This window comes from Ambystoma mexicanum, chromosome 1q (assembly GCF_040938575.1).
Source record: "Ambystoma mexicanum isolate Mex_15411 chromosome 1q, UKY_AmexF1_1, whole genome shotgun sequence".
In the NCBI taxonomy this organism is placed as follows: domain Eukaryota; kingdom Metazoa; phylum Chordata; class Amphibia; order Caudata; family Ambystomatidae; genus Ambystoma; species Ambystoma mexicanum.
In genome coordinates this window covers 770,953,413-771,025,501 of record NC_090922.1, presented here as the reverse complement: position 1 = coordinate 771,025,501, position 72,089 = coordinate 770,953,413, and positions in this window count along the sequence as shown.

Sequence of the window (72,089 nt, the reverse complement as noted above, 5' to 3'; positions counted from 1 at the left end):
CATGAGGCTAACGGACAGAAAACAGGCTAATCACAACAATGGCAATAGAAGCACAGTGGCAGAAGCACAGGACCAACACCACCTCCACCACAATGGAGCACCTAGCACACATTGAAGAATCTGGCCTCCTGTGGAGATTAGCTGGAACATAGACTGTTGTTGCTGCTAACTGTTTGTAACACAGCTTCAAGAACCAACAGAAGAAACTAATTATCTGAGCGGGCGCCTTGACATCAAAGTGCCTTGAATTGGCAGCAATGGTATGTGTAGTGCACCACTCCACTGGCTGCAAGCACAGCTAACTACACACATCAATATACAGCAAGGACTGCAATAAAAATGTGGTCATGTTGTTCATGTAAATTCTCCATCTACTGACACCCGACTCTTGAGAGTAGAATGCGGCGTAATCCTACAATAGTTTTGGGCACGCTGAACACATATCACATTGAAACTATAATAATGGTAACATTGGCACGATACAAATCAAAATTACAATTCAATACAATACTTAAGCCAGTGGAGTGCCTTTGGAGATGTCGGAGAAGGTGAGAATTGACGTGATGGATCCCATGGAGAATGTGGAGAAAAAGTGTCAATACCTTATGGTGATAGTGTGAGCAGTGATCAAATTGATCGAGATAGTCAAGTCAAGGAGGACATGAGAGGACGTTCTGACATGAATGATAATCGATGCAGTAGGACAGATGGAATTTCCGCCAGGAGGTGGGCAGACTATGAAATGGAATAGGCACCTGCATGAATAGCTGGCTGCCTGCACAATCGGTCCCGGTCCGGTCTGTTGGAGGGGGTGCCTTACCAGGACATTCCGCCCTAGGCAGACCCGGTAAGTCCCCATTCCAAAAGTTATTACCCATTCCCATTTGAGCCCCCATAGGGCTCAATGGGAAGGCACTAATAACGGGCCCGCTAATTGCCGGCCCGTTATTTGCTCCAAGGTCCCTTAACAGGTCCCGTATAGAACGGCTGGTAAGACCAGCCGTTCCAGGTGGGACCCGCTAAGGGACCTTGGAATAGGGTGGCAACGGATTAATGAAAATGAAAATGAGTACATTGTAATAAACGGTTAAAGAAATGCTGCTCTGGTGGCAATCGGTGCGTCTATTTAGCCTTATTCGAAATATGTCACTGCAGCGCAGGGGCTGCATTTAAGATATGCACCTCTGTTCCCAATCCACATAACTATGAGAGTTAATATCCTGGTGGCGGTTGTAAACTTTAAATATAAGCTATATCTGAGTTTAAAGTATGGTGGCTAGAATGTGTCGTTATTATCAAAGCCACATCAAATTGGTATCATGCTCATGTCAGCCCAGACCAGCCATGAACAGATTAAATGTCTTTTCTCTAGGCTGGCTGCCTAGCAGGTCAGGAGACATTGTGGACTGCCTCTCATTTGATCCTTTGTGAGGTCAGGTAAACCTCTCCCCAGCAAGACAGTCCCTCATCAGGAGTTGTCCAGGGGAACAGGATCCAAAAGGCACTCCCTACATAAAAGAACCAGACTCACACCAGGATGCTGCATACAAAAAGGGGACTTTGATGCTGTGGATAAGTGACTGGGGTGAGGTTAGTGTAGACATAGGGAACTCAACATAATAGGAGGAAGTTTGTACCATCTTGTTTCTCTCTGTACATCTCTTTCCTTCCTGTCTCCTTCACTTCCTTCAGCAGAAAGCATTTTAAGTATCATCGCATAATTGAATCAGCTTGCCACCATGCTCCCCAGTCTCTCTCTCTCCAACTCTCTTGTCACCTGACCACCTTGAGTGCCAGTGCACTGCACACTCGATGCCAGATCATGCCTAGAAACACTTGTGTTGCACCTAGAATCCCGTGTGCACAGGCACGTTATAAATGCCACATCATAACATATAACATCGGACACAGCATATAACCACCAGGACTTTGCATCGCAGATCGACTCAAACTGCTGGATCATCGTGTCATGCATCAGCCCAAACCAGCGGCATATATCACAAAAAATGCTCAATTGTCAAATTTTCCTTTGTGATGCCTTCAACTTGCACTGCCCAATGATGCTTCGGAACCACACGGAGCACCCAATTGATCCGACACCATTTGCTTCCTGGGACAACATGACTCAGAGTTTTCAATACCAATTGCAACACCAGACACAACCGTTCAAAGATCATCTCAATGCAGTTGACCACCAAACATTCGATTTAGGTACTCTGAACTGACCCTGTCCCCTTAGCCTTTTGGGTCCTAATGACAAGCTATGTTTTGTTTACACCATTTTCCACTGACAGACATACCCTTTCAAATTAATTGTGGTTGCTGACTTGCTTTTAGTCCTATGTCATTATTCAATGCTGCATTTTTCTATCTCTTGAATATTCTGTGCAAAAAAGTACCCGTTCACTGAACAGGTTCGGAGACAAATATGACAACACTCTCATCAATTGTTAAAAATCAATGATCCTGTAGGTAGCTGTTCCGATTTCCTTGTTGTTTAATGCGCTTTGCACTCTAAAGTAAACTGCACTGAGAATAGGTGTGAGTGACTGGCTGACATACCCCGCAGCCGATGTTGGGGGGGTGGGAGTTGCTGTGTTGCTGCATACTGGGAACTGCTGTGCTATATCCCTACCTGTCGCCTCACCCTGGTGTGGTGCAGCTCGTTGCGGTGCATTGCGATACAAATATCTTCGAAACCATGCATCCTAGGGCCTTGAAACATGGTGGAACCTCTAGTTTTGTTCCTCATGTCGAGACTGGTCCTTCTACGACCACAATGATGTTTCGCCGATTTCAGGCAACCGTCTCATGTGTGAAGGTGCTAAAATCTGGGGAAAAGGGTTGGGTGTCTAAATGTTATGTAGCCAGTCATGTCTGGAGGGTCCCAACAGGCAACTATGCAAAGTTTAGTGCAGATTGTTGAAATGGTGTGAAATTGTAAAAGGAACAATGCTTCCACAAGCCCCCAACCCACAAACACATGTTGACTTTTGCTGAAATCCAGGGACAAGGGGTGGCGTGTCCACATGTCATGTAGCCAGTAATGTCAGGAGAGTCCGAACAGGTAACTATTCAATATGTGCTACAGATTGGTGAAACGGTGTGGATTTGTGAAAGGAAAAACTTTTATTCCAGCCACAAACCCACAAACAAATATTGACTTATGCTGAAATCCAGGGAACGGGGTGGGGTGTCCAAATGTCATGTAGCCAGTATTTTCTGGAGGGTCCTAACAGGTAACTATGCAACATTTGGTTCAGATTGGGGAAACAATGTGGAATTGCATAAGGAACAATGCTTTGCCACAAAACCAGCCACAACCCCACACACTTTCACTTTTATAAATATAGAGGATTTGTAGTTATTTATAGATTTTTCGTGTTTAATTGAATATAAATATATATTCACTGAAAAAACTTTGTTAAAGGGACATTATGGTTAGGTTGCACTAATTAAAACCTATGAAATTCAATGCAAAATAATTGTTAATGGGACATTATGGTTACAAGTAAAACCGAAACCACCCAGAAATGTACCAGTTATGGTAAGCTAAGCAACCATAACTCACGCCACCACCGTGCACTGCTGAAACTAACACCCAGCACATGAAAGATGACATCACAAATGTTATTGATGACATCACAGATGACATCACATATCTTGGCCACTTGTTTTTGTTTAGTGACATGATTAGGCTAGTTTTTTGTTTTTACTGACTATGATAATTTCTAATATAGAAAAGGTGCTATCTATCTACACATTAATGTTTTAATATGTTCTTAAAGTGTCTTCCTTAAAATATAATCTGAACTCACAGTGCACATACATGGAACAATAAGCATGCCTCAAACACATAATTATGTGCCTCTAATTTGTTTGCATTGTGCTTTTTATATGTATTTGTTCTACTAACACATGTGTAGTGATGTTTCAATTGTTAGCTACGGATTCCATGTTTAGCATTACTCAAAACTCTCATAAAGTAGCATGTATTATTTTACTACCAGAAATTAAAGGATTAAAACTGTTGCACTTTTATGGTGCATGCTGCAACCATTGCCTATGTGTATGCATGATTACGCTCCTCTATTAACAACAACACAAGAATATAATGTTTTGTTTACATGAGTACATTCTTTAATACATTAAGTAGTTCATCATACTTTTTCCAATCAACCCTAACGCCTTTTTGTCAACATTATAAATTCAACCCCTTGAAGCAACTGTTTATTAAAAGTAATTTAATATGTGATGCCATCATGTCATCAATGACATTAATGATGTCATCTTTGATATCCTAGGTGTTAGTTTTAGCAGTGCATGGTGGTGGCGCGAGTTATGGTTGCTTAGTTTACCAAACTGGTGAATTTCTCGTGGGTTTCGGTTTTACTAGTAACTATAACGTCCCTTTAACAAAGGTTTTTCATTGAATTTCATAGGTTTTTATAAGTGCAACTTAACCATAGCGTCCCTTTAACATTTTTGCAGTGAATTTCCCAGGTGTCTACCAAAGCACCCTTAATTTCCTACAACTTACTAATATCATACTTACCCCAATATAGCCACATTTGTATCCAATTTACAAAGTTTCACCTTAAAATTCTGCCATTCCCCACCCTCTAGCATCATTAATAACACTTCTAAACCCTTTTTGCAACTTTTTCCACTGTTTTTGTGTTTGTCGAAATTCACGAATGTCTGACATCATCGCTGACTTTTTGGACAGTGTCACATGACCACGGAGTTGTGTGCAGCATGACGAAGTGTCCACGAATGCGTCCGCACTTCACTAACGGATATGTGCTTTGCAAACAGTTTGTAACTGCAAAAATGTCAGCTATTGCCATCCCTCCTCCCCAAGAGCCACCACCACCAGCTGGAGGACCTACACAATGAAAGAAGCACAGTTCTTCAAAAGACAATGAAGCGGACCATAAAGATGAGGTTGAGGAAGTGCCTACTTCTGGCACCCAGAGAGAATCATGGGTGTGGCAGTTCTTTACCAGTGTTGGGAATGTACCAAAGGGTAAAGCTACCAAAGTGAAATGCACTGAATGCAACGTTGTACTCAATCACAGACTACCTGGGCAGTACTTCTATGGGACCACCTCCATGCGCTGCCACACTAAATCAAACCACGCAATGCTCTCAGAAAAGTTTTTCCTATTTTAGGAAGTAGTAGGCTGTCTTCCTTCACTTCATCTTCCTCAGCCAATACTGTAACCAGAAAATCCCACCAACTACCTTGCAAGCGATAAAAGAGGCTGTTGATCCGTATCTTTCGAAGACAACAGTACTTTGTATATACTGCAACACACCAAGCAATTTCGAAGTGCTTTTGAAGCTGTAATCAAGGAGCATGAGAAACACTGCCCCCTACCTTAGATGTAACACACACACAACATCTTCCCCTGTCCACCTACCCCTCCATATTTGTGGTTGGTGCCTCTTCCCTCATTTTCCTCCCCACCTTACTTTCTGACCTCTCCTGCAGATAATAAAAGACTAAAAAGTTTCCTTTCGGAACCACCTTTCACGGTAAAAAAAAAACAGAACTAAAAAAAAAAATCATGGTATAGACTCCATCTACTTTACATTTCTCAGGTAAAGTAGTTAGACACAATAAGATTCTCCAACATTTCCATTAGCATTTTCTATTATGCTAATAGAAATAATAGATAATTGTATACTAGAGAAAAAGATAAAAGGACAGAAACAATTTTCTGTCCCAAAAAATGTTCTCTAACATACAATAAGGACCATAATAGATGGACCTTTATAGCTAATTGCAGTCTCCACAGTCCCCTTTCCAGGCTATGGATCATTCAAAAACCCGGATGGCCCATGCACAACATCGCACAGGGCAGCCCTTCTACCCTTTTTAATTTTATATTTGTGACACTCCCTCAATGCCTGCTTTCAAACAGTCACACATCCATCACCAATCACTTCCAAAAACTGTACATATAATCCTACGAACATATTATGCTTCCACACACCAACTACTACTTAACAACCTTCTACAAATCTTTTGCATCTGCATTTCCCTTACTTATACAAAAAAAATTGTACACAGTGCTCCTATAAATTCACATATGCATTGTGTAGTAAGAGCAGTGCATAACTAGAAGGGGCAGTATGGATGGGCAAGTGCTCATGAGAATTTAGGTGGTAAGCGCCAAGGGATGCCAAGGTGTAACACCACTGGCTAACCTGGCTAACTACTCGAGCATAGGAGTCCTAAGGGTGTGATGCATCTCAACTGTAACATCCCTTTAACAACGTTTTTCTGTCAATTTAATAGGTTTTTTAAGTGAAAATGTTTCATGATGTTACATCACTGTGTATACGTTATTAATAATTCCTCTTTCCATATATATCAAACAACTATAGAACTCCTTTAAGATACATATTTTTTTCAACATATACTTATGTCTGCCATTATCAGCAGTGCATGCTGGGGATGCAAATCATCGTTCCATTGCCTATGACATAAGGCTCGACCATGACCCCAGCCCAACCAAACCACCCCTATTATTCACTGCACCTACCCTGCATCCTAGTTCAGTCTCCACTATACCCTAAATATTTGTCCAATGGGCAGTGTTCATAGCTTGTGGCCATGGGTAGTCTCCAAATACATGGGGCATGGGCTTCAGCCATGCTGCATTCCCCAATAAGCAAATCAGAGTACAAAATTGTGTGTTTGCCAGGCTCACTACCCAGACACCAAATTTCTATCACTAGTTTTTGTACTTACATTGTTACACTTTGAAAAATAAAACACAAGACACATTTCCAAAGACATGCTTTCAGGTCCTTGCTGATGCTCATCACACAAGTTTGTTGTAATCTAGTCCACCACTTCAGGCTGTAACCGCAAACAGAAGATGTTTTCCCAGTCAAGCCTACTGCTTGGGCCATGCTGCATGCCCCAATAAGCAAATTACAGTACATATTTCTCCTTGCTGACAGGCAGGCCCGTTGCCCAGACACCAATGTTATATTACCGTGTTGTGTACTTACATTTTTATACTTTCAAAGAAATAAAACACAGGACATATTTGCAAAGCCATGCTTTGAAGTTCTTGCTGATCCTCCTCGTACATATTTGCTGCAATTCCAAACCTATACTGATTTTGAAAAACTTTACCACATAGCTGGTCCTTGGTGACCATGCCAACGTTAACCCCATTGCTGTTCCCTCATGGTCATGGCCAGTAGCCAGATTGTCCGGGTCATGGCCTTTGACCATGACCCTGACAATCTGGCCACTGCACATGGCCACAGGCTACATACCTCAGTCACTAAAGGTATATCACTATTTTTTGTACCTACCTTAAAAATATGACACAACTGACGCTTTTCACCATCCAATCAGCAGATGTGTCCAATATCCCTGGACATTACGCCAGACTCTGGACCAATCAGAGGCCTGTCCGTGGACCAAATAAGTAAGTGAGTCTGTGGACCAAACCTAGATATCACAAATCTTTTTGGGCCTACTTTTTGGTCGGGCGTACACTCGCTCTGCAATGTTAGGTGAAGATTCGTCTGGGGGGGCAAAGTTATAAGCCACCCAAAAAGTGCTCTTGCTATGGGTTGAGCAACTTAACCATAACTACATGGCGGCTACCGCAGGCCGTGTAATGTTCAAAGGGCACTGATCGTAAAGTCTTTTAATTTTTTACTTTTTTTACTTTGCTATTTGGGTTGCAACTGGATGACATTCCCACCCCTTCTGAGAGTACGGCGTTTCCTCAGCCCATGGTACCACAAAAGGTGAGTGAAGTATATCTCTTAGCTGTGCCTGTCTTACCTTCATGATTGGAATGACTGTTGGTTAGTAGAAGTGTGAGGGTTAAACTCCTGCAGAGCGGTTGAGATTTGAGACAGATTGTGCCTACAGCTTAAAAGTTTGTGCAGTTAACACTGATAACACTGACAGACAATTTTGCTACAATGGAACTCGCCATGAGTGTTGTGCAGACTTTGAAAGCAAGTGCCTCGCATTAACTCAACTGTCAAGAATGGGGACTGCCTCTCCCTCATGACAGTGAGGTTAAGCAGGCTGAATTGCTCAAGAGCCTCCAAGATTTTGAGGAAGCTAGGGGTATGGAGTATTCCCACGGGGCCAGGAGCAAACTGGAGCTCCCAGCCCAGCTGGGCATTTTTCTGGGGGGGTGGGGAGGACCTAGATGGGGAAAGCAAAAGTGATAGTGCTTCTCAGCAATCCGCACCAAAAACGGGTAGTGTGATTTCCAAAAGGTCCAAGCATCCTGTAAGTCGCATGCAATCTGTAAGGTCCCAAGTATCAGCCAGTTCTCAAGCTTCTATCAGGTCCTGGGTGTGTTTCACTGGGGATGACATAGCTGATAAAATGTACCTCCTGGAAGAAAGGAGGGTGGTCCTAGCTGAGGGAAAGCAAAATTTTGCTTCTGCTCTAGTCGAGTGAAAGAAGAAAGCTGTAGAAGCTCTAACAGAGTGGAAGCATGGTGATTTTATGATGCTGCCCAAGATGGAGCTTGAGACCAAGACATATGGGCAGCAAATCTGTCAGTGGTGATAGAAGTGTCTCCAGTGGTTGCTCCCATGGAATAATTAGGAACCACCTCCCCAAGAATGTAGTCCTGCCTTTTGAGGAGGGAAGAGATAGTTTTGACTAGTTTGAAAAATTGGATGTAGTTCTCTGCCTCCAGGAGGTTGAAAAGGAGTTGTGGGGTGCAGCCCTCACAAGCCATCGACCAACGGTTGGTACTGATGTGATCATTTGGTTGGCTCCTGAGGAAAGGTCCATTTATACCAAAATGATGGTCGCTATACTCAGGAAGTTCTGCAAGACCTCAGAACAATACCTTAAGAGCTTTAGAGAAGTCACCAAGAAGGGGATTTAAACCCTTGAGGCATTTGAGGAACAGTCTGTGAAATATCTGATTGGATGAGTCACAGGAAACAAAGTTGACACTTTTGATTCATCTTTAGTTTGGTTGCATGTGAGAATACTCTTACAAATTGTGAGATGGAGTTAAACTAGCATTTCGTGGACAAGACTATCACAGACTCTAGAGATTTTGCAAAGGGGGTTGACAGATATGTGAGTACTTGAGTCCAGAAAATTTCTGTAATGACAACATCGAAACCAGATGACAAGGGGAATGATTAAATTAAACCAAACCAAACAAGGGTAAGGACAAAGGTCTCGCCCCTCCTGCTGGGAAAGGTCCCCAAAATTAATGGGTACAGTTCAATCACCTACATCATCGGCTCCCACAGAAACGAAGATTGAGGAACCCCTAGCACTGGGACTACACATTCACAGACCCACATGGCTGTGTTGATTAAGGAGACTAGAGATATAGGAAGGACGATTGTGCCTGTAAGGGTAGACCCATGCCTGCTGTAGTTAGTCCTACCCTCACGGAAGAGTAGGAGATAGTCAGTGTGGGCATCATATATGATGAATTCCCATTAGGCCAGTGGCTTACCGAATGTACTCTATTGTCTCTGAGTGGGAAAGGTACTGTGTCTCCAACCTAGGCCCCAGTTCCTGGAAATATAGAGATATTCCTGGATCATTTATTCATAAATGGGAACAGAGCCCCTGCATTTCGTAATACGTCTGTGAGTATAACCTCTGTCCAACGACAATGGGTGCAAAAGAACCAGTTCATCTTTGGTCCTGACTAATTAGTTAGTGGTTTGATGGCCTTACCTGATGCCGACAGACTAATGTGGAGTTCAGTTGAAGAGGTGAAACCTCCCAGCTCTGCGTTGCAGTGAAGGACACGATTCCAGTGGACTGTCTGCTAGGGTAAGACCTCACCAAGGCTGTCATTTGCCAAGCACTGCACAAATACCCCACACTAGCAGATCTGCATTAAAAGTCAGAGCAACAGGCTAAGGTGGAAGCGCTGAACTGCTTGAAGTCCATCTCAATGCTGTTGACTGTCGAACATTGGATTAGGGCACTTTGAATGTACCCTGTCCCACTAGCCCACCTTTTGGGTTGCTAGAGACTGGCTAACTCCTGTTTACACTTTTTCCCACTGAAAGACGTATCATTTAAAATTAATTGTGGTGCTGATTGCCTCTTTCATTATCCAGAGTGATACCTCTTTCTATCTTTTGCAAATTCTGTGTTCTCTCTTACAGGGGCAGGTTTTCATAGTCTTTTTCTAGTTAGTTGCACTTTGGTATGTTTAATATAGGGCGGCAGTTGCTGCCATATAGTTAAGGTGAGTCGGAGATACATAGGAACCCCTCAAAATTCTATTGTTAATAACTTTTGATTTAAGTAACGGATTTGGCCAAAATTACGAAGGTGACTAAAGGTCTGCATGACCAAACCTCTGCCGCCCCGCTTCTCCACCACCCCGAAGACTGCAAAGTTTAATACAAATTTGTAAAAAAAAAATCTATAGATGCAGGATATATTTGCGGCTATAGGTAAATAATACTCAGTAAAAAGCTATTTGCAGTCCAAAAAACATACAAATGCCATCAGGGTAGAGGTGGGGGGTGACTGGATATCATTGAGTTGGAAGGGGTCCAGGGACCGACTTTGCAACATGAAGCTTTTTGTAGCCTCGGCTATAGCAGCGAATAGCTGACGTGAAAATAAACTGCACCACAGAAGCAGCATGTGCTCTGGGGTGAAAGGGAGAGGAGGCCGTCTGGGGAGTGGGGTGAGCTGGCACAGATGAGGGGGCACTTGGTGATGGCCGGGGGGGTAGGGAAGCATTTTATTTCTGGCTGTATTTGGCTATATTTGGATTACAAATGACTACAGATAAATGTGTTTACATTTTGTTTGTAAAACTATAGTGATGTCAGGGCTATGGCCAAAGACTCAATTGTCATCCAAGTCTCCCATTCATACAGTAATCAGAACAGACTCTGCTTAATTTCAGAGTGAGAAAGGGTGCCAGCCTCCTCAGGCCATGTTGCCTGATAAAGAAGCCAAATTTACAAGACCTCTTAGAGGAATGGGCTGGCTTTTTTCTTGCTTTGAAGCTAATCAGGGTCAGCCCCGCTTTGAAGCTAAGCAGGGTCGGTCCCGGTTACTGCATGGGTGGGTGACCAAAGTGGCATCTGAATTATTTACCTTTTTTAAACAGTGTTACTGTCAGTCATTGAAGGTTTTGCACTCAGAGACAACGTTTTGCCTTTTGCTGAATTGCATTGTGGTATTTGAAGTCTCCCAGTCAATAATAAAAAATAAATAAAATAGATATGTTTACAGCAACAGTGGGTTTCCCATCCCTGCAGTAACTGGGACAAACCTGGCTTACCTTCAAAGTTAGGAAAGGATCAGCCCACTAAGGCCATGTTGCCTAACAAAATGTATACAATGTTCTAGGAGCAACAGAGTATGCTACATTGAAGCGGGACAACGACAGGATTGATACAGGCTACAGAGAACGTAAGTCTACTTCATACCGTTCAGGTATGAGCAGGACAGAAAGAAATAGTAAGCGTGCTACTGACGCGTAGAGAGGACGCTGAAGGGTCTGATTTTTCGTTTGTATACTTTAATCTTCAATTATAGGACTCTTCGTGTGGCGCAACACAGGACGACATGAGTGGAGCGTTATTGGTGCTTTGCGGAAGTTTGATCCCATATGCGGCATTAAGAGAACTGGTTTCATGCACATAGGAATCAGTTTCTAAGGAGAGCTGTTCCGTACAGACATCAGGTAATGACATCGTCTTGCGTTTTGCACATGGTGTGAGGCAATTGTACACTTTATTATGGGCCTCACAAAGAGAGTTATGAGCGACGCTGTCACACACGTTGACAATACAACTTTGGTCACTGATGAGTAGTAACAGTAGTCAACACAGTCTCAGGTTGTTGCACCACAGGGAGATCGACTAACAGCGTTGTCCTGGGTAGCCTTCGGGTTGACACCAGGAAACATGAAGAAAAAACCATTTTTGATATGTTGATTGTTTCGGTAATAGCATGTAAGTTTTACTCAGGATTCACACCGATCGAGCGTTTTGTTTTTCGTGTTTTTCAGGAATTGAGTAGTCCGGCATAATTGTTGGGGCTCTCCCCTTAAGTAACCGTTGTCGAGTGACTTTGTGAAAGCACAATACGGTAAGCCTTAATTCAGTAAACTTAGGTACTGTCTAAGTTGACCAACAGCAAAAAAAACTGTACATTACTGACTGTTGTTTTTTGGTTTTCCCCTCTTTCTTGTTTTGTGTGTCCCCAGGTCAAGAATCAGATATTGTAGTGTCAGTTATAGCTTGTGAACATCTTTTAGAGTGATGAGTTGGGCAGGATTGAACCAACTAAAAAAGAAGTGAGATGGTTGAAGGGTACAGATGGTCCCCCTGATGAAGTTCTTTAACATTGTGTTGAACAGTATTGTTGAACGAAATATGTTGGGCAATTATAGTATTGTGATTTTGTGATGATATAGTATAAATAATAGAAATTTAGTTTGACTTCACCCCCGGGTAGCACTTGTTGGGGTAGAACTATATTGAATCAATGTTAGATGAGATGAGTGGTCTCCTTTAATAATCAGGAACCAGTAAGCTACCGACCATTGTGTGTCTAGAGACAGAGTGTTCTCCTTCAAAATACTATACAGGATTCAGCTTTGTATAGGTAGGATGTCACGGGGTTAAGCACAACACAGGTTGTTTTATGTATGGTAATGGTTTTTATGAGACATTTTTGTATTAGGTTTTTAGGAATTTTTGTATTTTTTAGAAAATGTGTTTTATAAATTGTGATAAAAATATGTTATGTTTATCTAAATAAAATTGTGATATATAAATGATGTGTTGACTTAGTACCTATTTGTTACAAGTACTAGGTAATTCTGGCCTGGGGGGCACCCGAAGGGGTAACCAGTGACGTGAAGTGATCTCTTGTTGTAGAATTGTCCTCCATTGTTGTGTGAGGGGCCTGGTCATCACGTCGTTAAATAGGCTCCACGTCTCTATAAGGTTGTTGTGTGGCTAACATATGCCCCCTCCTTAGAAGAACACTTAGAGAAACATGGCCTGAGGGGGTGGATCCTTCCTCGCTTTGAAACTAAGCTGGGTTGGTTCTGGTTACTGCGTGAATGGCAGGCAGACACTCCATTGTCCTGAATTCTGTGTGCTTTCTTAGTTTGAAATATCTCGTAACACACAGCATCCACATGTTTATAAAACAGAAAAAATGTAATTAGAAAATCACATTTATGCTGAACAATGCTATCAGAGAACCCTGGCCTTTAGGAGTTTGAGACACAGCACTTAACCATTATGCTACAATGATGTTATCATCTTGACTTTTACAAGTTTCATACCTAGCATTTTATCATTGAACGTATTAAATTATAGGCTTAAGTATGAAATGTATGACTGCTGAATCAGCAAACCGTTGTTGCCTAGTGGGTAAATGCTGGGCTTTGAACTCTGGTAGACCAGTGTTCAAGGCTGTATGTTTTTTTTTTATTTAACTAATTTAATTTAATTAAAAGAAAAGCAAGGCAAGTGGGAGGTGGTGAGGTTTGTTGCAGTGCAGTGCTGTGATCTAATTTAGCATGAGAGCTTTTAGATGTGGCAGCATTGTCAGCCACATCCAAACATCCCTTGTGCCAAAAAAATGGCACCGGAATGGCTTTCACACCAAAAAGGGGCGTGCTGAAATGGCCGCTGCGGCGGAATGCTTGTTCCAAAATGGACCGTGCCAAAATGATGGCACTGAAAAGGGGTGTACTGCTTGGAGAATGATGCTTAACCAAAGTGTGTGCTCCATGAAAAATCATTTAATCTCACTGAGCTTTGCCTAAAAACATTGGAAGTTCTCAAAGTTTTAAATATCTCATAAAACATGGCATCCGCATTATTATTTTTTTAAACCATGCTACTGTCAGTCCTTGAAAGTTTTGCACCCAGACAATTTTTTGCCTTTTGCTGAATTGCATTCTGGTATTTGTAGTCTCACAGTCAAGATGGGGAGAATAATGCCACCATCATACACTTTTGCCTAACATAGTTCTATAAGGATTTAAATATATGAGTGACACTCTGCTATGTGGACTTTTGAAGTTAGCTTTATAAAGCAGAGTATTGTTGAAAGACAGACATGGGAGTGAGGAGGGGAAATGATGAGAGGGCAAATAAGTCATGAGTATTTGCCCACGATGTGGCAAGAGAGTTTGCATTTCTGGACACTCGTGCAGTTATTTTCCCTTGATTGTGGTTGCTTTTCAGGGCACCAGTAAATGATGCATGTGGGTGGACAGCGTAACTTTTTTTCAGAGGGCTGAGGCAACCCCTTGGTTTTTTTGAGATTGGTAAGCTTGCTCAAGTAAGACGCTTACCCACAAGACCACAAGCACTTGTTTCATATTGGGATTTTGTTTTCCATGGAATATTTCACTACAGATTGCTGGGTTTAAATGTTGAGTGCATTTTATACTTTGCCAGCATATTTATTGAAAGATTTCCTCTCTCCGGTTATTTTTCTGGAGTTCATTATTTGTTTAAAACATACAATGCTATTTTGTCTTGCACATTTTCTTCTAAGGGGTAGGTCAATTGAACTACATTTGTATATTTCGCTTCAAAATATGTGGACACTTACTGTGGGTATATTCATGGGTGCTAGATTCTGATTTTTGCTATTTGGGCAAAAGTAGCTGGGCATATGTTATTCTTGCAGCTGATCATTTTTTACCCTTTTCTGTGCTGCTTAAATGTGGATAGTTGGGGTTGTGTGATGTATCACAACAGTCACCAAGAGACAGGCCATAAAACAAGCGCTTGTAGCACAGTGCTTAACCATAGTGTGTGATCCTCGGCAAATAATTTTGTTGCACAGGACAATAACTAAAAACATTGGGAGTTCTCAAAGACTGCAATGTTTTCTACATAATAAAAACAATTATAGTTTTACAGCTACTGTGACATTCAGGGTGAAAAATAACTGATGACCTGAGCTCTCCCATCCATGCAGTAACCAGGACTGACCCCGCTTAGCTTCAAACTGAGCAAAAGGCCAACTCCCCCAGGCCGTGGTGCCTAATAAATGAGGAAAACGTACAAGACCACTTAGAGCAAGATGGCCTGAGGGGGCTGACCCTTTCCTCACCTTGAAGCTAAGCAGTACTGTGCGTATATCCATGGGTGCCAGAATTTTGATTTTTGCTATGGTTGCAATGGACGCAGCATGAACCTGCACTTTGCATTTTGTATCTCTCGGCACAAGGATGTTTTGACAATTGTCATGAACCTGCAGACACTTTGCATTTTGTAATATGGATTAAACGTGAAAAAGATGTATTTACTGCAATATTATAAAACAGTATGGGACATGTATTACACTGTCGTTGCAGAATTGAAAACATATTAAACATGAAACATTTATTTACTGCAACCTTATAAACTGCATGCAACAATCCCTCACAAACAGCTTCACACCATGTACACACACACCTGCTCACATCAAATGCCCACACATTGCATGCACACCGTCTCGGATGACATGCACAGCCACACACCACACACTCCCCCTTAAAATGCACATATATTCAAAAAGAGGACTATACCGTCTCTGGGCAACATTATAAACCAGAAAAAATAAATTAATCATTGTTATGCTGAACGCTGCTATCAAAGAACACTGGCCTTAAGGAGTTTGAGATGCAGCATTTAACCATTATGCTACAATGATGTTATTGTTAGAATTTTCACAAGTTTCATACCAAGCCTAACATATTTGTAGCTAAGTGGTTAAATGTTGGGCCTCGAACTCTTGCAGACCAGAGTTCAAGGCTGTATGTTTTCTTTAAAATGTAATTAATTTAATTTAATTAAAAGAAAAGCAATGCAAGTGGGTGGTGATGAGGTTTTGTTAAGTATTTCAAACAGGTGATACACCCTGGTCACAGCCTAGTATGCAGCGCACAGCTGAAATGCTTATTTTATTATGTCTATAGGTTAAATATTCTGAGTGATATACCACTCATATCACACCCCTTCTCAAAATACCCCAGGTCACGGCGGACCAGGAATCAGGCTGGTTGGTAAATGTAATATTTATTTATTTATTTAAAATTCAAATCAAACATTTACTTTTTAATAGGGAGCCGCAATCACCAATGTGGTGACAATAACACATAAGAAGGTATGTAAGGCAGTTAAATTCACTCTTTAGCAACACAAATATAAAACACAGAGAAAAGAACACTTTTAACTTGTTTGGGAGAATAGAACTTACGTTAGGATTTCCCCCTGCAGTATTCCTCAACCCACAAATAAACAGTTAGTTAGATATAAGGAAGCAGCATGTATTCAGGAATAAAGAACAGTAAACAGAATTTGAATACAACCTTCCCTCCCCAAACAAGACAGAAAAACGGGTTTGCAGTCTTACATTTTAAAATGACATTAGAAAATGGCTGTGTAAAACAATGAATGTGTGCAAAACTCCTTAAATCAATACAAATTTCTATGGGAGCAACATTGACAAGATGCAAACCATCATGAGCTATAATTTGAGCAAAGTTAACCACGGTCAATCTGAATGGAAGGTCAGAAATAATTTAGGGTGAAAATCACACGTGTAAAACTTTGCAGAAATGTGTATTCCCACCTAAATTTAACCAAATGGTTTTTAAGAAAAACAGGTCAACTATACTGATTCGGAGTGCAGGCTGGATGTAGCTACAGGTCTTAGGTATAATCCAGAGTTGAAATGAAGTCTCTAGCTATTGAATTGAGTGAGTTATGCAATGTTGAATGAGAGGCATTTTTGGAAAATAAAGGTGCGAAAAAAGAAAAAGAAATCAATTTTTACAAGGATAGTTATGCTCTACATTGGGCATTCAGGCTAGGTTACCAGATTGAAACACAGTAAGCTCTAGAGTTAATCCGCGGAACCAACCCCAGCACCCCCGCGCCCACCCTGGCAGACCCAATCCAATTACCTGAGGGAGGTTTAAGGGTTTAGGATTTCACAAAACAAATCATTTAAAGAAGTTAGCACTAGCGCAAAGAATCAAAGGCAAGGTTTGAAGAATGGTTGTAACAATATTACAAGTTCTTAAGGTAAGGATCGGATGGTTTAGAGATTGGGATGGAACAAAACAAGGCAAGGTATGCTATGATTTTCTATGCTTCCTATTAATACTTACAGTCCACTTTAATTTAGGATTTTGGACCGTCAAGGGTTCTGGTCATCACACGGATCGGGTCTAACCAAGGAAAGCAGGGCACATCTGGCAGAATGGGGTCAGCTGGGCAGTTCTGGTCACCTGGACGGCACTTGACTGCACTTCTGGTTTACTGGAGACTGGAGATCAGTGGGATGGCGAGTTTTCAGCAGGCATGCATTTATTAGCAAGCCAGACTGGATCAGAATGCTTCCCTTGGTTTTTTTTGGGATTGGATTGCTTCAGAATTTGAGGCCTAGCTGAAAATGGCTCCATCAATGCATATGCCTTGGTTTTGTGATGAAATCAGGAATCAGGATCAAAGATGGAGAAATCAGGAACAGGACGCCATGCAGAAAATCGGGAAGAAGTCAGGAATCAGTGTCCTTGTGTGTTGTCAGGTTCCCTTTTATATCCTGCCAAATGACATCGCTAAAGTATATGGCAGGGGCAGGCTTACTGTCCACACCCCTAATGCTAGGATTGAGCAGGAACACAGTTTTTGGCTTGCTTTTCGCTGATTGGATCACAGAAAGGATGTCATGTTTAGGGTGTTACTTTTACAATGTCTAGAAACCTCCCCAAGCTCCTAGAAGCAAAATCTAATTTTCCCACAAATACATATTTATGTAGTTATGACCACTAAGAAAATCAGGTGCACAGGTTACATATTTTGTGGGTCACATTTCAATCCAAACCCCAAGCCTGTGGGACCTGGTTTTGCCTTTCTGCTACATTTTGGCAATTTTAACCATGAAAGATTTGGCGTAACATTTCCCAATTTTGTACATAGATGCGCTATTACCCCTGGAATATGTGTATACAATGTTATGTTTGCAACATGAATACTTTCCGCGCAATCGGTCGTTCTTAATAACTTCTGTTCCTTATGCAACACTGAGTCCTACCAAGAATTCAAATGAATAGCATAAAATTAGATTTAAAACTACCAACTTTCACATTTTTCCTCTTTCTTGTGGCAAAGTTAAATGTCTTGAAAGTTCAGTTACAAATAGGCTTTTTAAACACCAAATGTCACTTATCAGTTTTTTTCTTTTTCCCAAGTGTAAGCAAATGTCAATTCCTTTGAAGCAGAATGAGGGGCCTCTTCCTTGACTGAGGTTTCCTGCCCCATCCACTTGAAAGGTGAGAGCCTTAGCCTGCTATTGTCTCAGCCTGGGGCAGAGACGAATGTCTGATGCAACTTGGAAAACCCCATTGTCGTGGGTATTCAAAGCCTCCAAGCTAGCAATTAGCCTTTCCTGTGCCAGCAATTTATGAGGTGTCACCCTTTCTCAGGGCTAGCACTAGCAGAGCAGGGTTTTTTTTCTTATATATAGTTTACCAACTTATCCTGGGTTTAGCTTTTTATTTTCTCATTTTAAATCTCGCCTGAAACCTAGGGTTCAAAACAGTTTATAGGTGGATTTTTAACAGTAGCAGATACGTTTACATTTCTTAAATAATTCAGCCTTTACACAATAATATCATTTGAAAATTAGGCGATTTTGACCTTCATTCAGGAAAAAGCACATTTAACTTTAAATTGGGTTTTCATCTGCAGCAAATACACACTTTGGCCAGCACTATTTCCTCGAGTGCTGGAGTTGTTTGCAGCATGGATACATATATCATGCATCTGTTTAGAGTCTTTCTATGATAGGGGCTGTCATATAATGAGGCCAGGTTCCTCTGAGACTCAAGAATGATCCTGGGTACTGCAGGGCCTTTTTGATCATAGTGGTTCAGGAGGAATTGATAAATTTAGCGCCAAACAGCACTTTGAAGTTTGAAAAGATGACATCTTAAAGAGGCATTTTCGGTTTATAGCAAAGTAATGCTGCTTCTTTCCTTTGCTCCATATAAAATGCTGCAGAGCACACTGGCACATTCCTGCAGTGAGTACCCACCTGAATTGGGGTTGGTAGGGTAGTGCAGCCATTTTCTGGTTGTGACCAAACACAGTTTTGAGATCTTGGTGTGCACAGGGGTCCATGCGGCCATTTTGGGCTGTTTCTTGCACGAATGCAGTAAAGTGATGTAGCATAGCAAAGCTGAGTGGGTCAAAATATCCCACAGAATCCCCCCCCCCGACTTCCTCTGGGCTTCCAGTCGTGGGTGAGTCGGGCAAGTGGGATTTTTCTTTTTTGAAAAAGCAGGTTCAGTTGAGTATGAATCCTTCTTCCATCAGCGAATGATGCAACACGCTCTCCTCGCTGCCTCTGGTTGAAATGTGGAACAATACCCCCAGCCATCTCTCTGGTTTTCTTTTCTGGTTTGTAGCGACACTCTGGATTGCCTTGGGTTTCTCCTTCCAGGTCCCCAAGGAGGTATTCCTTGGTTATGGTATAATCATTGCAGTTCTATAAAATAGAACACAAACCGATTATGACAATTTCCCCCCCTAATGTCCTCCAATCGGTATTTCAGAAGTGGGATATACATGCATTCAGTGTACATTGAAATATTTCTATGGTTCAGAAGTATCCCCCACTGGGTTTTCTATGGACTCCTCTATTTTCCGCAAGGTGTGCCTGGGGTGGCAACTCTTTAGCTGATTGATGTGGACCCACCTTTCTTCTGTCAAGTCACCCTTGGGGATGCGGATTCTGTAGGTGAGGCCTGGGATAGTGACCTCTCCTCCATTTCTGAACTTCCATTTCCTACCATAGCACTGGGGCTGACCGGAAGGCTTTTTTTGGGATTGCCAGGACCCTGAAATTTACTCTCCAGTTGGGACCGGGCTTGACAATAACTGGGATCCAAATTAATCTCGAGTCGGTTGAAGATGTGACTGCCCATGTAAAAGGCGGAAGGAACACTTTTCACGACCCAACAATTATGCATTATGCTTTGATCACCTCTAGAAATTTTTATCATACAACTGCTAAGCAGAAGATGTTTGGAACAGGGAATTTCCAGACCCCATACCCATTGATACACTGACACTACAGCAGGTACGGTCTAGTCTTTTGGGAGTTTCTTGAATAACACTTCGCTGATGAAGCTTTCTTCGCTATTCAAGTCCACTCGGGCGAGGACAGACTCCTTCCTGCCATTTAACTGAATTGGAAAGAAGAGCTGTTTGCCCCTCTTCTGAACGCCAGCTACACTTTGTGCTGGTTGGTTATCAATTCTGGCTATAGAATTGGGATTTTCAGGTTGTGAATTGGTATAGAATTTCAGGGTATTTCCTTCCAGTGTGGAATGCCACTTGAAACTGGAAGGAAGGTTGATTTGCAGAAACGGAGAGGAGTTCCCATCATCAGTTTGTTGTCCCACAGCAATTATGGTAACATCGGATGTTTCATTATTTTGAAGATGAAACTCAATTTGATCTGGTTTTTATTCAACCATGTGGCATGTGCCATTTAGCCTAACATGGTTGACACTCTGTTTTAATTTGATTGGCCTGTGAGTCTAGGTCCAGAGGACCTTATTCACACAGTCTATTAGGGGAGACAACCTACAGAGGATGTCATTCCCTAATAGACAGGGGGTTCCCTCTGGCGCCACGACTATGACCGGGTGCATCATCTTGTGTCGACCTATTTTAATTTCCAGCTCTGCAGACCCCTCGACAGGAATTTCCTTCCAGTCGAAGATCTGGAATTGTCCAGGAAGAGGGGTGAGAGGGATTTGGTATCTCTCCTCCCTTCCTGAATTTAGGTGCTTAAAGGTGCTTCTTTACAGAAGAGTGGCTTGGGATCCAGTGTCCACCAGTGCTGGACTTGCACATTGCCCCTGCACTTGGATGGAGGCGTGGAATCTACCGTCTTTCTCCTCCAAGGGGCAAAGGTAATGGGCATTCTGAGTAAGCTGGGTGGTCAATTTCCTTATTTCTGACTCCGACACAGGGATAGTTTGGTCAGGATTCGGTGTTGGGGTTGGGGAGTCTGACAAACATTTTTGGCACACCGATATTTGGGGAGTTACAGGCTCTGCCTTTTCTGATTCTGGGCTGCCCCCCCTTTTTGGAGGCAGTCAACAGAAGTGGTTGGTGAGGTTTGGGGTTCCTCTTGTGCTGGTTCTGGGTTGCCCCCCCCTTCTAGGAGGCAGTCCCCAGAGAGGGGTTGGGTAGTTTGGGAACCTGCAAGTAAAATTTCACACTCAGGGATTCGAGGAGTCTCGGGATCCTCCTCTTCTGATTCTGGGCTTCCCCGCCCTTTTTGGAGACAGTCACCAGAATGGCTTTGGGGAGCTGGGGAATCCCCTTTTTCTGATTCTGGGCCGCCCCCCTATTTTTGGAGGCTGTCGCCAGAAAAGGTTTGGGCAGTGTGGTTTTCTTGATTATCATTCTGGGGTTCAATGATCAGCGATTCTAACTCAGTCCCCACATTCACCCAGTCTTACTTAGGATCTCTTGGGCCCATTTTTCTTTGGGAGGAGTTCCCCCGTCCCTGAACGAGAAGATCATTTTTCCAGGATCCTCTTAGGATCCCTCTCCTTCAAATTGGTGGACACTAGCCTCCTCCACAAAATGGGTCCTTTTGGGTTATTTATTTCTCCTACCCTCCCTCTGTTCCTTGGGTTGCAGACTTTCAGGGGCAGGAGATTTTAGTTCTGGTTCCTGGGTTATCAGGGGCTTTTCACGGGTGGCGAAGGAAGCTTCCTATAAGGCTTTACACCTCCCTTCCCCCGTGCCTCCTCCTTTGGAACCGGTGAGTTGCCAGGGTTCTCTCCCCGTCAATGTTCTGGAGTACCAGACCCTTGGTTTGTGGGGTTCTGAGCCGCCATGTTTGTCTGCGGTTTCTGCTGAGCCCTCAACATGCGACCCAGATCCTGGGACAGGTTCTGGACCTGGCGCTCCAATTGAGACACCCATTCCGGCTGGTATGGGGGTCTCTGGTTCATCCTAGGTGAATCACGGGAAGGGTAACTGTCCCTTCTCACATAGTACTCTGGGTTTTGAGAATTGGGGTAACCCTCCACCCTTGGCCTCCCCTCTCCCGGATTGGGCTGTCTGGGCTATGGAAAGTGGGGAAAGAAAGGAGGGTTGTTCTTTAGGTTGATGTTCTGAGGGTACTGGGAAAAGAAACTCAACCCGGCATTTGGGGGATTACTGCCCTCTGGGGAAAAGTTAGGAGAGAAATTTCCTGGGGTGGTACCTACCTGGTTGGATCCCCCCTTGGGCTGGGGGAGTCCACACATACCCCAGGATGGGTTTGTTACCCTTGTATCGGGGGATAATGTAACCAGGGGACTTAGGGGTCCCATTTGTGGGATTACCTCCCTGACTACCACCTGTCTGGGATTGGCCCGAGGGCCTTCTGGTTCTTTGGCTGGATGGATTTTGTGCAGGTATATTTTTAGGCCCCCCATCTCCAGATCTAAAATGGGGGCAATCTTCACCTCCCCCACCTTAGCAGCAGGGGTGTTGGCTGGTTTGGGGTTTTTATTTGTGTTCTTGTTATCTACAGGTTTTTGTACCTCATAAATAGAGGTCGCCTGTTCAATTTATGGGGAGCACTGATCCGTCAGTCCCATCTTACCAACTCTGTTGAATTCTACCATCCCCATTGCTCCTGCTTCATATGAGCCAGTGGACATAAAGGTGGCAGAGTTCATGGTATTGAAGGGGGTTGAGTCCCTGAGTACAGGGGTCCTGATGTTAGGATCAGGGGTTGCTCTGTCCCTCTCTAACCTTTCTCTTTCAGCCCCTATTCCCTGGTGATAAGCAAAAATCTGAGCCTTTTGTTCCTCTGTCAAGGCCTTACTGGTCTCAATGATTCGCTCTTGCATTGCTACTTGTTGGTGGAGCACATCATTCTTGTCCTGCCATATATTCAGGAAAATGGCAGTGACCTGTTCTGTGATTTCCTGCAGCCACACATGTTCATTCTGTTCTGGCCACTCACCCCTGACAAAAAGCTTATGCAGAGGGTGCTCCCTAGCTATTTTGATTTCTACCAGAACAGCCATTTTGGAACTATCAATTTCTTTATTAATTATTTCAGGGTTGATTTACTTTTACTTTTACAGACCTGGTCTTTGGAGTACTTGTTTTGGGAGGCACTTGTACAGTGTAGCACAGTACACCAACCAAGCAAGGTGTCTCTACCCTGCAGGCTAGTCTGCTGTGTTAGACTGTCATGGGTGGTAACTCAAACTCAAAATCACGGCACAAGCCCCCAAATCTCTTAAGTATTTCAATCAGGTGATACACCCTGGTCTCAGCCTAGTATGCAGCACACAGCTGAAATGTCTATTTTATTATGTCTATAGGTTCAATATTCTGAGTGATATACCACTCATATCACACCCCTTCTCAAAATACCCCAGGTCGCGGTGGACCAGGAATCAGGCTGGTTGGTAAAGGTAATATTTATTTATTTATTTAAGATTCAAATCAAACATATACTTTTTAATAGGGAGCAGCAATCAACAATGTGGTGACAATAAAAATAAGAAGGTATTTAATGCAGTTAAATTCACTTTTTAGAAACACAAATATAAAACACAGAGAAAAGAACACTTTTGGCTTGTTTGGAAGAATAGCACTTAAGTTAGAATTTCCCCCTGCAATATTCCTCAGGCCACAAATAAGCAATTCTAGTTAGATATAAGGAAGCAGCAGATATTCAGGAATAAAGAACAGTAAACATAATTTGAATACAACCTCCCCCCAAACAAGAGAGAAAAACGGGTTTGCAATCTTACACTTTAAAATGACATTCGAAAATGGCTGTGTAAAACAATGAATGTGTGCAAAAATCCTTAAATCAATACAAATTTCTATGGGGGCAACATTGACAAGATGCAAACAATCATGAGCTATAGTTTGAGCAAAATTAACCACTTTGAATCTGAATGGAAGGTCGGAAATACTTTAGGGTGAAAACACATGTGTAAAACTTTGCAGAAATGCAGATTCCCGCCTAAATGTAACCAAACTGTTTTTAAGAAAAACTGTTGAAATATACTGATTTGGAGTGTGGTTTTTAGGTTGGGATGTAGCTACAGGTATTAGGTATAATCCAGAGTTGAAATGAAGTCTCTAGCTATTAAATTGAGTTATGCAATGTTGAATGAGAGGCGTTTTTGAAAAATAAAGGCGTGAAAAAAGAAAAAAGAAATCCATTTTTATAAGGATAGTTATGCTGTACACTAGGGCATTCAGGGTAGGTTACCATATTGAAACACAGTAAGCTCTAGAGTTGATCCTCGGAACTAACCCCAGCACCTCCATGCCCGCCCTGGTGGACCAAATCCAATACCCGAGAGAGGGTTAAGGGTTTAGGATTTCACAAGACAAATCATTTAAAGAAGTTAGCACTAGCGCAAAGAATCAAAGGTAAGGTTTCAAGAATGGTTGTGACAATATTACAAGTTCTTAAGGTAAGGATCGGATGGTTTAGAGATCGGGATGGAACAAAACAAGGCAAGGTATGCTATGATTTTCTATGCTTCCTATTAATACTTACAGTCCACTTTAATTTAGGATTTTGGACCGTCAAGTGTTCTGGTCATCACACGGATCGGGTCTAATCTACGACAGCAGGGCACATCTGGTGAGATAGGGTCAGCAGGCGGTTCTGGTCACCTGGATGGCACTGGACAGCACTTCTGGTTTACTGGAGACTAGAGATCAGTGGGATGGTGAGTTTGCAGCAGGCATGCATTTATTAGCAAGCCAGACTGGATCCCTTGGGTTTTTTGGGGATTGGATTGCTTCAGAATTTGAGGTCTAGCTGAAAATGGAGTCAGCAATGCATAGGCCTTGGTTTTGTAATGAAATCAGGAATCAGGATCAAAGATGAAGAAATCAGGAACAGGATGCCATGCAGAAAATCAGAAAGAAGTCATGAATCAGTGTCCTTGTGTGTTGTCAGGTTCCCTTATTTATCATGCCAAATGACATCACTAAAGTATATGGCAAGGGCAGGCTTACTGTCCACACCCCTAATGCTAGGATTGGGCAGGAGCACAGTTTCCGACTTGCTTTTCGCTGGTTGGATCACTGAAAAGGATGTCATGTTTGCTGTGTTACTTTTACAATGTCTAGAAACCGCCCCTAGCACCTAGAACCAAAATCTAATTTTCCCACAAATACATTTTTATGTAGTTATGACCTCTATGAAAATCAGGTGCACAGGTTACATATTTTGTGGGTCAAATTTCAATACAAACCCCAAGGCTGTGGGACCTGCTTTTGCCTTTCTGCTACATTTTGTGTGCGCCTAGCCAAAGTTTAATCTGCCTATTTGTGAGTCTCTAGCTTAAATTAAATCTGCCTAATTGTGTACACCTCGCCAAAGTTGAATCTGCTTATCTGTGTACACCCAGCCAAAGTTGAATCTGCTTATCTGTGTCCGCCTAGCCAAAGTTGAATCTGCCTATTTGTGAGCCTCTAGCCTAAACAGAATCTGCCTAATTGTGTACACCTAGCCAAAGTTGAATCTCTGCTTATCTGTGTGCGCCGAGCTAAAGTTGAATCTGCCTATTTGTGAGCCTCTAGCCTAAATTGATTCTGCCTAATTGTGTACACCTAGCCAAACTTTAATCTGCTTATCTGTGTACACCCAGCCAAAGTTGAATCTGCTTATCTGTGTGCGCCTAGCCAAAGTTGAATCGGCCTATTTGTGAGCCTCTGGCCTAAGCTGAATCTGTCTAATTGTGTACACCTAGTTAAAGTTGAATCTGCTTATCTGTGAGCGCCTAACCAAAGTTGAATCTGCCTATTTGTGAGCCTCTAGCCTAAGTTGAACCTGTTTATTTGTGTGCACCCAGCCAAAGTTGTATCTACCCATCCTAGCCCTACAACCTTGATCACATTGTAGCCAGACCATGTTCACCTGATTCACACTCATCATGTTCCCCTTCTGTGTCATGCAGGATAATGTACCTTGCAACGGAAATAACTTCACAGCCTTCAATAATGGCCTAGCCAAACTTGGATGCCTGAGACACTCCTCTATCCCCTGCCCCACACCCTTCCTGCCCACCTTGCCACCCTTCCCACCTAGCTACCACCTAAACCACACCTCCAAATACAGTGACCGCCCAGTTGACACCCTAGACAACACTATCTCTGATAGAACCTTGTGTCACCTTAGACCAAGTGCTCCATGTTTGACAGAGGGCACCAATCTTAGTATTAAGCCCAACCACACCAAACCCAGTACTAAGCCCCCCACAATTAAGCCTCCAGCCATCACACGCAGTCAACCCCAACCTTACAACCCGTAACAGTAGACTAGGCAACAGACTCCCCTTTACGACCAGTAAGCTTTTTGCCAGACCCCACACTAAAACTAGTACATCTTTTGGCCATGTCCACTGTAAATTCTAAAATAATACAATGCAATAACCGATGGCCTTCTGCTGTGCCCACTTTGTATTACACCACACTGACCAGCCACTAGCTATGGCCTTCGACCATGCCCACTGTATATTATATACACTAACCAGCTGCTAGTCATGGTTTTCAACAAAATACTAGCCAGTGGCCACGGCCTTTGGCTGTGCCAACTGTATATTCTGACATGGGCACTAGCTATGGCCTTTAGCCATGGCTACTGACTACAGCATTCAACGTTGCCCACTGTATATTTAAAAATACTGGCAGGCTACTAGGGATGGCTTTTAACCATGCACATTGTTATTTATGAACACTAACCGACCACTAGCTATGGCCTTTGCCATGGCAAAGTCCACGGCCTAAATTGTTATTAAGGTAATCAAAGTTTTCATGAGCAAACTTGTAATTGATATTATGCCTAATTCCATCATTGATGGAATCAGTTATATACAATGCAATTAATGTTGTCACCAGTGATGGCATCGAAGATTTGATTTACTTTTTAATGTCATCATTGTTCCCATACAACATGTAATTAGTGATGTCATTAGTGATGTGATATGTGATGTTATGTTATGTTATGTTATCTAAACTTATAGAGCGCACGGTCGCCCAAGGGCATCATGGTGCTGGTGCGGAGAGCTGTTTGCGGAAGGAAGGGCCAATGAGAATGGAGAACTAGAACAAAATGGTCTTCAGGGCTCTTCTGAAACCAAGATGGTTGAAGGTACTTCTGAGTGGCAGTGGAAGATTGTTCCAGAGTTTGGCAGCTGCAATGGAAAAGGCCCTGCCGCTGACCCTTTCACGTTTATACCTTGGAACTGCAATGAGGTTAGTGGTGGAGGAGCGTAAGTCACGTTCAGGGATATAACGAGAGAATTTGGATTGCAGAAACTCAGCTCCTTGGCCGTGGATCGCCCGGTGGACAATGCACAGTGACTTAAAATGGACACGCTAGCCCACCGGGAGCCAATGAAGTCGGTGGAGCACTGGAGAGATATGGGCTCATAGGGAGTGCCAGTGGCTAACCTGGCCGCCAGGTTCTGCATGCGCTGAAGCCGCTGTATGAGGCTGATCGGTTGTGACAGATATAGAGAGTTACAGTAGTCCAACCGCGAAAGGATTAACGCAGCCACCACGGGAGGGTGGATGGCTTCCGGTATCATGGGTAAAACCCTCTTCAGGACCCTGATCTGATGGTGGGCAGCTTGGCACGCAGCAGTCACTTGGTTGGACATAGAGAGGGAGGCAGAGAGAATGACACCCAGGTTTTTCACTTTACTAACTGGGCTGGGAAGAGGACCAAGAGAGGTGGGCCATAAAGCAGAGGTCCACAGTGAGGGGTCTGAAGGGCAACCCATCACCATTACTTCTGTTTTATCGCCATTAGGTTTGAGCCAATTCTGGTCCATCTTCATCTAGTCGGATCAGGATTTGAGTGTCGTCAGCATAAGAATAACAGTTGAGACCGTAATAACGAGTGAGGCAGACCAACACCCAGATCTAGATATTGAACAGAATCGGGGAAAGTCAACCAATACCTGGCAACTCTCGCCCGCTGTATTGCCATTTTCTGCTCAAACTTCCAGTGCTACGCAGATGACACTCAACTCATTTTCAGGCTGCCCTCGGCCACCTCCTCCACCTCTCTCATCACTGATTGCCTAACTGCCATCCAAGATAGGTGTGCCGCCAACGATCTTTGTCTTAATGCCAGCAAGACAGAGATCCTCCTCATTGGCACACCATCACCTTCCTTTACCCTCACTCTCTGGCCAGCCTCCTTTGGCCCTCCTCCTATCTCCACCTGCGAGACCAAGAACCTTGGCGTCACCTTTGATTCCACACTCTCCTTCTCTGCCCACATTGCTGATGTATCAAAAAAGTCAAACCTCCTACTGCACCTCCTCAGAGGCATTCTTCCCTTCCTCTCATTCCCTGGGATCGTATCTCTCCAGCTCTGAAATCTCTCCATTGGCTCCCTGTCGATGCAAGGATTCAATTCAAAACCCTCTGCATTGTCCACAAGGCTTTCTGGGGCCTGGGTCCAACATACCTTCAGCTATCCATCCGCAAATAACTCCCATCTCGAGCACTCCGCTCTTCTACCTCTAACTCCCTCAGGGGCAGTCGTTTCTCAAAGAAACGAGCGGGGGGTAGATCTCTGTCTTCGGCTGGGGCCTCCCTCTGGAAAAGCCTCCCTGCCACTCTAAAACTTGAGGAGAACCATCTCTGGTTCCGGAAGCACCTCAAAACCTTCCTCTTTGCTTCTGCCTTCTCCTCCCCTCTCCCCTGTTGATTCTGCTCTCCCTCAGCACCATGCACCTGGCCACGCTCTGTCCTCTGGGCCCGGGTACCTGCTCATCTTTCCACCCTCACGCACTGCCTCCGGGGCACCCCCTGCACTGGGGCCTGTATCTGTCCCCTTTTCTTCCTGCACTTTCAGACCTACACGTTCTGCTGCTATAAACCCAGCACTTGCCACTTGCTGGCTGTACTGCCATTGTTTTTTGCCTTTTTATTTATTATTTTATTATTATTTTTGTTTTTTTTCCTTCTCGCTCCGCACTCTCCTTTTGTTCCCCCTTCCATGCACTTCTCCCCCTTATCCCTCTACCTTGCACTTGCACGTTCTCAATGTCACTGGGCCTAGTAAGATCGTTGTTTCTGTTCTCCCCTGTTCCCTTTCCCTGCCTGGTCGCGCTCTGAAACACTTGTGTATGAGCACGATAGAAATAAAATATCAATCAATCAAAAAAGTGAGGATCCCTGTGGGACACCGCAGGTGAGGGGGCAAGAAGAAGAAAGAAAAGGGGGCATGGCAAGAGTTTGTGTACGGTCTGAGAGAAAGGAGGTAAACCATGTAAGGACTGGGCCAGATATCCCGATCTGAGCCAGGCGTGAAAGCAGGATGGGGTGATCAACCGTGTCAAACGCGGCTGACAGATCTAGCAGAATCAAAGCACCGACTCTGCTCGCATCAACTAGCCTGGACATGTCATCTTGTACAGAAACTAGCACACTTTCAGTACCTCTCCCTGGCCTAAAACCAGCCTGAGCAGAGTGAATATTTTAGAAGATTCCAGAAAAGAGGATAGAAGTGGAGTGATAAGAGATTCCAAAAGTTTGGACAGGAAGGGAAGCAGCGAGCAAAAATTAGCGGGGACTGTGGGATCAAGTGTGGGCTTCTTGAGAAGAGGGATAACCCTCGCAGATTTCAGCTCCAAAGGAACCAGTCCTGACTGGCAGGACTTATTTATGGCCGCAGTAATATCTGCTAGCAAGTCTGGGCGATCTTCTTCATAATGGTGGCGGGAATAGCATCCTCAGAAGAGGATGATTTAATTCTCAAGATAGCCGCTAGGACTTCTTCCTCAGTAAAAAGTGGGAAAGTAGACCAATCGACTGAGGAATCAACAGGGGGAACAGGTAAGGACATGTAGGCATCTGGAGTCATTATCGCAGGAGATTTGGCAATATTAGAGCAGATCACTTCAATTTTAGTGATAAAAAAAGAGGCAAGGTCTTCGCACAGCTTTTGCGAGGGCTTAACCTTGGAAGTAAGGGCATCAGAGGAGGCTAATGAGTGTACAACAGAGAACAAGGTTTTGGGCTGCCATAAGGCATTTTAAAACTGGCCAGATAGGTAGATAGACCAAGTTTGTATGATTCTCTGAGAGCACGGTTGTAGCTTTTTCGCCATTTGCGCACCATTTGTCTAAGTTTCAGGCGAGCAGATTTAAGCTCATCCATAAACCAGGGTTGGGAGGGTAATCTGCGACCTTGAGTCAGTTTAAGTGGGGCACAAAAATCTGCGGCGGCCACAAGGGATTGAGAAAGTGATTTTAAAGATAGTGTTCTCAGGGAGGGGCAGTTGGTGGCTATTTGGGCACTAAGTGCCTTAGTATCGACCGAGCGCCAAGAGCGTAGTAGGGTTTTAGGAGGGAGGAGTTTACAAGGTGGATTTGCTAGTATAAGTGTGCAAGATACCAGATGGTGGTCAGACCATACCACTGGTTCAATGGGGCCAGGACATAGCAGGGAGTCCTTGGCAAATACTAAGTCAAGCGTATTCCCATGAGTATGAGTCGGGGCTTGAATCAGTTGGTGTAAGTACAGATCAGATAGACTATCGAAGAAGCAATTCATCTCAGTGGGTCTTGGCAGATTAAAATGCAGGTTAAAGTCACCTAATATCACTAGGTTGGTATATTGTAGATTCAGGTCAGCTATGAGGTCAGCTAGACCTTTCCCAAGAGACCCTATAGGCCCTTGGAGGACGATATATGAGCAAGAAGTGAACAATACAAGAAGGCGCAATGGCACATCTAAAGAATAGAACTTCCATATTAAGTGCGTGGGGGCATAGCAACTGGGTGACAGCATACTTGTCCCTGATAATAACCGTTGGGGGGTGGGCAGTCGCGGTGAATAATAAGGTAGGCAGGGAGAATAACTTGGACCAAAGTTGGTGCCGAGTTTGATGTCAGCCAGGTTTCTGTCAGGCACCGAAAATCTGGTTGCCTACTGGATAGCAGGTCCCAAATTTCACCAGTGTGAGCCGGAAGAGACCTGGTATTCAATAAAAGTAGGGTAGGGGTTTCCATAATGGGCCCTATTCTGTTGATAATGGTGGCAGGGAGGGGAGTCATAGTGGGCATAAAATGACTCCATCCAGCTGGCCAGATGGTGTCTGATGGGGCATGGGAGAGCAAAAAGCTTCTATCAAGCAGTCCCTCCCGTCCCTTCCTGGCACGGACGGGCACAGAAGGGCTTGCCTTAAGCGTGCCTTCAGCGTGCTGGCGGCACGCCCGCTGCGATCATCCGCTGCACGGGCAGTCGATCCTGCACATATGTGCAAGGATCGGGCCGAGAACGAGGCAGAGGGCTGGACCAAAGGGCGTAGAAAGAGGACTACGAGTTAGTCCTAGCCCAATGTACACACCCCTAAGCTGCCGAAATTGTATTACCAAATGGCCCCGTTTCAATGATAAAAACAACAGACTTTTTTTTTCATTCAATCCACTTCAGCCACATACAAAATGAATGTCAAGTAAGTTCTAATAAAATTTGAATCTAAAAACAGGTAAAATGCAGTGCGGTGCAAGTAAATCCAACAGCTGTCCACTAACGGAGCAGCTTACCTCTGATGTCATCATTGTGGTCATAGTTGTGCAATAGGGGGTGCAAAGTTAAGATGGCTTCTACTGAATTTCCATGGTTTTGTTGCATTAAGTTCTCACGTTAACGTCCCTGTAACTAATGTTTTGTCCTTGAATATATATAAATATTAAAACCGTGATTGGACAATCCTTTTCATGCTGGACTTTTTTTACTTTGCTGTTTGGGTTGCTACTGGATCACATTCACACCCCTTCTGAGAGTATATCCTTCTCTCAGCCCACGTTATCACAAAAGTAGAAGGAGGTGTATCTCTTAATTGTGCCTGTTTTATCTTTATGATTGGGATCATTGTTGGTGTGTAAATGTGTGGGGCCTGAGAAGGCATTTTAGCCACTACTCACCCTTATACCCCTGCAGATCAAGTAATTTTGTCATCCCTCCTTCAAGGACTCCAACCTCGTCACCCTCAAACACAAGTGCAGGGGGGCTGAGAGGAAGTGGAGGGCATCAGGCGCACCCTCTGACAAACTTGCCTGCTGCCTGCTCCAAAGGCAATACAGACTCTCTGTCCTCGCCAAGAAGAGATCCCACATCCAAGCATCTCTACAGCATCTAACAACTCGGCCAAACGCTTCAAAATCTGCAAGAAGCTGGCCAATCCTGATGTAGTCTCTACCTCTCCGGTTCCCTCCCAGACCCTCTGTATGGCCTTGGCTTCTCAATTCATCACTAAAACCCAGGACATCCAGTCCACCCTCTCTTCCTCTTCCTCCACCTTCTCCTCCTCCACTCCTGGCCTGCCTGTGGCCTCCTCTCCTCCTCCCTTGTCTTCCTTTCCCTTGTTCACCCCAGGCAATGTTTCTAGACAAGACTGATCTATGAAAATTTCATCAAAACAGGTTCTTGCTTGTTCATCCAGAACCATCAAGGACCACATCAAAACCCTTGTTCCTGCCTTGGCTGATTTCTCCAATCACTTTTTTGCTACTGGAACCTTCCCCTCCCCCATAAGCATTCCCTTGTGCTCTCCCTCCATAAGAAGCCCTCTGCCGAAACATCCTCTCTGGCTAACTACTGCCGATCACCATCACTCCTTTCCTGGGCAAACTCTTGAAAAAGCTGGCCATCTCCCAGCGTAATCTACACACTGAATGTGTTGGTTGTCTCCACGACCAGCAGTCTGGCTTCAGAGCGGCCAGAAGCATGGAAACTGCTCTCCTGAACATCGGTGAAGACCTGCTCTCTAACCTTGATTCTAACCTTCCTTCTGTCCACATTCTGCTCAATCTTCTTCTGCTTTTGATACCGTCAACCATGCCATCCTGCTCAATCGCCTATGTGATAACCTGGGTATTACTGATCAGACCCTTGTCTGGCTTACCTCCTTTCTCACAGATCGACCATCTCAGGTCCAACTGGGGTCCTTCCTCACTTCTATCTCTGTCTCTACTTGTGTTTCACAGGGGTCTAACCTTTCTCCCTGGCTGTTCAACCAATACCTGGAACCCCTTGCCAACCGCATCACTGCCCTCTGCTACAACTTTCAGTGTTATGCGTATGACACCCAGTTCTCTTTCAGGCTCCCCTGGGCTGCCTCTTCTCTTTCTCTCATTTCAGACTGTCTGGCCGCAATTCAGTTATGGTGTGCTGCCAATGAGCTCTGCCTTAATGCCAGTAAGACTGATATCCTCCTCATCGGAACACCAGCTCCCTCCTTTCCTATCTCTGGCCGCCTACTCTGGGACCTCTTCCTGCTCCTAACTGTGAGGCTAAGAACCTTGGCGTCATTTCGACTCCACCCTCTCCTTCTCTCCGCACATCTCCGACATCTCTAAGAAGTCAACCTATCAGCTGCACCTACTCAGAGGTATTCTCCTTTCCTCACTTTCCTCCATAGGCTCACTGTCTCCAGAGCTCTGGTCCTCTCTAGGCTGGACTACTGCAACAACCTCTTTCTAAATATTACTGCCTCTACTCTCCGTCCTCTACAACTTATACAGAACAGGAATGCAAGACTTGTCCTTGGCCTCCAGTCCAGGGATTGTATCCCTCCAGCTCTGAAATCTCTCCATTGGCTCCCAGTGGCTGCAAGGATCAAGTTCAAGAACCTGTGCATCATCCACAAGGCTTTCTGGGGCCTGGGACCGCACTACCTCCAACTCTCTCTTTCAAAACATCTCCCTTCTTGAGATCTCTGCTCATCCACCTCCAACTCTCAGAGGGACAGTCGCTTTTTCAAGCAGAGAGTTGGGGGCAGATCTCTAACTTCGGCTGGGGCCTTCTTACGGAACAACCTCTCTGCCTCTCTCAAATCTGAGCAGAACCATCTCTGGTTCTGGAAGCAACTCAAGACCTTCCTCTTCACTTCTGCTTTCTCTCTTCCTCTTCCCTGCTGATGTCCCGACTGCTCCACACACTGGTCACCTGGCCACCATCTGAACTTGGGTCCAGGTACCTGCATGTCCAGTTGCACCTTGCACTTCCTCCCGGTTCCCCCAGCACTTGTGGTCTGTATCTGTAACCCTACAGTCCCTTCTATCTGCACTTATGAGCTGCCCATGGGCTGCATTTTCCGATTTACCTGCACTGAGCCACCGCTGCTGTTCTTTTTAGTTCCCTGCACTTCTCCCTCTCCCCTCCCCCCTCTTCCACTTCACTGCACTTTTGCGATCTGAATGATACAAGGCCTATTAAGAATGATATTTCGTCCTCCATCTATTTCCCCCTCCTTGTCTTGTCGTGCCCATAAACACCTTTGTACAGGCACGTTATACATACCATATCACAAGGAGTCATCTACTGTTAATAAGTGTCATTTGCCTGTCTTGATAGTGCTTTCTCTCTTGGAGTCCCTTGTGTATCAGTATCACATGGAGGTTGGTAATCTGAATTGTTAAACCTCAATATCCACATGTGGATTTGTATGTGTGTGTCCTAGTCCAGAAAGCTTCCACAGTCAGTATCCGCTTTCCAGAAATATTTATGACAGAGATGCTAGGGAGCCCACCCTTTGGTAGGGGACGAAATAGTAAATAAAACAGCCCCCTGCTGCGAGGGAAGCTTTTTGAGCAAAGTCTTGCAATATGTATGTTTACCCTAGATTTCTGTAGTTAGTGTGTTATTTTTCGGCTTGTAGATGCATTAGTAATGATGCAACATTTCTAATTCCCTTGTATATATGTCTAAAGGAGACATTTACCCTGCCACACTGATCAAAGAATGCACAAATAACCTAACACCGTTCATCACATCATTAATCAATAACTCATTTGCCTCCAACAAAGTACCAGAGAATCTGAAGGAAGCTTGGGTACTTCCCCTACTGAAGAAACCCACATTGGACCCAATGTGCCAACCAACTAAAGGCCTATTACCACAGGCCCCTTCTTACTAAAACTATTAGACAGAGTGGCCTATGTACAAATCCAGAACTATCTCGAAACTCATAACCGTCTTGGCCTTCGCTAATCAGGATTCAGACCGGGTCATGGAACCGAAACAGCCCTGTTAGATATTAAAATCCAAATGGATCAAATCAGAGATAGAGGTGACATAGCAATCCTTCTCTTACTGGACCTCTCGGCGGCCTTTGATTTACTGAATCACAACATCTTATGCCACCATCTAGCTAGCCATGCCCACTTCAGACTGCATTAAATTCAAAATACTCTCACTCACTCACAAATGCCTGTCCAACACCACCCCATGCTACCACTCCAACCAAATCTCCAAAGCCCGATCTTCCAGACCAACCAGAGTTGCTTATCTTGGGCAGCTAACCACACAGAGATACAAAAGACAAAAAGCAGGAGGCTTCAGCTTCCCTGTTATCGCAGCCAACTATCAGAACACCTTGCCTCCAGAGCTAAGGAATGACCCCTCACTCTTGTCCTTCCGTAGAAAACTCAAAACCTGGCTCTTCAACCAAGATATCAAGAATCACCCTTATTCCACCCAAGCTCTAGCCCCTGCTGATAAGGCACATCCAAGGGAACTAAAATAAGTCTTACACAATATGTATAACTGCAACGATATGAACCAACCTCTTAAACTTAACTGTAGTACGATGTAACTGTATTTGCATGCCAACATTTGTATTTACATGCATGAACTTTCAATTGTAATGATATGACATGGACTAAGCTGTAAAAGTAACTAGATGTAACCACTCTCCTAAGCACAAGCTATATCTTGGACTATGCCTGAAATGTAACTGGTTGTAACCGTATTCTTAAGCACAAGCGCCCAGATGCCCAAGGGTTAGGTGCGCTATATAAATGCACTAAATAAATAAATAAATTGATAACAATAAACCTTAACTCGACTCGAAATTGGGAGCAGAATGGATGGAAGAGTGAGTGCTCCTTTTTTGTGATTAAGGGCATTCAATAACCATCAACAATCAGGGACCATCAGTATTGGCTTATGTATGATATACAATGTCGCTTACCAGTCAGTAGCCACAATCATAGGGTACCCCTCAAATCACTCTCCCCCATCTTTGCCACTGATACAGCCTGAATCAGCCGCCTAACTCGTGCATGATCCGTAACCCATTCCCCAAGCAGCTGATGCGGCTTAGTACCAGCGGTTTCCTGGCGTCCATTTGCTGCAGCAGAGATTACTCAATGCCCAGACCTGTACGAATCATTTTGATTTGGTAATTCATTAACCGATTGATCAGTGATTTATAAAGTGCTACACGCAAGGACCGACACGTCAAGGTTCAAGCATGTGAGAACTCATTGGAGAAGTCACATGATCCCACTGCATTCCTCGTCCACAAAACCCATATAAAACCTCCAGAACTTTCAGACACTCATGAATGAAGGCAGCATTCCTGGCTTCAATGGACTTCCTGTGCCCTTTCTCGCTTCCCATATGTGTCAATGATATCATGAAAAAGGTGTAATGTACATGTAATGTAAACCTTCCTAATGTCCTCACACATAAGTGCCTTCATATCACTAATTGTGTGGTGCTCAAATAAGTAACAATACGTGCACGATACATTAAGAAATACATCCTCCCTGAGCATGCATGCACCCACACACTTTATCCCCAAATGTGTTCCCCTGCTTTTCAGCCATAATTCTAATATGTAGCTGCACTCTCTGTCTGTCCCCATCTTCACATGCAGGGACATGCTATGTCCTCGGTATTCCGTATTTACTCACACGCTTTGTGTTGGGAGAAACTCTGTCCAAGCACTAAAGGCTGCGTTTTAATGAACAATACGTCAGTGTTTTTATAATTGTAGTTAATCTGGAATTCTAATGCTGCAAAAAATGAACGCCATAAATTGGCGCCAATCCTGCATAGGCAATGTGTCTTTAGAGGTGATATTTCCCACTGACTTTAAAACTTGCTGTTAAAGCTATTACTCTTTACCTAACAAGTGACTTTTGTAAGATTCCTAATGAGCAAAGCCATTTTAAAATGCAGTGTAATTCAATACCTCCGTGTAGACTGCGCTGCTTCTGACCAGAATTGAAATTCATCAGCGCTTGTCTTGTTGGTAAAATCATTAGGAGGTGATGCATTATTAAATAGCTTCGCAGACACAAAGGCTTTAGGATTGCTATTTGATAACAAATGCTGCTGTTTTCCTGCAAAATGGACTCACTAAGAAGTAACGACTGCAATGTGTTCAGGTTACCGAGGAGAGACCAAAAGGGACTTTAATGAGTGGCCCAGATTCCAGCCATAGGGCAGAGCCAGAGTTCAAGTGGACTCGCACTCACTGCTATGGCTGTGTGATACTGGGCAGCACTTGCGGCTGAGAGGCAGCGCAGTGGCAATAAATAACACTGACTACCCCTATGAATGATATTCAAATGGATGAGGGGAGGGGCTGCTCTTATGTTTTCATTTATTTAGATTTTGTAATAAGCTACACAGCGCCACTCAAGATGCATGGAGTGAGGCATAGAAAGGTAGCCAAGCATAGAGCCACACACAGCTTACCAAACCTGCTTGTCTTATGGAAATATGGCAAACGCCTTGAGTTTCGGGGAGGATGACAGCACTTGCCCAGTGGGAAGTGAATGGGCCTGGTCTGTTTCCCTTGAGCATCCAGACAGTTGCTAATATGTTTGGCTCTGTGAAAGCTATAGTGGGGCCGGCAGCGGTCACGCGGCCAGCCTCACTGGTGCTGGGGGATCCCGGATTTATAGATAGTTGCAGGGCAGGGCCCTGTGAGGCTGTCGGGCACAACCTAGGTGCCGGAGCACCTCGGATGCCGGTAACATCCTGGATCTTGGGTGCCTGGGTTGGACCCAGGGCACCAGGCTTGTCTGGGGGGGCCAGACCAGCAGGGACCTACAGGGCCGTGGTCACACGGCGTGGGGCCTGCAGCCAGGGCTGCAGAAACGTGATCACACAGTGTAGGCCTGCAGGCCCACAATGAGAGACGGAGACAACAGGAGTTCCATAGATGGAGTCTGCAGCCGTTCTCCTGCACGTGCCTCAGGGGCTATTTTTTTAGCTTGGGCCATGACGCAGTGATGGTCCATCTTAAAAGGGCAATACACGTGGGAGGGACGCATCCCCTTAAGAGGACAATACACATAGGAGGGTCACACATCACTCTCCTCCTTTTTCATACGAACAAAACAATGTTGCTGAGACATACATGACCACCCGGCCCCCTGTTACAGAACAACAATACTTATCACTTGGGAATTATGGGGTAGACAGATAGTAGGATAAGCCACTGACACATACATAGCTACTCAGATAGTTACAGACATAGCACATACTAACACATTCTACACATACTCAGTGGGTGACAGTCGTGGTTGGTGAACCACCGGTGGAATTGGGGCAATTCTACCACATTTTACGAAACCCTTTATTAACCTGGAGTACAGAAACTGCAACCACTGAGTGACGCCACTGTTAGCTGCTGGCATCATATAGATCACACCTACAAACTGTGGGATCACAGCTTCACATAACAGTTTTTTACTGAGACCACTTTAAGCAGGTAGCAAATATACAGGCTCACAGCATCAACACACATGTTTACTGGGTCCTCTTTAAGAAATTGCAGGACTGCAGGAGACCAGTTCACTTTCCATCAGTGTCCGTTCAAGAGTCCACGGGTCCAGGACCATTGATGTTACAGTTCAAGGCCGGCAAAGCCGCACTTGGAGGGCACCAGGGGCCACATTGGCTTAGTCTCTTGATGTCGGGGCAGGCAGCAAGACGCAGGTAGCAGGGCGTCCAGGCTGCACCATGGTCAGGTTCACAGTCAGTCCCTTTCCATTTCGGGCAGAGCAGCAAAACGTGGGAAGCAGGGCCACCTAGGCTGCGACACGTGATGTTGACAGGGCATGGGGTGACAGGATATCACTCACCCTCCTATTTGGCCATGCTCCCCCAGTCAGGAGTGTCACTTTTCTACAGGGGCACAGGAGGGCACAAAAGCACTCGTGAGGTGCTGCCACCCTTACCTTACTGATGCACCGCTTCTTGGTGGCGGGTGTCATGGCCGCATGTATTGGTTGGTCAGACACAAGTTGTTGGCTCAGCTCGGGGCTGGCAGGTATCGCCCCAGGGCCCTCATTGGCCTGGTTCTTAGATGGTATGGCAAGCAGGGTGACACTGGTGGCTGGCTATTGGGTGGGCTACTTGCTCTTCCTGGAGCAGCACCAGCCAAACACCCCCACCCCTTTTCCAGGGGTTGGCATTCCTCATCCCTGGCCCGGGGTGCAGGGGTAGCACATGGATCGTATGGCAGGCAGGGGCCATTAGTGGCATGGTGTCGAGGCCACCTGTAGGGCAGGCAGGGTGGCTTTAGTGGCAGAATGTCAGGCCACTTGCTGCCTAGTTCTCTCCAAGGCAGCAGGAGGCCACTCTCAGACTCCCCCTCCTCCAGACGGGAGATGTTCACCTTCTCTCCTCCAGGCAAGAGTCTCTTGCACTTGATGATGTGACCAGCACATTAGAAAACAAAACTCTGCGATCAGAGGCCAGCATTTAGTGCACGCATGTATTGCAATAAGTCCACAACTGCCCCCTTCGTTTTCCTGATGACACCGTGCAGGGAGGTGATTACTGGTGCAGTGCCCAGGTTCTTGCATGACTGGCAGTGCAGGAATTGCCTGGGTTTACAGGTGTGCATGGAATTTCCCTTGTCCAAGCTCCGACAACAGAGCTCTTTCATGTTCATACTTTGCTCACACCGGAGCACCTTAACACTCACCGCCGGTGGCCCGGGGTCTTGCATGGGCTTTTTATTTCCCCAGCTCCATCCCTGGAACACCCTAGGTACTGTTTGCTCTGACATGGAGCTAGATCTTCAATCACCGCCAGAGGCAGCCCAGATCATTGTTGGGGCCTCATTCTTGATTTCCATTGCTCCGACGGAGCTGCATATTTCATCACCGCCAGTGGGCCCGGGATCAGTAGGGGCCATCATCACTTTCACCGCCATGGAGCACTGCTCTCTCTCCATTGCCGGCATCCTGGGATCATAACAGGGGGCGCTGTCATGGAGTGCTTTACTTTTCTTTTTCATTTTGCTCCTACCGGAGCACATTAACACTCAACCCCAGTGGCCCGGGATTTTGTATGGGCACTCTGCCTTGGAGCTGCATATCTAATCACTGCCGCTGGGCCCAGGAACAGTGCGGGAGGGTCGTAGGAAACCACAGGTCTTTTTTCTTTTTGCTGTGGATTGGATCAACCAACCATTACCTAGGATCTGATGGAGGCTGCCGGCACAGCTACTACATGCATTGTCGGTGCCGCCTACGGGGTTGGAGACAGGCACTCACCTACTTCCTTCTTGGGGGCAGATGGTGCGGTACGGACGGCCGCACTCTAGCTTTATTCTTGTGGAGGAGGACACCGCAGGGGACTGCAGGCTGGATATTCCCCTAGCCGCACGAGCACTCTCCTCGCAGAGGGCCGCGGCCAGGGAGAATCCACCAGCTACACTCTTCCTCCATGACATGGCAGAGGCTTCCCCTTTTCTTCTCTTTCTTGGGGGCAGATGCCGCTGGGGGGTGTGGGCTCACTCCAATCCTAGCCGCACAAGCACCTTGACGGGCTGCGGCCGGGGTGAAGCATGAAAGGGCATCCCCTCCCTTCTCCACTGCAATGACTGCCACTCCTCCTCCTTTCTCCCATCCCATTCTTCCCACGAAGAAGAAAAAAAAAAAGGAGGGACAGGAATGCAGGAATGGAGTTTGGGACATCGCAGGGGTTCCACTACCTTGTCACCAGTATTGTGGGGCCGGCCGCGGGCGCGCGGCTGGCCACACTGTTGGGGGACCCAGCACCATGCTGATGTGCCGGGGTCACCCGGACTTATAGGTGGTTGCAGGGCAGGGTCCTGTGAGGCTGTGGGGCACAGCCTAGGTGAGTGAGCACCTTGGATGCCGGTAACATCCTGGATGGTGGTGACACAGTATGGGGCCTGCAGGCCAGGGCTGCAGGACTGTGATCACACAGTGTAGGCCTGCAGGCCAGCAATGAGAGACGGAGACAACAGGAGGTCCATGGTTGGAGTCTGCAGCCGTTCTGCTGCACGTGCCTGCAGGGGCTCCTTTTATTAGCTTGGGAGTAATGGCTCATCTTAAAAGGGCAATACACGTGGGAGGGACACATCCCCTTAAGAGGGCAGAACACATGGGAGGGTCACACATCACAAAAGCAACATCAGTATGTGTGAAAATCGTCCAGAGATACTTTCGAACGTGGAGCCACATTCTGACATTCAACATGAGCATGTGTAGAATAGATTACGGAATTTCCCTAAACAGCAATGCTGCCCAAGTTCTATGATTCTGTATTCACGTGGGGCGGGAACTCTTTTTGGCGACTGGTGTAACCACGAAAATATTCATGTATGGCGATAGGTGTCATGTGGCGCAGCTCCCCCCATTACAATTTGCAAGGCGTGGAAACATAGCGATGGCTGCTGAGCCCAGTGCCACTCTACTCACGGTTAATCTTGACATGACTGTCTAAATGTCTGAAGCGGATTTAATAGTGGCAAAGTCAAGGAAAGCGGACGGAGACTCCTTGCTGGGCCAATCAGAACTCCTGTCCGTTTTTCCTCTGTGACACTGGGTTTCTAGGGAGGATCATTTGTGGACATTTTAATGTAACATAATATGTTTGCTTCCTTGCACTTGAACCTACACTAACGAGAACAACACAGGTGCATGTTTAATTTTGTAATGTATTACTTTATTGTGTTTTGGTTTTATATTAAAACCTTTCAAAAATGCATATCAAATTACAAATTCAAAACAGTATAAAATTACATAATTAAAATTACAATTATCCAGCAATACAAATCTAACATAAAATAAGATAGTAGTAACCATGAAGCAGCATCAAATTTAGCATTCAGTGTTCTCAATACACTCACTCTCCTAAGCTTAATAATAGCTTGGCTTGCATTGAAATATCACCTAACAGGACAAACGTTTCTTTTAAGAATTCACACAATGCAATTAACAGTGATATATATTTAGTACTCAACAGTCGTCACCAGACATTTTCACTAAAAACAGCCGAAGTTGAATACACAAAATGTCTAAATTAAAGCATACGTCTCAGTGAAGGTGCCGTAGAGACTCAACATCATCCCTCTTAGATAGCCTGCTATTCCTATTGACGTCTGGGAGCCACCACCTCTCCGGTTTGCACACAATTTTATCTAAAACGTAAAAGGCACATCCAATAATCCCTAGACTGTGCTTTGCAGGCATAGGGTAAAGGAGTTGCTCCACCCGGTCCAACAACGGCATTCTTTAAGTACTATTTGTACAACTTTAACTCATAAAGATTTGACAATGTCTCAATGTGATCCCATTTCCTCAGCTTTTTTAATAATGACTAGTCAGTACAATAATAGTTTAAGGATGCCTCCATTAGGATTCCTTGCAGCTTTCCATAAACTCATTCTGGGATAGATACAATTTCTCTCTATAGAACTGGCCCAACTCAACATATAAATTAATGGTCCTGCTGTCCTCTAATATTAAAATAAATACGCAATGTGTTCACTTTAAATGAATCCCACCAAGTGCAATCCTAATAGCTTCTATAAGGACAGACGTAGGCAAATGTAGAATTGTACCCCAGATATTTCCTTCCCAAATATTTAAACATTTCTTATTCCCCTTAGGCAACAACTCTAAGCCATACAATATTGATGGGGTTACTTTGATCTTATAAAATGTTATCAAAGAAAACATGGAATAAAAACAGAACTTTTTTAATTCCCCTTTACCCGTCACAAGGGAAAGATGCTTCTTACTTGCAAATGTATATCGCAAATAGATTATAGTATCCTCCAACACAATCTTATTCCCATTTATATGCCAGTTAAAATTACATTTAGTCTATTTTTTTGTGATCATAATGTGCGATTTCATTGGATTTACAAATAGTTGTTAGTCTTAGTATAACACTCCTTACAAGTTAGTCTTCTTTGTAATCCTATAAGTGCAGCATCCATACAAATGAAATCATTGCCTTAAGCCAGCCAACCAATTTCCATTGTCTATCTACCCTATCAAATGCAGAAGACATACATAGACTAGCCAGATAAAGGGGCTTCCCTCCCCCTTTTCTTTCTTGCATGCTTTAACCCATGTATATTACTGGATTTCCTTATAATCTGTTTGAGTTATAATGAATGTATCTTTCATAACATGATTTATACCGGAGACTAGTGTCTAAGCTCGGAATTTGAACCTATGTTGCTCTGTGTTGTCTTGCTTCCAAGACAAATATTTAGAAGAGGTGATCGTGATTTGGTTGCTACTTGAATTTGTTTCACAAATTGTTTGATAATACTGTGTGGGGTGCAAACCCACTGATAAGGTGCCACTGTGAAATGGCACTCCAAATTGAAGCAAAGCCAAGACCTTGGCCGTGAAGTCAGTGATGTGGGCTGCACTCCCACATGTCACTTCAGTGTGGTGTATGTTCTCATAATTCGTTTTTTAGGAAAAATATCTATTTTAACACAGGTAATTGTATTTCATGAAGTAAATGTATTTATTCTTTAATTTAGTATTTTGCAGTTAGAGTTCACTAATCGTGAGAGCCATTTGTGTGTTGTTCGCAGTCTTACCTTGCTCGAACGGTAGAACTGCTAGTGCAGACACGGCAAAGGCGCGCGCCTGGACTCGGCGTCAGTTAATGTTGTAATGGTTGCCATGGCAACAAAAGTTAACCTTGTTATGTGGCACCCATCTTAGAGAGGTCAGCTATCCGATCCGTTCGATCACTATTATGGACATACTGTGTAAATGTTGGGACATAAGGTGCATAACCCTGTGACTAGTACTTCATATATAAATTATATGGCTACCCCACTGCTGTATTCCTGTTTACCACACATTGCCAATATCTAATGTTTACTCACTGCGAAAGATAGCGGTATCCTGATGCAACCTTTGTATATTAGTTAGAAAAAGTCTAGATTCCAGCAAATCACGGTGCTTAATATGTCAGTACATAACATAATTTGTGTTCTTCTACCGCCTTGTGTTAGGAATCTAATAATAATAAAACTGCATCCCTTTATGCTAACGCGTTCCAGATGGCTAATAGCTGAGCATTGTTGGAGACCTATACTCGTATACTCTAGAAATTACTGGATTCAAACCGTAACGTATAGTTCAATTGTGTGATTGTGTGTACTCTTTAGATCTCATACCTGGTGTACAATTATACTTACAAGACAGCATCTCAACTGGTAATAAGATCTTTGTGATTACTAAATGGAATGCTTATAGTCACATAGATCCATTTTCAGCTGTACATTGGTTGATTTAAAAATCAAAGACATTCCTAATTATACTCATTAGAATTGGTTCTACACCTTGGCTCATGTGTGAAAAAACAGTAAAACATAGATTACTGGTGACATAGCCAGACTGGCGTTTGAATATTAAATAACAAATCATTGAGAAACTTTCAATTAGTGTCCAGGAACTATAGGAAGCAACTCAGATCAAGTTCTTCATTGATTCCACCTGGTGCTAGAGAGTCAAATCTTTCTATCTAGAAAGCTTCTTGTTGTGCTCTCAGTTTCTTTTTTTTTTTTTTTTTTTTTTTTTTTTTTATTTTAATGATTTTTATTGTTAAAATATTGATTTTGATACAGATATCAACAGGTTACAGACTTTGAATAAAACAAGAACAACAGAGAAATGACATAGTAATTGATTTTGATCCTTTGTAATAGTATTTCTATAAGGTTAAATCATTTGTTAAATTCACTTGCGAATGTAATATGAACTATAATAGATATAAACCGCATTAATATAACATGTAGTTTAGAATTAATTATATCACCGGTCTGCAACGAGTGATTTATATATAGTGAAAATAGAGATTTGGGGGGAGACGTACAGGGAGACAGACTAGAGACATATAAGGATAAGGAGGGAAGAGGATAGGGGGGGGAATGGGTATATTGGATTATTTCATTAAAACAATCTAATCATTTCAAACATTATCAAGTTCTAGCATTTTTGAATAAGTATGGCAATATGAATAATGATGCTAATATAAGAATGTAAATTTATGTACCATGAGCAGTTGCATTAAAACAGTTAAGATACCTGGTGAAAAAATACCATTTAGCATTATATTTAGGAATTGTGTTGTGATTATTGGCCATGCACATCTCTAGTTTATGAGTGTTACAAATGGTGTTCCACCAGATTTTGGTGGAAAGTGAACTAGAGTCTTTCCAGTTAGCCGTAATACATTTTAAAGCTATACAGATGAATAAGTCATAAAGTCTTGCAGAGTCAGATGGGAAATAAGTTGTAATGGCTATACTTCCTAAAAATATGTTAACAAAGGAAAAGGGCACATCAACACAGAAGATACATTTAAGAAGCTTCCAGATTTCCTGCCAAAATTTAACAGTAAATGAACATTCAAAAAACATATGCATATACGTGGCGGGAGATATGCCACATGACCAACATTTAGCATTATAATTCGGATTAGACTTAGCTAATTTGGTTGGAGTAATAAATGCTCTGTGCATGAAGAAATAATAGTGTTGTGATATATTTGCTGATACCGATATTTGTTTAATTTTAGCAAACAGACGATGCCATATTTCATCTTCAAACATGAAGCCCAAATCAAGTTCCCATTTCAGACGTATAGGGCAAATCTTAAAATTTGAGGTGAGCATATTGTAAATTTTTGAGGCTCGAACTTCACCACCTGTGGTAAGGTGCATTAGTCTAAGGGCATCAGGAGTAAGAATTTCATTGGAAAATTGGGCAAGTGCATCAAGGCAGGAATTAATTAAGTTGTTATAAAATTGAAAGTCTTTCTTAGTAATGTTAAAAGTGGTGGAGAATTGCTGAAAGGAAAGGACATACGTGTCATCTATAATCTGTTGGACGAATCTGATACCCTTTTGAATCCATGTTTTGCGGTTAAGGATCTTGTTATTAATTACTATGTTCTTATTATGCCATAATAGTGGGGAAAGATGCTTACTAGGAGTGATAGTGTGAGGAAAAAGAAAGATTTGTAGAGCAGATATTGAGGCTTTAATAGGGTCTGAAATCTTTTTAGTTGAATGTTTGAAAATGTATATGTAGTCCGTGATTTCGTGTGGTAAAACTACTTGTTTTTCTAATGTACACCAGGTTGGGATATCAGTGGATATAGGATCAATGAACCATTGACGAGATTGTTTTATAAGAAATGCATGATGATATGATTTAAAGTCAGGGAATCTAACTCCCCCCATATCATAGGGGGCTTTCAGTTTTGTCAGGGCAGTTCTCTTACTTTTTCCTTTTCCCCATAGAAAATTAAGTAGTATAGAGTAAATGGATTTGAAAAAGGAAAGGGATAATGGGACGGAGAGAAGTTGCAGATAGTATAGTATTATGGGAGTAAGCATCATCTTGATAGTATCTAAGCGCCCCCACCAGGAGAGGTATAGTGGAGACCATTTGGATGTTAGATCCTTGAGGGTGCCCAGTAGTGTTTCAGTGTTGAGTTTGATCGTATTTGGGATAGTTGGGGCAAAACGAAGACCTGACTGAGCTATTGCACCATTTGAGGCCAAAAGTGACGATATCATGTTTAAGGCAGTATGGATTTAAGGGCATAATTTCTGATTTCTGTGTATTTAATTTATATCCTGATACTTGACCGAATTGTGATAAAATACTCAAGAGGTTGGGAATGTGAAGTTTGGGGTTTTTAATTAATATAAGAATATCATCTGCATATGCAGCTATTTTATTTATTGAAGCACCGACTTGAATTCCTGGGATGTTTGTGGTAGATCTTATTGATTCTAGAAGTGGTTCAAGAGAGAGGATATATAGTAATGGTGAGAAGGGGCAACCTTGACGCGTTCCTCTTAGTAAGTGAAAGGAGGAGGAAGTTTGACCATTTAAGTAAATAGCCGAATTGGGGGCAGAGTAAAGCAGTTTGACCAGTGAAATAAATTTTTCACCACAACCATGCCACCGTAGAGTTTGAAACATAAAATTCCAGTCGACACGATCGAAAGCTTTTTCCGCATCTAATGCAATGGCCGCATAGCCTTGTGTGTCTTTTTTGTCATTGGCAGCAAGGTTGATGGCGTTTAATAGGAGTCTTGCATTAGAGGATATATTACGTCCCTTTACATATCCTGTTTGGTCTGGTTTAACTAGACTTGGGAGTGAGGATTCGATTCTATTGGCAAGTATTTTGGCAAAAATTTTGCTTTCAATATTGATAAGGGAAATGGGTCGATAGTTGCTAGGAAGAGTAGGGTCCTTGTTAGGTTTTGGAAAAATGATAAGTAAAGCTTCAGAAAATGATCCCGACGAACATTTTTGCGAGATAAAATATGAAAAAAGGTTTTTGAGCTTAGGTGTTAAGGATTGAGAGAATGTGTTATAGAATTCTGTGGATAGTCCATCAGGGCCTGGTGCTTTTCCTTTTCCGAGGCCATGGATGGCTTTGGTAATCTCGATAGACGTGATGTCTTTTTCTAGATGAGATAGATCAATGTCAGGGTAGGTGGTTCTACTGATGTTGTTCAAAAAGGAATCAATGTTATCTCTGGGAATAGCGCATTCTGGAGTATATAGTTCCGTATAAAATCTTCTAAAGCATTCCAATATTTCATCAGGCCTATGATGCATCTTGCCCAGCTTATCTTGAATGTGAGAGACTTGAACTTTTTCTTTTTTGGTTTTTAGATAAGAGGCTAACATTTGACCTGCTTTATTAGAAGTATGATAGATCTTAGTTTTATACTTAAGAATGGTTCCTGCCGCCAACTCAGTAATTTCTTTATTGATTTCAAAGCGTATCTTAATAACTTGTCGTAGATTGGCTGAGTTAGTGTCAGTATAATAATGTTGTTCTGCAATAGTGAGTTTAGAGTAAAGATCGTCGAGATGTTTTTTCCTGATTTTTTTATTCTTGCCTGATAGGGCCATTATGTGGCCACGAAGGGCCGCTTTGAAAGCGTCCCAATTATTGACAGTGGAGGTATCTTGATCTTGGTTTTCGTTAAAGTATTGTTGAATGAAAGCGTTGATGGATTGAATAGATTTAGGATCATTTAAAAGAAAATTGTTAAGTTTCCATCTAGGAGAACCCTTTTTCATATCTGTAAGGGAGAAGGAAGTAATGACAGGAGCGTGGTCAGAGATAATGATATTGGCAATCTTTGAGTCTATAATGGATCCCGAAAGAGTTTTAGTAGCAAAAATATAATCAATACGTGACAATGTGTTGTGTGGGGGAGAATGGTAGGTATAATCCAAATGTGAAGGATGAGATATCCTCCATGAATCAATTAGTCCTGTCTCTCCTAGACAATTTATAAAGGATTTGTGAGTTTTGTTGGGTTTGAATATGCAACTGGATTTTCGATCTAAAAAGGGGTCAAGAACCTGATTGACATCGCCACACATTATCAGGTTGACGAAATCATTTTTCAAAATCATTTGTTTGATATTATTCCAAAAGGAGGGATCTGGTAGTGTAGGTCCGTAAATGTTGAGAATTGATAATTGTGTCGTGTCAATTAGCAGTTTCACCCAAACCCATCTACCATTTGTATCTGCATCTTGGGCAAGGATTTTGTAGGGTTGTTTTTTGCTAATAAGTATCGCGACACCATTTTTCTTGGATAAAGCTGGGCTAGCAACAACCTCCTTCACCCAAAGAGATTTGAGTTTCATTGATTCTTTGAGGGATAAGTGTGTCTCTTGTAGACAAGCTATTGTTGGTTTAAATTTATTTAAGTGAGATAGTACTTTACATCTTTTCATTGGATTCTTGCAACCCTTAATATTCCATGTTATGCATTTAAATATCATCTGGCTGGCGGAAATTTGATATTCATACATCTTATAGCTATCGTACAAAAATACACATATACCATTGTCATTCGATTGAAATAATGTATACACCAATATTTGTGCTGAAGGAAGGAACATTGAGGGTCAGGGAAGGGAGATAGGGGTTTGATCACATCTTGACCGATAGTATACCATGACGAATGAATGAATTTGGGGATCAAACAGGACATGGGATAAGGAGTTAAGGGGATATATATATGGGGGATAGGAAACGCCTACCGAGTCGCTAACTAGGAAAAAGCGACTTCCTGTGGAAGAAGGACCCAAAAGAGCGCCCACCCCACATAGTTAATATCAATGTAAGTTCAAAGCATTAGGTAATTAGATACTTATGAGTGTAAAAGTCAAGTGATGGGGAACCAGTTTTAAGTAGTAGATGAATTAGAGGCCGTCGCTGGAGAAGAGATGTCCATGTTTTCATTTTTGATGGATTGTATGAAGAGCCTTAGGTCAGCGGGATCATCAAAGACCGCAGAGCGTCCTTCGTATGTAACTTTAAAGGAGCAAGGGTGGAACAGGCCGTATCGGACATTAAGTTGTTTAAGGGCAGGCCGGAACGCCAGAAAGACCTTTCTTCTTTGGGCTGTACTTCTAGCCACATCCTGTGAGATAAATAACTTACTACCATGCCAGATTAGAGATTTACGTTCTTTAGCTGTGGAGATGATAAGTTGCAGTTGAGAGTATTCTAACAGGTAAAAAATGAGCGTTCTTGGTGGCTGACGAGCTGAGGGAGAGGCTGAGGGTTGGCCAATCCTATGGGCACGTTGTATATTAAAAGTAGTTTCCAAAGGCAAATGTAGTATGGCCGGTAGGAATTTTTGTAGGAAGGCAATGGGGTCTGTGCCCTCAGCTCCTTCAGGCAGGCCCGAGATGCGTAGGTTGTTACGCCTACTCCGATTTTCCAAATCTTCGTTATGCTTTTGAAGTTCTTTGATGGATTTCTCCATTTGTGCAACCTTGGGTGATAAATCTTCAAGCGCGCCAATTCTTTTCTCTGCCTCATCTACTCTGTTGATAACTCCCATCCACCTTTCATCAAGTTGTTGTAACTTTGTGTTAGTGGTTTCCATAAAGGGTTTGAGTGCCCTTATTTCAGCTAGAATGGTTTCAATCGCGGAGTCTGAGAATCCAATTGGAGGTGGGGAGTCATTTTTGGGTCTTTTTAGAGTAGTTGAGGAGGCGGTGGCGTCTTTGGTAGAGGTGCCATTTTTTAGATTTGCCTTGCTGGTTGCCATAACTGAGAAGATGATAATATGTGCGAGTAGTTATGGCGTGTAAATTTTTTTTTTTTTTTTTTTTTTTTGTGGAAGATATTTATGCTGACGAGTAGTATATAATTATTACATCCATATTATTCCCAAAGCTTACCTCTGACCTGGAGAGACCAAAACGTGGAAAAGCCCTGAATAATAAGGAATATACTACTGAAGGTTGCAATAGATTTGTTGTTTATAGCTGTTGTCCATAGATAGGGTTTGGACTAGTGGAGCTGTAGGTATAAACCGGCTGTGAGATTATAATCCTGCTTGACAGACCAATATCGGTAAGTTGCAACTAGAAGGCATGGTAGTAATATAAGGTTTAACGGAGAAATGGGTTTTTGTAGAAGGGAGATTGACTGACGTGCTTAGTATTGTGAGCCTGTTCGCCCCTTTAATAACTTTTATCTTCCTTGATAAGGTTGGAAACCTGTGTTGCCTCTATTATACTTCAAACTTTTCAGTCTTTCTTGTTTGTTTTAAACGTTTTTTTTTTTTTTTTTTTTTTTCCCTAAGCCTTTCCCACCAGAACGCTTTTATATGAAATGTTAGCGTGTGCGCTTACAAGCAGTTTCTTACTTTAAAGATGTTGTTTTTTTTTTTTTCTCCAGTAGGTGGCGTTCCCGTGAAAAAGTGCTCGAGGTTTAGGCCCAGCCAGCGGTGTCAGCTGATGAAGGACGCCGCCCCTCTCCTCACGAGGGGCGGTTCGCGTTCCGACGTCCCTCCGATGCGGAAGCCCCTGACTGGAACTGCAGCGTGTGAAGTCCCCTCCGACGCCGGAGCCGCGGAAAAGTTCCACCGAGTGCGAGCGGGACGTTCAAGACGCTCGGCATGAAGATAAGGTAAGTATTAATTAAATATTATGTTCCCTAATGCTATTTTTATTTTAATGTGGGGCGGAGCCGATCCTCTAGGCGGCCATCTTGCCTCGGCGCCAAGCCACGCCCCGTGCTCTCAGTTTCTTGATGTCTTTGTTTTGTCCTTTGGTCTGTATTACCTCCAGTACCAAAAATCATAGTTGTGAAATAGAGTGTCCATTGTCCATAAAATGTCTTGCCACAGCTGAAGCTTCATTGTTATTTCTGATACATGATTTATGTTCGGTCATGCTTACTCGCACTTTCCTTGATGTTTCGCGCACATAGTATTTCCACCAGGGGCACTTGATCGCATAAATCACATTTTCAGGTAAGCATGTTGCATGAAACTTAAGCTTAATATTTTCCCCTGTTCTTGGGTGTGTTACTATGTTACCTTTCATCGCATTATTGCAGTTACCACAACTCATACAGGGTCATGTTCCTAAGTGTTTGTCCTGTATTTTGCTTGTAGACCTTCCTCATGTATTCACTAACGTGTTACGAAGGTTGCTACTTTTTTGATATGCAAACACTGGTGGTTGTGGGAATAGATCTTTGGTTCTGGTGTCACTGGTAAGGATATTCCACCGATTCAGGATAATTTCTTTAATTTGTATGCTTTACATAGAATACTTTGTTATGAACACTAGTTCAGGACTCTTATGATCTGTTTTTTTAATGAGTTGGTTGTGTTCTTGAGAGTCAGATTTTGTTTGATTTTGTTTGTTAGTAAATCTGTCTCTGAATAGCCTCTTGATTGTAACTTCTCTTGTAGTTTTTGTAATTGCACTTCACAATCTTCAGGATCACAGACTATCCGCTTAATCCTTAGCATTTGCCCACATGGAAGATTGCACAGAAATTTTGGGGGATGAAAACTCATGTGATGGAGAAGATTGTTCTGATCAGTTTGTTTGGTATAGAGGGTTGTAGTTATTCTATTCCCTCTGATTACTGTCTGTACATCTAAATAGTGTACATTCGGATTTCCAATTTCCAATGTAAATTGTATCCGTGTATCAATGTTGTTGAGGTAAGTTAAGAATTCTTCCAACTCTTTCCTGCTTCCTGTCAATACTCCAAAAATGTTGTCAATATGACACGCCCATTTTTTCAAATGATGCTTCCATCGTTGGTTTTACAAGATGTGTGTAACCTCAAAACAATACATAAAGCTATTTGCGTGTGTGGGCGCCATAGTTGCACCCATGGCTGTTCCAGATATTTGTGAATAGTACTTCTGATTGTACTCAAAACTTGAATGTGTTGAGATGAAGTTCAGTAGAATCATTAGGAATTCTTTGCTCGCCCGTATTGGCCCCGCTTGTAGTAATAGAGTTTCAACTGCCTCCTTGATTGTGAGGAATGCTGGTGTATAGACTAACGACATCAATGGTAAATAATATGTCACTTCCTAACAGCTCAATCTGAATCTAGTATCTTGAGAAAGTGTGTCGTATCCTGAGCAGATGTTGAAGATTTTTTAATATTAGATTGTAGGAAATAGTCTATGTAGGTACCCACTGGTTGGAGAATACTTTTGGTTGCGGCCACAATCAGCCTTCCAGGAGGATTATCGGGTCTTTTGTGTATTTTAGGTAATGTGTATAAGTAGGGCATCTTAGGGTATGGTGTTAGTAGATATGATTTAGTTTTCACAGTAATCCATTCTCTTTCTGTGGCCATATCTAATATTGGCTCTAATTCTTTTTTGACTTCCTTAGTTAGATCTTGTGTTAGTTGGGCAATAGTACTGTTATCAGAAAGTTGGTGCAGACATTCCGGTGATACTGTTTGGTGTCTTGGATTACTATAGCCCCGACCTTATTGGCTGGTCGAATTGTGATTGAATCATCTGTGAATAGATTTTTAATCTGTGAGAGTTCTCCTCTATTAAGGTTATGTGTCTTTGGTGAGTGAAATTGTACTTTCACTCAAAACCAAAAGTGCCGATCGCTGGTATGTTGATTGGTGCACAAAATGTACTTTTTGGTTTCAACTCAACTATATTCAGCTGATTCTTCTGATGTAATTCAGCAAAGAATGTTTTAAGTTTGAGTTTACGGACTAGTTTGTACAGTTCCACTTGAGTGTTAAACTTTGTTGTGCTATGAGTTGGCACAAACTTTAGACCTTTTTCAAGTGTTTTGATTTCTTGATTGGATAGCGTTCTCTTAGAAAGATTGACTACTAACTCCGATTCACTTGTAGTCTGTTGAGCATTCCTTGATTTCTTCTTTTTCCCTCTCCTTGTCCTCTTCCTCTTTGCTCTAAAAAACCTGTTGATGGAGTATTAGAGGATTAAGCTGGTCTTGTGTTGGTTCCCGTAGTGCTAGCTGATTGATTTTCCACTGTGGCGTTATCTCCTTGTTTTGTGGTATCTGATTCTGAACTGCTATTATCAGTAGATGGTTTGTTGGCCCGTGGGCCCTGGTGCTGATATTTGTCTGCCCACGTGTATACTTCGTTATTGAGGTAATCGTATGTGTCTCGACAAAACTTTCTTACTTTGCGGCCTCTAGGTCTTGTTGGTAACTTTTTAGTTTGGTGTTGATATCTGTAAGTATTTCCGCAAAAGATTCTGCGTTTGTGATATCTGTGATGTCTTTAGACAAGGTTTCTATCTCTTTTTCCAGTTATTCTATGTTGCCTGAGAGTTCTTTGATGGTCAACAATATTAAGTCCAGGTAACATTTATTCAGAATTTGTTCCCATTTTTCCTCAAAATCGTTACTCTCTTTGCAGAGAGTTAGACGTAATCCTCTGGTAATCCTCTGTGCTTTGCAATATCTACTGAGCGTTACAGCATGCACTTTTCGGTTAATTATCTTCCTTATGGTGTATTCTAATTGCTTAATTTTACTGTGTGGGTCATTGTAGGTTCTGGTGCGTGTTGTACCCTTAATTAGACCGAGTATGGCATCTTCTTCTTCGGCAGAGAAGCCTAAGGTTGTTGCTCTGTTTTCAGAGATATGTTCAATATCTTCATAAGGCATCTTATTTGTGGTGTGCTACAGCTCAAGAATTCACAGATGTGAGAACTACAAATTTAGACGAGGTGAGCGTGCACAATCTGATTTGGTTGCTACTTGAATTTATCTGACAAAATGTTTGATAATACTGCGTGGGGTGCAAACCCACTGATAAGGTGCCTCCGTGAAATGGCACTCCAAATTGTGCCACACCGCTGGCTTCACGGCCAAGGTCTTGTCTTTGCTTCCAAGACAAACACATTGCCTCTGAGCTATCCTCCCATCCGTACATTTATACTTTTATTATATTTTATGCTCTAGTCCCCTTTGAGAGTGACTGATGCCCACTTTCGCTAATATGTTCCATAAACGTGTGTATTGCTAGTTCACACATTATGTGGTTTTCGTGCTTTGGAAATTAGCAGAATGAGATGTGATCAACTAGCTATCAACTGAAAGCCATGGCACCAGGAAACTTGGACCAAATCCTCCAAATAGATCAAAATATGTGACATTATGCAAATCCCCAACTCTCTGTGGATCGGTTTCCTTAACTGCCAGCATTGAAATATGATTCTGTTCAGTTTGTGCTATTAAAAAAAGCCGTTCCCTTAAATGGGTAAATACAGTATAGTGTTGCTCCATGTAAGCAAAAATATGGACCAATTATGTTATGAACACCACAACCTTATTTCATGCCCAGCTCACTCATGACAACAACACCAGTGAACGATGGTCCTCTCTTCAAAGAAAGGTGAAATAATTTAAATCAGATATAAAGCATCATCGCTCACCTACATGGTTCTCGGGTATGAATCCACTGGAGCACTGTGTTCAGCAAACATGCTAATTCTTAAAATCGCATATTTCCACCAAATTCAATGTGGAGACCGACGCTTTGTGGTTTGAGTAACGATCTTGATGAGTGCCCTACCAAAGCAGACTCAGGAAAATTGTAAATGGACTTTTTTCATAAAATTATAGAGACCTACCTATTCACCGTTTAACTTATGCCAGAGACACCATTGCCCTTTCTGACAGTCAGGAAATATTCAATAACAAAACACTAATGGCGCCCGTATTCTAATTATATGCCTCCTTGCTACTAGACACATACTCTACTCCGGTGCACTACTGGTCCTTCCACTGTCTTTCTAAATGCCCCCAACTGTGCCCCCCCACAAATGATTAATTTAGACAACACGACTGTCGCTCACACAACGAATGCTTTTCTTTGCTTTTCTCTTTATTCTCAGCAACATTTGTACTAGCTCGTTGGGGTCAGTAGCTGCTATTTTTCATTTGTATATGTAGAAGTCAACCCCCCATTTCCGAAGTGTGAAACACAAGCTATTGATGATGTCTTCACATCCAAATTCATGAACTGTCAGTTCTTATTGGGGACCTGAACAGTGAGCTGTGTTTATGGTTTGTGATGCAAAATAAAGCTGTCTGTTCGTTCTCAAGTATGAATTCAAGTGGACATGCATTGAAGGTATCTTTGATATATCTGACAAATATGCATGTAATTTGCATGTGATTACATGCTAGTCATTCATTGATCTGCATGTAAATATAGTGGAGCACTCAACTGTTGACAGTTGCCTTGGGTTGATAGACTGATTTAAAGCAGCCCCCATTTCACCTTTACCACTGCACCCCATAAAATACGTCTGAGTCTCACAAAAAATCGTTCCAGCTGTCACATCGTACTGACATAGCAATGCACGTGGTGCCTCAACACTGTCCATAATAATGCTTTTATGACGTCACTGCACTATTCATTGCTGCTAATAACCGAACTGTCCCTACAAATTATAAATGCTATTTGCATGCAATGTAATGGTCTTTTGATTCCATGTCTGTTCAGATTATGGTCTGCCAAAGTGTCCTTCACCCTTCGAAGCAATCACACTGGCAGTGGGGTGCAATAGAACATTATAAAGTAACTTTACAGAATATAGTACACATATACATTAGGGCCTGTCCTGAAACCTGTGCCTCCAAATCAGAAAACTGTAAACACGAGAACCTTAAGCCTGGAATTTTAGTTCCGGAGATATTTTAAACCCCTTGAAAAGTGGTCTATGCCAGAAGGGCAAAGAGAAAGGAAAAGCAAATGTTCACACTAGCAACCTACTCAGTCATGTGTGGGTCAATCATCCATGCCACGGAAACTTAATTGGCTGCAATATTTACGATTCTACAAGTCCTAGGCAAGCATGTTTTCCAGGACATAAATTGTAAACCTTGAAATTTATCTTGCTATCATTATTTCCAGGCTGCATAGCCAGGGGTGTCAGACATACGTTACTCTATTTTCAGCAAGACCTGGTGAGAAAAGTCTTAGAACCAAAGAGCCAGGTTTTTCACACAAAGTAGAACAAACATTGACAAGCCAATAGGATTAAGTTGTCGTATTTCAAGTGCAGTATCACATGCCCCAATAGTCTCATCGTATACCATAGTCACCAGAAGGTAAGGTATAAGCCACATGTGCACCTACTGGTATCACATGGAATGTGCAGCCTCACATGCCCCAATATGTCATTATATGCCTGGCGTAGTCACCATACAGGAAGGTATAACGCCACGTGTGCAGCTGCTGCTACCATATGTCATGTGCAAATTCAAGTGGTGTAATACAGTTCTACATGGCATTTCCAACATTTCCAAGTACATACATGTAATCATGTAAGGCATGCTTGTGTAAGTTGTAAGGCACACAAGTGTCCTTTTCTACATAAGCCTACTGTGTATTATTGCCCTACAGTATCTGGACCACAACCTATGAAGAAGCTCACATTTCCAATGTGCTCTTAAAGCTAGAGACACAAATGTCATATCCCTCGATGTGTGGGTGTGTTTAAACATCTGCTCCTTTACCATGATACAGAGTGTTTCATATTAGCCCCAAGGCAGCAAGCAACAGGTTGTTGCTACAGTGACAAGTCTTTGCCATAGCACCATTTGCCGAGTGGATATTAGTAGTAGAAGGGGTGCTCTTTTGCACAAGTCAACATTTTGACAGGTGGTCATCCCCCCTGCTTCTGGTCTTAACCGCTCCCCCTTTTGATGTGCTTTGATATAAGCTTAATATAAATTTGATATAAAAAGGATATAAAAAATGTTGGAGCGGTTAAACCCTTAACGCCTGATTACAAGTGTCCCTTTGCAGGTTCGTGTTTAATGCCTGCTTTTAGCAGGCGTTAAAAATCCAACCCGCAAAAGGACTTTGGAGCTAATTACGGCACCGTAATTTACGGTGCCGTAATTAGCGCCTTCCCCATTCCCATTATGCCCTATGGGGGCAAAAATGGGAATGGGGAAGGGAAAATGGTGAATGGGGAATTACCGCCCCACTCACCTTGGAATGGGGCGGTAATTCCGCCATCCACCATGGCGGAATTGTAACCTTTGCGGCATGGACCATGGTGCTAACAGCACCATGGTCCTCCGCCAAGGTTGTAATGAGGGCCAAAGTGTTTTCTAATTTATATCAGTTTTGATATAAAGTGAACATACATTTTATATAAAATCTATATATAGTTGGGAGCGGCTGGGAGCGGCGCTCAACAATGTTGCTTGGTCGAGCCCTGAGACCAAAGTGAGCTCTGAATACAGGGACTGTGAATTTAGGGTTTTGCAGAGTGACGCAGTGATGATGTCACAGAGGGGTTCTGCCGCACTGTGATAGGAAGCGGATATATATTTTATATCAAATGAATAAGCCCCCCAAAGTTTTTGATAGCAATTTTATTGAACCCCAATAATTTGTATACATACTTTTTATATATTTTAACATCTATTTTTAACATTTTGATCTAAGGGGACGGCCCTAAGGGTATGATGTTGTTGGGGCAGGGGCTTACAACCCAGATATATGCCCGCTGCCCGCATCAAAAAGCAAACCCCCCCACACATCCTGAAAGGGATGTGTGCTACTGTTTATACTTCCTCCTTTGCCTGCCACAAAGACAATAATTTTATCATCGGGAAACCGAAAATCATCAGATGCTGGCAGCTGAGAGGTGACTGCCCTGTGGACTATACATCTGTGCTCCCTGGGGTGACTGCAGGCCTTTGGCCTTTGCACCCCTTACAAAAAGAATGTGCTGGGTTACTTGAAGAAAGAGTAAGAAAACATTTATCTGCTGGACTAAGCAAATAATTGTGCATTAAGGGGTCACTGTGCCATTGGCCTCGACCCCTTCACCACCAGTATGCTGTGAATCTTCCTTGGAAATGTTATTGCCCGCAATAAAGAGGACCCCCCCAATTTGTTACTAGGCAATGGTGGGGTCGGCATCCAGGTCTTCCTTGGAGGGGAACAAGGCTGCTCTTATGCGGGGTTTGGGGAGTGATAAAAACATACCGATCGCATTGCCTTCCTCTATGTGTGTTCCAACCTTGAATCCTACTATCCCTGTTGTGGGAGTTGAAGGGCAGCAGGTTCACTTGGGACAGGTAGACTGAGGCGTGGAATACCCAGCAACACCAATCAATGACAAATTTATGGTTGCGGCAATGGGTAATGTGGATCAAGCGCTATCCAGGATAGAGGAAAACATACATACTATGGTGAAGGGGGATTTTGTACCAGGGGTGAACCTGGTTTCAGATGTATCCATGCTGGCTCCTGTCATTTCACACGAACTAGGGAAACGTGTAAGACTATCACTGGATTTTATGACTAATCAGTGGGCTTTTCCTGAATCACCAGTGAGGGCCCAAGGCCTTACAGAAATTATGCTATTTCAACCGGACCCACTAAACTCCAACAGAGTGGATGCTTCCTGCTCGCCTGCCCCATGGAACTGCGTGGTTGTGGAAGCAAGTCTTCAGGGGGAGGAGGGGCCAGAGGCTTTCCAGAATATATGGTCCCCTCAAGAGGGCCAACTTCGTGGTGGGGATTTCAATCTGGGAGGGGCGGTGACACAACATGTGTGGTTAATGAGTTGTCATTTCCAATATTGGCACGACTATTTGATTCCATGGATAGGGGATATGACTCCTTGAAATTTGAGTTAAGGGAGGCAAGGCAAACCCTAAAAGATCTTGTGGGAAAGTTAGTTTTTTGGAACGGTATATTGTTGCTTCAACACAGGTTCCTATGACGTATGCAGACCCCGAGAGGCCTACATGTTAGCCTAAATGTATTGCATGTAGACAACTCAGGTGGCGGTCCCCGCAGAGGCACTCCTGCCATCAGTGTCAATCCTGGGGATGGTCTCAGAGGACGCAGAAGTTATCCTCTGCAGTAGTCTAGTAGAGGCACTGCCTCCTGCTAGTGGTCCAAAAACCTTTGGAAAATCTGTGGTCAAAAAGAAATTAAAAAATTGTAAACTTCCACCCACACAGAATAATAGAGGAGCACGTAAATTCCTTAGGAATTTGAGGATCGAGCTTGACAAGGGAACGGCTATGGTAAAAGAAGATCTTGATCGGAAAAGGGACTTTTTTTAAAGCAGGAAGGTAAAGGGTACGAACAAGCTGGTCACTGTATTAGGGCTAGGCGAGGCATTAAAGTTGGAGGGTAAGGTTATAAAGAAAGTTGAAAAAGTTGATAGTCCATCCATTGATCTAAGTAACATTTCAGTGTACCCGGTGGAGGATGAGAATATAGATAGGGGAGTAGAGGATCGTAACCAAGACAGTCTATTAAAGATTGACACAATTATGGGGCACCAAGGGGGCAAGGTGTGTATTATGAGGGACTCTGATTCTCACTGCCTCCACGGAGCCAGGCCAGTGATGGTAGTGGGTGACAAGTCTGGGGTGATGGATTTAAGACCTGTATTGGGGGACCAAAGATTGTTCTCAATATTCTCCAGGTCCATGGTGGTAAAGGAGGCACCACCTGTAGGTGACTTGTAGGGCTCCTTGTATACAGTCCCAATGCCCAAATCACGCACCATTGAAGAAAAGAGATTGTGGATGCCAAAATGTAAACATCTTCAAACAACTGTTGTACAACAAGTCGACAGGCAAGTGAAGGGTCAAACCATAATGAAGCGCTCTGTCTCTATCTTAGACACCTCTTTGAAAGTTCAAATATAATCCCCCTAAATAGACATTGCATACTGTCTCAGTTGTTTGAAATCCTGAGCTTAGGCTTGTTTACTACTGGTGATGTTGGGATAGTGGAATTTGTTCACTTTGATTGCCTGAATATTGTCAAATTGCATTTACGTTCACAAATTGTCAAAAATACAATTTTGGCTGAAAATGAATCATTCTTTTCTCTAGGCTTTGAAATTGCTGATGTGGGGGTTTGTATTATATCAAGATTGGTGTCTCAAGAACTTGGAGTTAGAGAAAGGGAAGTGGAGCGAGAAATTGCCACACAGCCTAATATGGCCGGGTCTTCAAGGTGCTCTGTACAGTTCCGGCAACATGAGGAGAACTATGCCCAACCTGATTGGCTAGACTATAATCAGGTAGCCTGAAAATGCAGACTTGTCATTTGCGTCCTGGAATTCTAGGGGTTTTGTGACTATTGTGAACAATCCAGATTTGTTTTCCTCATTTGATATTGTGTTCTTGAAGGAACCTTTTGATGGACACGCTGATTATAAATGGTTTTGATGCAGTCTACATTGAGGCAGAACGAGGTACCAGGGTTCGCCCATTCAGAGGGATATTGATTGCCATTAGGAAAAATCTCTGCCTTGCATTCCGAAGAATAGATTTGAAAAGGAGGGACATGCTGGCGATCTTGCTTGAAGGGACATGAAAAGGTGGGGGTGGTTCCAGCTAGTGTCTGCTGGTAAATATATATCTAAACCCTGAAACCGCTAAAATGGAGGAAGCCCTGAACATTCTGCTTTTCTTATTTTTGGGGGAAATTCCCAAAGATGGAGCTTCGGTTATGGTCCTAGCTAACTTCAATTTTGAATGCTTGGATGATTGCTGATACCATGAATCTATGAGGTTAAAAACATCAAGGGAACCACGGGACAGGGGGCATAGGGTAAGCCAGGAGTTTGAGTCTTGGGACTTGGTGCTATTGAATGGAAATTGCACAGGTGATGTTCCACCAAGCTTTACTTGGCAAAATGGTCCCTGGAAGTCGACTATAGACTTTTATTTCCTGTCAGCCAACTTGTTCCAGAAAGGCAGTAGCTTGAATGTAAAAAGTTGTTCAGGCCTAAGTGATCATGCTATGGTTTACCGCCAGCTGCCCCTTTTTAGGTTAACACAGTCCGAGGGTAATGCCCTGAATGTTGAAATTAACCAAAGAAACCATGTAGTGAAGTGGTCCCCAAGAATAACTAAAGCCATTGATAGTAATATTGGGAGTCTCTTATGTGCTGAAGCGGAAGTCCTGTGCTGTCCAGATGGGTTAGCGCCCTCTCTCTCTAATGTCCAAAGGGGCCTAATCCCAGCAAAGCAGCTGGAAAAAAGGATTAGGGAAGGTGGGCCACCATAATGGTTTTGATGCTTTGGTCCAGGAGCGTAAAAACAAGATGTGACTAGAGATAAGGGATATACAGAGCGCAAGGACACCTGGGGAGTTAAGAGGGGTCCACAGGGTTAACAAACATATACAAATTGGTTAAAGGGCCATACATTTCTTAAGAGGATAAATTATTCAGAGAAAATGCTGTCCTGTATTCTGGGTAACAACACTCTGAGGTTCTGGCAATTGATCAAGCCAAGGAGGACAGACCAATATCTGCAAACTCAAGCAATATCCGAAGATGCCTGAGCTTGTAATTTCTCTGAAGTATATGTAAAGACATGGGTTTCTGGGGGTTCACAATTTGCACATGTTGGTTGGCGGGGGGCCCTCCTTAGTTGACCCTCAATGATATTGCAATTTTGATTAAGTTCAGTAAGAAATCAAATGCTCCCGGACCGGTTGGTTTGACTAATTTGACCTTGAAATCAAACATTCTGTTATGGGCCAAGCTCCGGTCACTCTTGTTTGGTAACATCTTGGTAACTAGAAAACCTCTGGGGACCTGGTGTGCAGCACTCATTGTTTTGATCTTTAAGGGAGGAGATAGACTGTCACTAACGCACTACAGGCCTATGGGCCTCATTACAAGTAGGGCGGTAAGGAATACCGGGCACCGTTAAGGAGACCAGTGCCGGTAATCCCTTACCGCCCTATTCCGAGGTCCCTTGGAGGTAACCGTAAGGAACGTGTGGCCTGACCACACGTCCCTTACGGGTCCCGCTAAGGGATCAGTGCGCTAATAATAGGCTTGCCATTCGCGAGCCCGTTATTAGCGCCCTCCCAATTCCCATTGAGCCATATGGGGGCTCAAATGGGAATGGGGAATGGTTTGTTCAATGGGGACTTACCGGTCCCGCCAGGGTCGGACTGCACTGGTAAGTCCCCATTGAACAACACCGGACTCGGACACGGTATGGGAGGCAGCCATGGTGCCTTAGCACCATAGCTACCGGCCATCTCGTAATGAGGCCCTATTTCTTTGGATGGTTCCAACAACATTTTCACCAAGATGATTCTAAAGGAATTTCAAGAGTGGACTAGGGGCTCTAATTGTCTGGATCCCTACCAGGCAGGTTTTAGGAAGAGGGAGGGAACAGCCCTAAATAGTTTGGTCTTGGTGCTTCTGGCCGCACGAGCAAGGGAGGTCAGTTTATCTGGTTGCTAGTAAAGCTTTCAACCATGTTAATATGTCAACCCTTTTGAAGGGCATGTCTGATAGTGGATGTCCCCAAGTGCTAATTGGCATCCTGGAAGCTTTGCATTGTGGAACAAAAATTAAAATCAGATTGGAAACACATGGCTCCTTTTCTAAATGGATAGAGACGAACCAAGGACTGCGACAGGGGTGTGTGCTCGGTCTGTTTTTTATTCTGTTTTTACATAAGGATATGCTTGCCTGTTGGAACACTGTTAGGAAAAAACCACCCAATTTGGGAAACGTAGCAGTACAATATTTAGCATATGCTGATGACATTGTCATCTGCAATATGACTCCAATAGGCTTGCAAAGAGGTCTACAGGCGGTCAACGATTTCCTCAGTAAGCTTGATCTCTCAATGAATACCTTGAAATCAAAATTGTGGGTGCTCAATAGGGGTAAGAGTAAATGGAAAACATGTGGATAGCATATGAGAGGTCAGGCTTTGGAGGTGGTCAACATGTATAAGTACCTGGGCTTGTGTATTCATGATGGAAAAAGAAGAAATGCGCCAGAGGCTGAAGTAAAGTCAAAGTTTCTTGGTCAGCTTATCCAGTTTGGTTAAAAGTTTGGAAGGTACTCATTACTACCTGTCTTGAAATTGTTTAAACAGAACATTGTCCCAAAATTAGTTTTTGGGGCCCAAACACGGGAAGATGGCGTCTGCTGGGCAAGGCTAGAGGCTAGGTTGTGGAGAAAGGTGTTGCGCCTACCAGCCTCAGTCCCAATAGCAGGAATACTCTTTGAGTTGGGGCAACTGCCAATTGAAACAGTGATTGATTGGAAAAAGTTTCAGTTATATGCTGGCATAGTTTCTCCACCTAACGCCTCACTTTTTGCCCACCTGAATGAATTGTGGGTAAAGGGTACTTGCAAGGTGTTGGTGGATTGGGGAGCATGATGCATGCAGACTCTATCCAAAATTCAAGTATCAATGTATGAACTGTCCAAGAATCCTAACAAAGTAAAGCAAACGGTCCTTAGATATGTGTGGCTACAGCTTAGGATTGTTTTGCTGGAATATCGCTGTTTTAATGACCATTTTACTTGATCGGTGAAGAACTATAACATTCCAGCCCCATATCTGAGGAAGCATCCGTCTAGGGAATTCAGGCTATAAATGTTGAGACTAAAGCTAAATTTGTTCCCTACTATGGATGTTTTAGGTAAAAGGAGTAAGGTCCCTAAGGGGTAAAGACTTTGTAGGCATTGAGCCCCAGATTATGAAACACTAAAAAATCTGTGTGTATACTTTCCAGTGCTGTGCTTGTTGAGGTTGGAAAAACAGTTCTACGTCTGTAAAGACTGGAGGGGTTATCTGTTCTCCTGCTCTCTATATGGCAGAGTAGAAGCACAGAGAACCCGAACCAAGATTCTCTATATGGTAACGTTGGACGAGCAATCATGGTTTAAGCTCTCAGGAGGTGATACGGGCTGGTTCTTATGTACAGTGTAGTCCCCAAGGCCCCACAAAGGAATGTCCACACACAATGTTAGTGATTACACAGTTCTTTATTTAAATAATGTTTAGAATATATACACAGACAATAATAAACTTTGTGCTCAGGCAATACTATAATGATAAAAGTACAATCTCTATGTGTTACCACAATTAATCTTCACTCCCTTAAAATGCACCAACTGCTGACAGTTTCAAATAGTATACACATCAATAGCAAAAGGTATCAACAATAGACAAATAGATAATAGGAAATCAAGTTGGTTAAACAATTGGCAGAATACTGGGCCCCTACCACTAGGCACAGTTCTGTGTGAGGATCACCCCACCTGGACAACGCTTAAATAAAGTATATTGACAAGCCCAGTACATATATTGTTTAATATAGTCTTGGTTCCGACTAAAAAGATTCTACTACCCAAATGTACCTGGTTTTGCAGAGTTCGACGTTGGGTCGTCGACAGATCCTTCTTCAGTGAACTCCTTTTAAGGCTGGAGCCCCGGATCATCGAGATTCCTCAAAGAAAAGGTGAACAATGTTGTTGAGATGGAAGCTTTGGCCTTCACGGTGCTCGTCTGTGATTGAACGTGGACATCCTGCGAAGATAAGGCATATGGTTCACCTCAACGACGATAGTTTGTTGCTGCAAAGAGTCAATGAACAACATCGGCCCAGCTAGGGCGATGGCTCGTCGGCAGTTGGTGTTGGTGATCAGGACTCGACCACGGCTGGCTTTTGGATCTTTGTCGGCGTCTTTGTGGACTTCGGGTGGCAGGAAACCCACAGGCGGATTCTCCTCAGTTCGTCAGCAACCTTGACTTTCTCCTGCAGGACAAAGCGGTCGACGGTGATGAGCAAGGGAATCCTTGATTCAAATGTCTTAGGCAATGGAGCCTTACAGCTTTGGTCGATGAGGTTACATCGGTCCTCTGAACCTCAGTCAACGGCGATGGCCTCAATGTCCAGATTCCTCGGTGGTCCCAGTCTCCGGTCAGCAACCTTTCGAGGACTGACTTCCAGGGTGCCTTGCTGAAGGTTAGCTGGTGCACAATGTTCCCTCATAGTTCAGGAAGAGGTCCCCTAGCCAGGTCCTCCTCTGGATCAGTTCTTGGAGACATGACAGCTTTCAGATGGCGTCGAAAGAAAGCAGCAGCAAGGCCTTCTTCTTCCAGCAGGGCTTCAAGGTTAAGCATCAAGTTTCGACTTCAGATTCTGAACGATTCCAGTAAGTGAGAGGTCCCCAGATATACTGTTCTGTCTCTCATTTACACTGCTGGGCCAAGCTCAGCAGCCAATCATTCAGCGGGGCATTCATGCAGGCAGGCAGCCAATCAGGCTCACGCTGCATTCAGGTCATTCTTCTCCATCCAGACACTCACAACAAGGAATGTGGATTGGGACAAGCACCCAGCCATTCAGCACTCCATACTGCATTCATACCAGTTTCGGCCAGGGCTGGCGAATTCATTGTGTTACATACCAGAAATCAGACACCCATAACATGAAATGTATACTGGTCACACACTCCATTTACCCAGGTCCCACTCCACGGGCTTACCCACATAATACAGTCACTGGGAAGGCTCCAGCCAGTCTGGCCTGGAATTCCCCCACAATACCATAAATGGAACTTTCGCCCAACAGCCAGTCAGGGAAAGGGACAAAGTCCTGGCTTCCAGGACTTTGCGAAAACAAGGTAACAGGCAATAGAAAGTAAGAGGCCACAGAGGCCATCTTGTCTCCTATCAAGAATCAACTGATTCCAATGGAAGGGCATGGGTATCCCAAAAAGGAGGTTAGTCAGAGCACCTGTCAGATTCAGCATGGAGCTGCCACCAGCCGTACCCTGCTCTGTGGGCCACACACAAGTGCCCAAAAACATATGCTAGGGGTACAGGGTTGTGCCCCCACCCATGGGTGCCATAAGTGTATCCCAAGGGTGTGTTCACCATAACCAAAAAGAGGAATAGCTGCACTGCCAGGTGTCCCACATGAACTCCTGTGCAGAATACAATACAGAACATACATGATAAAAGAAGTACAGAACAAGGACATGGAGGCCCTGCCCCTCCAATGCATTTCCAGCATCACAGCTCCAAGCATTTTGGAAGAGGATTAAGGATCAGAATTCTTAACACAAACAAAATGTCCTTGTCAATTAGGCCATTAGAATTTGTGGCTGTTGTTTTAATTTAGTATAAAGGGTTCTCTCCTTTTCCATCTCCTTTTCCGTACTGCTCCATTGTAAAATACATTAAATCTGTCTTTATATCCTCCTGTCTGAAATCCTCCTGTCACTACCTGATGCTTGCTACTTATCATGTGGACTTGTTTTTGTGTCTTTTATACTTAAGGTCCATTTTTAAAGTGTTAAAGATTGTTTTAGCATGTAAAGAATTGTAATTGATTGATTGTAATGTATGTATTTTATTTAAGTCAATATGTGAAAAGTTTAGTTTTGTACTAAAACACACAATACATTTACGTAATTAATTAATTTAATACATTAATAACCGTTGTGGTAGGCCTGGGAAACACATGCATTCTTTCAGCTTTCCAAGGCCTATTCAGGAAACAATGATTATGAAGAGCTACAGTTACAGCGATTGGAAAACACCTCCTGGAAGCCCAGGGTGTATGACGATAGTCATATTTCTGATTGTTTTATGCTGTATGATGGGATATAAGATGCCCAGGATTTAATGGCCGAATATGAACCCAAAGAGTTTTGTGATGACAACGATGTGGTTTTGGAGCAACCAGCCACGACCAATGGGGGCTCTGAAAACAGGGACTGTGAATCTAGGGTTTTGCAGGTGGTGCCAACCCCCAAGACTGATCTAGCCCCCCACAGGACTTGATGAAAAACAGAGCCCTTTGTGTGGGGGTGATTAGCGCCAAGCTGTACCAGAGAATATCAATAGTAATTTTGTTTGCTGCTTAAACCAACTTGAAAACCCTGTGAATCGTCACAATCGCCCATGTAAGGAATGTGTTTCAATAGTGGAGACCAATACGGACATGCCGTCTCTCTCCCACATTGATATTTGGGTCATACAAAGGTTTATGGCCAAAGTAGCTGGGGCATGTTTAAAACAACACTTTTACAGATGGTGTTACAGACATAACATTGAAGATCCCCAGCAAGATGCTCATGAAAGTTTGGAAATATCTAATACAGATATTTTGCTATGTAAAATATGTTACGTGTTGAGCCCTAAACATTGAGTAGATTTGCTGCACTTGACGCCACCGCTGACACATATAAGGATAGGCGTAGGGACTGAACAATGCATGTATAAAACGTTATGGGGTATAGAATTGATGAATAACCCCCTTTTGAAAATGAAGCAGTTTAGATGTCTGTGTCCGACAGCTGTTGAAAAAACAGTTCCCAAGTGGGCGGGGATAAGGATATCTAATTGAATGGCTAATGGAATGTCAACATGTTTGCTTATCGAGGTGGTGGCGTGCAATGCACCTGTGTAGTAATCGCATGTGCTACAGAGCCTATAGCAGGACCGATTGGTCTAGTATTTTAATGCGAATACATTTTGAATAGAAATACAGGTTTTAAATGTTAATAAAAATCTTTATTTTATAAAAAAAACTTGGTTGCGTCTTTATGTTAAGCAGTTACGGGTGAACATGTCTGGCCTGAAGCTGTCAAAAATATTTTATGATGAAGGAGGTGTTGGTAGTTATGGCGGGGTTGAAAGCCTGTTCTTTAAACTGCCAACTGATGGTGAGAAGTTACAGGTAGTGGTCAAGATGTGGGTTTCAGTGGAGGAGGCCTACACGCTACACAAACCAGCCCAAAAACATTTCAAACGATGAATGACCGTGGTATCTGACGTCGACCTACAATGGCAGGCAGATATTATGGATTTGAGTCAGTTCAGGTTACGCAAGACAACAATGGTTTCTGCTACATTCTAGCTGTCATCGGCGTTCTATCAAAATACACCTATGCTGAGGCTTTAAAGCACAAGAAGGGTCACATAGTGGTGATGGCTTTTAAACACATATTTAACAAAGGCTGAACCCCTGATAAACTACAGACGGACGCCAGTAAGGAGTTTTTAAATAAGCCACTGCAGAGTCTTCTAAAGCAACACTGGGTGCATCACTTTGTAACACACTCTGGAGTTAAAGCCTCTATTGTAGAGTGTTTTATACAAACACGGCTCTGGTGATTTTTCACAGCTAAAAATATCCATAGATATGTGGAGGTGTTACCCGCTTTTATCAATGTTTATAACAACACGTAACATTGATATATTAAAACCACCATCACTGATGTAATGCCACAGAATTCTTTGGAAAAATCTGTACGGAAAAAGACTTTTTAAAAAGACGCCGCTTAAACACCTTAAAAAGGGGGATCATGTGTGGATTTCAAAACACAAGGCTGTCTTTACAAAGGGCTATGAGCAGAACTACAGTGACAAGATCTTTGTCGTAGATGGGGTTACTCAAAGAGAGGGCACATATATATATATATGCACACTAATTGATTATTCGGGCAAGGGTGTTCGGGGTGTTTTTTAAAGGGAGGGGATCCAGAAAGTCAGTAAAGCCCAACAGCGAGTTTCTAGAATTGAAAAAGTCATAAGAAGTAAAGCTCATGGAGACAGGAAACAGTATCTAGTAAAATGGCTTGGGTGGCCTAACAATTTCAACAGTTGGGTGCCCGCCTAATCCCTAGAGGCCAGGGGTGTGTAACAGGGCAGCATGAATTCCGCAACTTTCTATATTACTTTGTATATTATGCTCCCCAGCAACGCTTCAGCCGAGACATTCCCAGGGAACAAAATATCTAATTTTACTGTGAATTTGACCAAACGCATATATTTTCAAGGGCAGTGGACAGTGGCGCTCACTGAAGTTGAGCATGTCCGATCATGGGACACTTTAGCCCCGGCGGAAGCCACATTTATTATTTTAAAAAAAGGCATCCGAGGCTCTAGCTGGGCGGGTTCCAGAGGAGCTTTACCCAAAAATACAGGAACTTGTCAAAGTCATCAACAAAGCCGTATCAATCATCCCCAAGTATGGTGATACAACGCTACACCTAGATCCGCACTAGCGGAAAGATTTTTTACGATGTCTAGACGCATATGTTTGGTTTTCAACAGCGGGAAGACGGTGTAAAATATTGGGAAGCGTGCAGCACATTGGAAGTAAAGAACCATGGGACAATACATGCACCGACATTTACAGGGGTGTTTATAGCTTACTGCTTTACAGCGATATTCTGGAGTAACAAAGAGGGAGGGATAGCTATGCCCCGCTGCTTAGAACTGTGGATATTTAAGGGAACAGAAACGATATTGTGAACATTCAATACAACAAGCCTGATTACGTCTCTATCATTTAAATACCGAATAATCTGGCTGCGGTTGCACTTCAGACAGCTCCGACTGAAAGACTAATAAAACAACATTGTGATGGTTGTGGTGAAGAACTATGGGGACTCTGGGGCAAATACAGAATATTACATGAACCGGGCCGTTTACCGCGATCAGCCGTATTCTAGCAGAACCCCCGTAATATATGTTTTTTCAGACACACAACGCCCTTGCTACATCGCAGCTTTATATTGGCTAAACCACACATTAAAACGGAAGCCACCAATATTGCAAAAGATGTCATGGGACGCGTGACAACAGCGGTTGCTGAGCATCTCGCCAAACAGAAAAAGCAGGGCCAGTACGGATCAGGACTCATCTATAAACCATGCAGGAGCATTGAGAGAAGAGATCAGTGTCCCTGATGCATGGCCCCCAAAACCCACCAAAAAAGCAGATCAAAAGCCTGACACGCACAGCTGAGTAAGAAGAAGAAGTGTGTCATCACTAGAAGATATAAGTGTGGGGATATATTTTAAAGAACAATGGCCTTCTTACACTGTTCCCATGGTGAATGTGTGAAATCTGAACTTGATCTCTTCACCAACCCCTAACCCAAACAAGCATTGATAACAGTTTCTACATGGAGGTCTCGCCTCTGGCGGCTCCATCGCTGCTAGCGCCCATAGAGTTCTTTGCATTTGGGTCGATCGCCATGTATCTGTATTTGAATGACACGCTGCTGCATCTAACCGGTAAAATAACAAAGGCGGGTACCGCACAAATGGGAACGCTCATCAACTCGATAGCCACCATGTTCAAGCAGGTGGACATGACGTTGGGTCATTGAATGATAGCGCAGAGAGATAATATGCATGCCTACCTTGCCTATATAGAGAGCCTACTAAATTATAGCCACGATGTCCGGTGTAAGCAGTTCTTGGCAGATCTCTTTTATCGCAACAATGCAGGGCATTTTTGAACAACACCGCTCTGGACAGAGATAACACAGGATCTATGAAGAGAGCCCTTCATGCCAGAACCAGTAGAGTATTCGATTTACTAGCCTGTCTACACGTTGACCTTTCTTACAGGATAAACTTTTGATCAACAGCGCGGACCTTAAAGTGAAACTATACGCTTTCTATCTTATGAGCGGAGACGCTGAACAATGCAATCTAGTCGTCATATTGGCTACTTCATCAAACATGTAAGCGTCTCAACGACCATTAGACTGGCACATACAAAAGTGCTGCAGATATTTAACGTGAAGTATCCTGCATAGAGAGTCGGCCTTAAAGTCTTCAGAGTTCCTACTTTTAGCTGGGGCACCAGTCAAGACAACCTGCTCCTGGGCCAGCTTCCAAAAATAATCATCATGGATATTGTTGAAACAGTATAGATGACCCAGGCATACGATCGAAATACCTTTGACTTCAAACACTGCAACATGAACTATGCAGCGGTGCATAAGGACCGTGTCCTGATCCCTGCCAAAGCCTACGCTCCTAACCTTGAAGTTACAAACATAATCAGGGAATACATGTGCCTGGTGGCTGTCACAGGGAAGCACATGCATGATGCACCGGTCTCAATCACACGCAATGAGTATGCTCTCGGCTATACCCTACTGGCCTTCGATCTAGGACCCGACAACACATCAGCGAGTCATTTCAGCCTCATAAGGAGTGGAAACCTACTTGCTAAAATAAAATATGAAAGAAACCTTACCACCGCACACTTGCTGCTAGTGTAGAGTGTTTTTGATACCATTCTCGAGATCAACGCACAAAGAAACATACTTTTTGATATTTAATAGTTACTGTATGTATTTGTGAAGCGCTTATACACAAGTGAAGTGCTTCAAAGTGTTTCAAGGTGGGAATGGAACAAGGGCATTCTTAGGCCTTGAAGTTTCTGAATGATCTAACAAAAAATAACTAGCACACTAGGCCTGAGGCATTTCAGCTAGTGCAATTGCATGACAGGAAGGAATGAGAGAATGGGGTGGGGGAGAAGGAAAAGCGCATACAATGAATAAACTACTGTACTATGCATAACAACATGTCAGGTAATGTAAGTGCATGACAAGGAGTGGGGCGAGAAGGAGGGGAGAGGGAAAAGAACATACAGACAATAACTCCCGTACTAGGTCTGGCAACATTTCAGATTGATTGGTGGTTGGTCATCACTAATGCGCCTATGCATAAGTTTATCAGGCGCAACCAAGCTAAAGAGGGGAGATAGGACAAACAAACTTGATAGGCCTAGTACATTCAAGGTTGTGCATGTGCGCAGACAGGAAGTGCAAGTGAGGGGGAGGGGGACTAGTGCACCCAGTCCAGTAGGGGCCTCGGTTAAGGGCAGAGAGGTTGCCCTTCTCATGGAATGTATTCCCAGTGCAGAAGTGCCAAGCAGAGTGCAAAGGCCTGAAGGGTGCAGGACTGGTGGGGGAGCCTGCGACCTGTGAGGCTCTGGAGGTACACCAGGCAACCAGTCAGCAAATTTGAGCACGGTGGGGAGGAGAAAGCAGGAGGG